This window comes from Beta vulgaris, chromosome 2 (assembly GCF_026745355.1).
Source record: "Beta vulgaris subsp. vulgaris cultivar EL10 chromosome 2, EL10.2, whole genome shotgun sequence".
NCBI classification, from domain to species: Eukaryota; Viridiplantae; Streptophyta; class Magnoliopsida; order Caryophyllales; family Amaranthaceae; genus Beta; species Beta vulgaris.
In genome coordinates, this window is record NC_079203.1 from 25450058 (window position 1) to 25522146 (window position 72089).

Sequence of the window (72089 nt, forward strand, 5' to 3'; positions counted from 1 at the left end):
GATGCCATTTGGACTTACTAATGCACCTGCAGCATTTATGGATCTTATGAATAGAACATTTCAGCCGTATTTAGATAGATTTGTGGTGGTGTTCATAGATGATATATTGGTGTATTCGAAGGAAAGAAGAGCATGAAGGTCATTTAAGGAAAGTTTTGGAGATACTTCGAGAGAAAAGGTTGTATGCTAAGTTATCAAAATGTGAGTTTTGGCTTGAGAAAGTTGCATTTTTAGGTCATGTGATTTCGAAGGAAGGTGTTGCTGTAGATCCATCAAAGATACAAGCAGTAACAGAATGGGTGAGACCTAGTAATGTGACTGAGATTAGAAGTTTCTTAGGACTTGCTGGCTACTATAGGAGGTTTGTGCAAGATTTCTCAAAAGTAGCTCAACCTTTGACAAATTTGATGAAGAAAACAACTCGATTTCAGTGGGATGAGAGGTGTGAGAAAGCTTTTCAGGAATTGAAGCAAAGACTTACTTCAGCACCAGTTTTGACGTTACCATCTGGATTAGAAGGTTTTGAGGTGTATAGTGACGCTTCTAAGAATGGGTTAGGATGTGTATTGATGCAACATGGTAAGGTGGTAGCATATGCTTCGAGACAACTTAAGCCTTATGAACAGAATTACCCTACTCATGATTTAGAGTTAGCTGCTGTAGTATTCGCATTGAAGATTTGGAGCATTATTTGTATGGTGTGTCATGTAAGATTTTCACTGATCATAAAAGTCTGAAGTATATATTTACTCAGAAGGAGTTGAACATGAGACAGAGGAGATGGCTTGAACTTATTAAGGATTATGATTTGAGATATTGTATCATGAGGGTAAAGCGAATAAAGTTGCTGATGCATTGAGTAGGAAGACTAGTCATTCGATGAACATGATGGTGTTATCTGAGAGATTGTGTGAAGATTTCAGGAGCATGAGTTTAGAAGTCATGGAGCAAGGGCAAGTGGAAGCTCAATTGAATGCACTATGCGTGCAACCCACCTTATTCGATGAGATTCGAGAGAAGCAAAGTAGTGATGAGTGGATGGTGAAGATAAAGAAAATGAAAGAAGATGGAGTTGTCATCGAGTTTGACATTGATGAAAATGGTGTTGTGAAGTACAAGGGAAGATGGTGTGTCCTAAGGATGAGGAGTTAAAAAGAAAGATTTTGGAAGAAGCTCATAATACGCCATATTCTGTGCATCCTGGAGGAGATAAACTTATAAGGATTTGAAGCAGCATTTTTGGTGGAAAAACATGAAACGTGAAGTGGCAGAGTTTGTTGCAAAGTGTTTGACGTGTCAGAAAGTGAAGATTCAGCATATGAGACCTGGTGGAATGATGCAACCTTTAGAAGTGCCGAGTTGGAAATGGGAGTCTATTTCAATGGATTTTGTGATGGGATTACCACTTACTAAGTCAGCTAAGAATGCCATATGGGTTATAGTGGATCGATTGACAAAGTCGGCCAGTTTATAGCAATGAAGGATACATGGAGTATGCAACAGTTGGCTAGTGCATATGTGCGAGAGGTTGTGAGATTGCATGGAGTACCAAAGGATTCGTTTCAGATAGAGACTCAGATTTTTGTCCAAGTTTTGGGAGAGGTTACAACAAGCCTTTGGGACATTGCTCAAATTTAGTACAGCTTTCCACCCTGCAACAGATGGACAGACAGAGAGAACAATTCAAACATTGGAGGATATGTTGAGAGCATGTGTGATAGACTTTGGAGGATCTTGGGATGATTATTTGCCAACTATAGAGTTTTCGTATAACAACAGTTATCACTCAAGCATAAAGATGGCACCGTATGAAGCATTGTATGGGCGAAAATGTAGGAGTCCTTTGTGTTGGAGTGACATAAGTGAGACGATGACTTTAGGGCCTGAGATGATTGAAGAAACAACGAAACAAGTTAGGCTTATTCAGGAGCACATGAGGGCAGCTCAAGATAGACAAAAGGCTTACGCAGATCAGAATAGAAGGGAGATGGAATTTGAGGTTGGGGAGAAGGCTTTGCTAAAAGTGTCACCAACAAAGGGGGTCATGAGATTTGGTAGGAAAGGAAAGTTGAGTCCACGTTACATTGGACCATATGAGATCTTGGAACGAATTGGGAAAGTAGCCTATAGATTAGCCTTACCAATGGAGTTAGCTAATGTCCATAACGTCTTTCATGTGTCTCAACTTCGAAAATATGTCCATGATCCTACCCATATCATTCAACCTGAAACCATTGAACTAGATGAAACCTTATCCTTTGAGCAACGCCCAGTTAGGATTCTTGATACCAAAACGAGAAGTACCCGGAACAAGGCGGTAAAACTAGTCAAGGTGTTATGGTCAAGTCAAACTTCTGAAGAGGCTACTTGGGAAGCCGAAGATGATATGAAAAACCGATATCCCGAACTTTCCAGCAGGTACGCTTGAGTTTCGGGGACGAAACTCTTTAAGGGGGTAGATGTGATACTAACTTTTTGTTTGATATTAGTAGCGAGCGATAACGTTAAAGTTCGAGGACGAACTTTCTTTTAAGGGAGAGTAGATGTAATATCCCAAATTTTTATAACTATTTTATAAAATTAATTTTGTTATAATAAGATTTTATATATATAAATTCTGAAAAATAAAGTAAAATCATAATAAATCAGATTTTTATGAAACTGTTTTTATGTATTAAATCAGATTTTTTTTAAAAGAAATTTCGAAATCAAAATTTTGAAATTAAATCAGATTTTTATCTTTTGAAGAAAAAAAAAATCGGAATTTGATTTTCAGATTTTTCGTCCAAAACGAAAAATAGAGAGAAAAGAAAATTCTGAAATTATAATTTGAGTTGGTTTTGGAAAAGGATTAGATTTTTGTAAATACTTATCTTTTAGTGAAACCCTAGATTTACATATATATATATATACCCCCAAAACACCAAAAAAATTCTCACGTAATACACTTTCTTCATCTTTTTGGTAAGTTTTAAATTTCAGATCTAAAATCACCATTGTTGTTTTGAAGGTTTCAACAAAAAAAAAAAACTTTTAAAATCCGATGACTTGGCCGGAGTCCGGCGTCGGTTTCTTCTTCTCTTCTTCTTCTGTTTCTTCTTTCTTCTTCTTCTTCCTTCTTCTTTCTTCTTTCTATTTCTTCCTTCCTCTTTCTTATTTCATTTGGCTTTGCGTGCGATGCTTCACAGTAGCTCCAAGATTTGATGTTTTTAAAATAAAAAAAAAAAAAAAAGAAAAAGAAAAAGGAATTACATGTGCATTAAAGTCCACGAGAGATTAGACTTACTGTAACATGAAAGTTGAAAAAAATTTCAAGAAAAAATTTCCTTTCAATCTGTGACGACGCTGTCACGTTTTTTTTCAAGTAAAAGCTTTTTAATTTTTTTTTCTTTTCAACCTTGGTTATTTAACTTTGTCAACTATTAAGTATTAACCTTGTAAGCTTTGATTAATTTTTCTTTCGGAATATTATATTAAGTGACTAACATTAGGTAATATTATTTGTTGTAGACGGAAACTTCGTAGAAGGCGATTTTTAGTTGATATTGCTATACTTGGGACGCGTTTGAGGTAATTCACAATGTCCATCAACAACTAGAATCCCGTTAGGAATTGTATGTGCTATGTGTAATGCATGTGGTTATGTGATTCTATATTTATGTTAGATGTATATTATGTGACAGGAATCGTATAGTACTTTCTATGACTAAAATTATTATTATTATTATACTATAGTACTATTATCCCTGCGTATAATATATATGTATCTACTGGTATTGTTGTTATGAATTTGGATTTATAATGTACCTAATTATACCATCGTATTAAAATTATGCTAATATTGACAATGTACTTAATGGGTATAACTAGTGTGTTAATGATGTAGCGAACGGTATTATAAGTTGACATATATTGTAACTCTATGAGGCTCTAATGATGGATATATTGGTTACTACGAATTATGGACGTTGATTAGTATTAAGTGGCTAAGTTGTGAAAAATATTATTTGAACTAAAGATGTTCCTGCTAATGTTAATGTGATGTTTGATGTGTCACAACTTTTAAAAATCTATTAATCACGTAAAGTGGAAATTGAGGGAATTATCCTGTGGATTTGGATCCTCCATAGGTGATGAACAGTACTTGATTTTATTATGTTACAACTCTTTATTGTCTTCCTCCTAATACTATTGGTGCGCATTGCGGATACCCATTAGATTAGTGAGGGGTGTGCACACTAGGGACGCCTGCAAAACGATATTGGCCATTGCTCTTAATTTATTGGGTGACGACCCATGTTGAAGTAGGTGGTTACTGGGATTAGTCCCGGCCTACTGACGTTCGATCCCCTCTAATAATTAAATGTGACGTTGTGTGCATCATATAAACTTGGAGTATATAAATTGATTAAGTGTGTTATGTACTTGTTTGTATTACGTTATACTTGTCTGCATTGTATTATATTTGTATGTATGTTATAAAAATTATATTTAAAATACAACTATTATTATTATTATTTTACGGGATGGAGTTGTAATTACTTAGCTTTCGCTAATTTTTGTGTTTTTGTTTTTCTTTGCTCTTTTCCTATTTATATTGTGCAGGATTGGTGAAAGGGACTACGTTGCAGGAATGAGTGAATTTATAGTTTTTAAGTTCACCTAGTTTAATAACAGTACTGTCATTTGAGATTGTTTAGTTTTGGTTTGGTTTAAATTAGACAACTTAGTTTGGTTATTTTGATACTTTGGTTTGTGAGTTAAATTTTTATTTCTTAAAATTAGCCTTGCATTTATTTTGAACAATAGATGCGGCGGTAACACCCTAAAGGTTTGGTCAGATATTTTAATGAAAAGTGAATATTTTATAAAGTTTTAGAACCAAAGTTTTGGGGTGTTACACTTATATCCAATGAACCAAATTACACCGGAATCGGACATTCCACACACTTACACGATTTCGATAAGATGTTGTTGCTCTTATACCAACTTTATGTGAAACTAAATCCAAGTCTCAATACTTAAACTGAGTTTTATGATTGTCAAAAAAGTAACAAAAGGACTCGAAAGTCTCGATTTTGAGGGTGTTCTGAGGTAACAATTACAAGGAAAAAGCACAATAACTCATGCTAACAATTTCGAATCACTCTTCTAAACAAGCAAATGCTCAACTTTCAAACTCAAACAATATGACTTAATCATCTTAAACGTGCCTCATATATATAAGCAATTTTAAAGCGCTCCTAAATCCTAATCCTACCAAGAATATAATTAAACAGCTTCTAACAAGCTTTAAGGACGTAAATTTTTTCCTAATAGAATAGGAAAACCTTGAAAACAAAAGACTTCTAAAATAACTAGACTCGCAATTATAGCATTCTGACATCATCAGAGTTCTAACAAAATTATACTTCTAACATAGTTAGAGTTCTAACAAGATAAGAGTCTTAATCATACTAGACTTTTATGAAATAATAACTTGGACTTGTAACAAAAGACCTAAATGCATTAAAAATTCTGGAATAAACACAATCGCAACAAAACTAGGAAACTACGAAAAATTTAATAAAACTAAGATTCTTCAAAAAGGTTGAAATCATCCTTAATTCAAAACACTGCCAGAATGTTGTTTTTATTTTTAGGGTTCATCTAGTGGGGGCTAGGACAAAAAACATTTTCCTGCAAAATTATTTTGATCTTATTTCCAATTTTATATTATTTGATTTGTAAAGGAGTATAATATGTCCGAGGAGTAAAATTACTCTGCCAAATGATGGAACCATTTTCCTTTCGAAATGAAGGAAAAACTACTTTTATTCCTTTTTCTTATATTCCATGTACTCCTCTTACTACCACCTTACTTTCCCATTTATTTTCCTTTTGTTAATCGAGAATAATGAAACAAGATGCTTTACAGAATAATAACGGAAAATATGCTGCATGGAAGATAATGAAACAGATTATTATTACTTGCCAACACAAAAAATACACATTATTTTCAGTATTGAAAAAAAAAACAAGATGTCCTCCAACTGTTCATTTTATACAATTATACACGATTTTGTTGGTAGGTTGATGCTGAAAACAAGAGACTGCTGTCACCTTAAGGGAGTGATGAACGTTAAAAAAAAAAAAAAAAGATGTCCTCAGATCACACACAACAAATAATGTTACATTTTGTGCAAGATTTCCTCTCATCTTCAAATATGGCAGAGGGGGAATTCTGAAATGAGAAAAAGCTTGCTTGTCAGGTATGTGCTTTTAGTTATAATGCTAGTTGGGACCTTGTACCGAATTTATAGTTTCTCCACTCCAACAGGAATGCACAGGAGGTAGTTGATATTCATCAGGCTTCAGTGCCAAAGCAAAATCAGGCAGTGTTGGTGCAGTCTCCATGATTCTGCACACAAACAAGTAATTTGAAGCTTTAATTTAACACTCAATTTTCAGGCAACATTTTTTTTTCCCTTGTGTTCTTTTGAATAGGTAAGGAGTCAACAAGAAGTCAACAGCAATATCTCAAGGATAAACCTACTAAGCCCTACACACAACAAAGAAAAAAGTGTGATGAATCAAAGAGGTAGAATCGATAAGTATGAATATTTTATAACCTCACGAGCTAATACTTCTAGGATTTTAAGAGTATTGAACCATATGATCGAATTCAGATGGCGGGTATAGTTGTAACCCCGAAATGAAAAAAGAAAAGCTGCACATCATGGACTGGAGGAGGGTAGTCTCACAAAGAACTTATAACTATGTTATCTCATTCTCTATCTAGTGATTGATATCTCATTCTCTATCTAGTGAGTATCCACTGCTTCTTACAATGTTGAATTATATAATCAACTATGGCGAAGAGTTGAAACCCACGACTTTTATTGGAGCAAAAGGTATAATAATGGTCTTATAAAGTGTCCAGTCTAGTGATGATTGGTATATGTACTTGACTTTTGATTTGTTTTAAATAGTTTTTATACTATTTTAGGCTAAATTTCTTCCTTTTCTTTCTTTTTGTGCATTTTCTTTGGGTGTTTGTTTTTATTTCAGGATTTGGGAGCACGCTTTGCGGATCTATGCACAAACACGAGGCAAAGCATTGAAGAAATGGAGTACCAAGGGGCTCGAAAGAGGAGAAGAAAGAGAGGGTGCTGACCCGACCCAGCCAGCACTCACAGTTCACACATATCAGTGGACCCGCCCGGGTCTGCTGACCCAAGGGCTTGGGTTCACAGATCCGCCCGGGTCATATATGTTAAGCATCCTACCTGTTCGTGCCACCCGGTCCTATATAAGAGGGACTCCTCTTATTTTAGGTTAAGCAATTTTATTTTGAGATTAGAGAGATTAAATCTTGTTTTAGCATTCAAACTTTAGAACCCTAGGAAAGAAAAAGTTGAGGTTGAAGCTTCTTAACTCCATTTTCACCATTTATGCAAGCTTAAAGTTGGTAATTCCTTGTTTATTTCTTCTTTTTCTTTCCTTATTCTTGTTTATTTCATGGTTTGTTTGCTTAAATCTTGTTTTATTAGTTGATTATTTGCACTTTTTCCTCTTTCCTCCATGGTTATGGTGACAAAGTTATTTCAAACTTTGTTTTGTTTTATTTTCATAATGTGTGAGTGGTTTCTTACTAGGGAAAGGGATGTAAGCTTCATTTACTCTTTGGATCATAAATCAAAGTTAAGGGGTTAACATCCCTAGTACTCATCAAAATTTGAATAAAGGCCATCACCACAAATCACCACCACCTCACTGCCATCGATCCACCAAATCACCACCATCCCCCTACTCATCCACCTTGTTTTCGCCAGTTTCACACATCACACCACACTCACCACCACCACCACTGCAAAAACCCTAACCACGAAAAACCTTAACGATCACCACCACGAAAACTCCAGTTTGCTTGAATTTTGTCATGGGATTTGTTGTTTAGGATTGGGTGGGTTTCAAATTTCCTGGGTTAGGTTGGATTTCGTCTTGGTTTGGGGTTCGTCGCTGTTTTGGGTTAAGGATGCTCGATTTTGTATTTCTCCTTTGCATTTTCTGGTTTTTTGCTCGAATTTGTGTTGTTGCTCGATCTTTGCTTTTGATTTTGGTTAGAACTTTGTGGAGGTGTTCGAATTTTCTGGGTTGTTTTTGCTGGTGGCGACTGGTGTGGTGGTCGGTTAAAATGGTGGTTGTTTCGGTGGTGGGGCAGCGATGAAGGCGGTGGTTGTTGGTGGGGGTGGTCGATGGTGAAGGTGGTGGTTGGTGTGGTGGTCGGTGATGAAGTTGGTGTTTAATTATGTACTTTTCTCTCCTTTTTTCCTAATACACCTCCTAATTTACCGTACCATTTTCTTTATAGGAGTTTGTGCCGAACAAATTTGTTGCAGTTATTTTGTTACGGAGGATATATATATTCTTGCAATCACCTAATTCAAATTTTTATTTGACATTATATACTTCCTTCGTTTAAAAATAGTTGCATCATCTCATGTTTTCACGCTTGTTGATGCATAGTTTCAAAGATTAATATCTTTAATTATCAATAACTAAAGATTATAAAAATCTGATATTAAAAAAATAAACCTTGACACGAATCTAACAAGATCACATATGACTGTTTTTCCTAAAATATAAATCACAAAAGATAATTAAAGTGTAAGATATGGATAGTAAACACTATGCAAATGGTGCAACTATTTCTAAACAGAGGAATTATCACATAGAATATCAATGCACTAATATACTTTAGGATACCATGCAAAATGTTGATCAACTTAAAAACAAAATACTTACTTTTCATGCGTATACAAGTCTCGGTTGATCCGCACCTTGCTAGCGGTATCTTTTGGTATTTTCTCAGAGAGATACTTCATGGTTCCCCAAGAGGGTGGATTTCTGCAATAGAAAGCTTAAATTAAAGCTGCCTGATAAAATAACAAATAACTCAATAAAAAACAGAATACAGAAGGTAGACTTCCACATTTAAACACCCATCATAACAAATGCAATAGGACAGATGGCACAAAGGAGTTAATTAAAAGAAATGAAAGGTTTCAGATGTATAGAAAGATAAACATCAAACAACGAGGAGTAGGTTTTCTCCTCAATATAAAGCTTCCCATGTTAAATGTGAGCAACATGGACAAGCATGTCAAATTCGCTAAAGGTTCGCCCTTGGAATAAAGCCTTATGCGCATATTAACTTATACAATGACCCTCAAATGCTAAAAAATTCGGTGCATTGTAAATGAAGCTACACCATGCACTTTTCTTTAATAAGGAGATGTTAGCTCTATTCCACCCATCCACTAGCACCAACAGAACCATAAGACAGTCAAAAACAAAAAATCCCACTGCCAGAAATTCGAAATACAGCTCACAAATCGAGCTTATTCCATTGATTGTTTGTCCACAGAACTGCTAAAACTCTGTTTTAAATTACCTTTCAACTGAATTTAAAAAGATCTTCCTTTTAGTTTTCCTCCCCAGAGTACTCACCTTGGGCACGAACTAGTTTTATGAATATAGTATTTGAGTGCACTAATTACATGCTTCTAATACTTAAAAGCTGGAAAACTGTTTCAATAGTTTTCCGTAGATAGGTTTCATGTTATAGTTCTCCTCTCGAGAAAGCTCTGGTGGTGCATGATAAGGTGACTAGCTATTTGGCGTCAATTGCCACATGGGAAGGAAGAAGGAGATTATCGGCCAGCTCGCCGACTCCGGGACCTGATTCTCATCCACCATCAATTGTAGCTGCGGCCTCTAGTAATACAGAAAAAGCCAATGGAACAGTAATTCACCCTGTTACTCCACCGCCAACAAACGCGAGTCCAACTCCAGCAAGTGTGAGCACTGTTTCTCCAGTAGTTCCTACTACACCATAAAATCTAAGTGAATATGCTCGTCAGAAAATGAAAGGGTTCACTGGCCATACTCGCATCTCTGATAAAGGTATGGGTCTCAACTTTGTGGCACCTGTAACTTTGGAAGGCACTCCAACTGATAGATTGGATAAGAATGAAGTTGACATAAATTTGGCGTTATTTGGACTTGGGTGGGTAACTATGATTTTTCTCCTAGAGGTAAAATATGGATAGACTAAAAATCAGGTGAAATAAAGATTAACATGATCAACAAATCTCGTCAATGTATGGTGGCTAAAATAGGAAATGAAGGTTGTACTGAGCCTTTTATAATAATTGGAGACTTAAATGCTTGTGAATCAGGCTTCTGATACAGTGAATGGAGTTACAGTTATTGAAGGAGAAGCCCAAGACTCATCCAACTTCATTTTAGAGGCACAAGTTATAGAAGCTCAAAGTAATGGTAATTCTCTGACTAATAAAGGGTTTGGATCTACTAGAATTTCAAGTAGAATTGAGAAAGCCTTCATCAACGGTTTCATGATTAACTTCTATCTTGATACAATGGTTAAATACCTTCCTTCTGGGATCTCTGCTCACACTCCATTAGTGGTCACAGTTGTGTCAGGGTGTCAGGGAAACAGGAGGAGGGAGGCCTTTCAAATTCAATAATATACTTGCTGATAATGAGAACTTTCTTGATATTGTGAAAGATGCTTGGACTTCAACAGGTGATCTTATAAAATGATAAATATGTGGATCGAGCTCATGGCTGTAAAAATAGTACTTAAAGGTGTTCATGCAACTCAGTACTCTCAAGCTCATATTAAAATGGAGGAATTCAGAAAGAAACTTGCAGCTATCTAGATTCCGGGCTTTACCTGAACTGACTTGTGATGAAGAGATGCAGAAGGTTGAAAAGGAATATAGTGAGACATCAAGACACTGGTCTAAAGTGGATCAGAGTATCCTAAGGCAAAAGGCTAAATTCAACTGGCTGGCTCTGGGTGATTCTAATTCAAAAAAAAAAAAAAAAAAAAAAATCACAGCAACCAAAATGCAGAAGGCCAGGAATAAAATCTGTAATTCAAAATACCCATGGTCAGCTTTTTAGCCTCCCAATGAAGTTATTCAGAATGAAATTGTCGGATTCTATCAAGGGTTATTGGGAACTTGTGCTACTGCTTTCCCTGTAATTGACTTTGACCACTGTAAGATCATGTTATAGATTAAGCTTAGAGTCTTGTGCCTCTTTAGTTAAGCATATAACTCATGTTGAGATTGATAGAGCTTTGTTTGCGATTGATGACACTAAAGTTCCTGTCTTAATGGCTTTAATGTGGCATTCTTTAAGAAGAGTTGGGAGATCATTAAATATGATGTGTAATTGTGTATGATGGTGTAATGGATTTTTTTTTCAAAATTCTTGTGTTCACCAGCCTTTAAACACAACTGCCATCACTTTAATGCCAAAATTTTCAAATGCTATATATGCAAAAGACTTCAGGCCTATTGCTTGTTCAATCCTATACAAAATTATATCAAAGATCATCACTCTAGAATGCAGCTTGTGATTAATGAAGGGTTCTAAAGTGGCGAACCCTCCTCAGGGCTTCATACGTGAAAGGTACATAACTGATAATATCAGTGGATATTCAAGAGCACGTGTCTCCAAGATGTATTATTAAAGGCGGTATTAAGAAAGCATATGACTCATTAGAATGGACTTTCTTGGAAAACGTCTTGACTGAGCATGGATTCCCTACTCTATGTGTTTCATGTAATATGGCTTCCGTAAGGAGTTAACCTTATTTCATTATGCTAAATGGAATTCCCTCTCTCCCCTTTTCTTTTTGCTATGAGTATGGAGTATCTCAGCAGATGCCCTGGTGAGCGGAAGCAAAATCCAATTTTAATTTCCACCCTAAGTGTGAAAGAATCCATCTAACCCACCTTATGTTTGTTGAGGATCTGCTCTTATTGAGCTAATCATATATGTTGTCAAAACAAGGCCGCATCGTAGCGTATCGCTCGTGTCGTAAACGTTTTCAAATCTACCGAACCGATATTACCCGCATCGTAAAGGTGTAAAAAATCGCATTATAGGCGGGTTTTAGGGATATTTCATTGTTTAAGCCAATATTCAACGGCACGACAACAACATCATCTCCGTTCCCGCATCACCGTGATTGTGACCGAAACCGTATTTTCAAACTATGCTATCATAACTCTCTTACAAAGATTATGCTATCATAACTTTGTTGGAGTTAGTGAAAGTGAAGTTTTGAGATGCTATTCACATGCCTATTGGAGAGCTTCCATTTAGGTACTTAGGAATGCCTTGCCTTCAAAAAAATCTGAATTTCTCCCAATGTAAGCTACTCATTGATAAGATAGCTGAGAGAGCTCAAGAATGGATGGCTTAATCTCTTACTTATGCCGGAAGATTACAATTAATAAGAAGCATCCTAAGTAGTATGCAAAACTACTAGGCTCATATCTTCCCTTCGTCAAAAAATTTGATTAGAGCAGTGGAGACAATTTGTAGGAAATTCATATGGACTAGTATTGACACCAAGAAAGATCTCATTACTTGGGCTTCTTTTTACACTCCAAGGGTTGCTAGCAAGTTAAATCAATATAGAAATTCGAAACAAGGAAGCTACTTTGAAGTTGCTCTCAGCCCTAACTTACAAGACTTATAAGCTTTGGGTGAAATGGGATAGTTCTTATTATCTTAAAAGGCAATATGTCTACACTTTTGGTATTAATAGCAATACTTCATGGCTACTCGGGAAAATTTTTGACACCAGGGACTTGCTTACAATAATTGCAGGGTGGGAGGCTGTTGTTATCAATGGCAAATTCTGTATCAAGAAGGCTTATTCTATCCTTAAGGGGTATTACACAAGGTGGATAAGAGGAGGCTTATTTGCAAGAATAAAGCAAGTCCAAAGAGTAAGTTTATCTTATGGATGGCACTTCTTGCTGACAGACTTAGTAAATGGAATGTTGCTTGTAGCTTAATGTGTTGTTAATGTGGGGAAGAGCATGAATCACTTCAGCATCTTTTCTTCAACTACCATTATGCTGCAAAGTGTGGAGTTCTATCTTACAAAAGATGCATAAGAGGAGTCAGGTGTACAGCTTTGGTGAAGAATGCAGAAGAGCTAAGATAAAGCTCATAGTAAAAGAGGGGTAGCTAAAGTGTATGTGATGTTGTTCACTGACTGTGTATGCAGTATGGTTCCAGAGAAATAGCAAGGTTTTTACTGATACTTGTGTCCCTCCTCATCTTCTAGTAAAAGATAATGTCTTTAGAGTTCCTTGTAACTGCATACAGGATGAGAGAATAGTCCTCATTCATTGATTTTGTCTAGCTGCTTTGGTCTAGTAGGCTAATTTTCTTAGTCTGCTTTTTTAGCAATTTGTTGCCAGGTGTTGGTTGCCTCTGCGTAGGCTTTGCTGTCTCATGATGATGGTTGTAATTTTGGTGTTTGTACCCTCCTTTTATTGGTAGTCAATAAAAATTCTGAATTGCAAAACAAAAAAATGAAAAATTTGACACTCCAAAGAAATTAGCAAATATCGAATCTAGTAAAAAAAATTAATCTGAAGTATGTAGGATAATATCTTAGAATTTTCAGATGTCCTAAAAGATAATATATGTAGGGGAACTTTCGTTGACAATATTGTGATAAAAAAAAGACAAGTAGAATTTGAGCGTTGCATGTTGCAGCCCAAGATAGAAATTGAAGTTACCATCTCCTTTCCCCTTACATCCTTTTTCTTCTTTGCTAATTGAAACTCTAGGGTCACAACCAACAGTTAACAGCTAAGGATAGGCCACACTACCACCATTATCCCAATGTCTCTAACCAGGATCCTAACTAAAGGATCAAGTATAACTCAAACGATACAAGGAGCTTGTCAAAAGGTTAAGTACTTCTGATCTGTCGTGAAAATTCTAATGGAAACGAGCTGATGCAATCTTACACATGAATCTAGAGCGAATTACCAGATAGGTAAACAAAATGATGGGTCTTTGACAATTGGCACAAAAAAGTGGCCGGCAACATATTGGTATAGAAAATAAAGGAACCTTAGGACAAATTTGTATAAAACTGTAACTTATAGTACGGAATTAAATTCAAATTAAATACTCCCTCCGTCTTTTATTAGTTTACCCCTTTTGACTTTTGACACTATTCACATACATGACTTTGACTATCTCTTGTGATTTGTATATAAGGAAAAATATAGTCATGTGAGATCTTGTTGGATTTGTCTCAATGTATATTATCCAAATATCAACTTTTTGTAACATTATCGAAAATTAGAGATATTAAGGTTCAAATTAGTATCTCGGCAAATGTGCCCCAAAGAAAGAGGTAAATTAATAGAGGAGGGAGTATAACATTAATACATTAATGCAAATATCCTCCATTCACGCACAAGTTTGAGATAAATGCGGTGGAAATAACTTAAATCCCACAAAAATTTAGGCCTATATGACGCCAAATTTATACAAATTTGTCTAATAGCCTTTATTTTTATATGAATATGCTGCGGTAGACTTTTTTTATACCAATCTGTCAACCACCACTCTTTTATGCCTATTTGGCTTACTAGAAATTGGAGCTTATTAGAACTTATCGAAGCTTATCTTAACTTAGCTTAACTTCTTGTGAATTAAGTCAGAATAACATCGAGCATATTAAAGCCTAACAAAATCTCTAATGCCGAAAAAGATGTTAACTAATTTGATTTCCTTTATGACTTTAGTTTCTCCTTTTTTCTTGCACTACTGAAGCCGAAAAAAGATCTCTAATGTGGGATGCATAGCATAACACCACTCCAAAGTGCCACCTCGTATAGCAGTTGTACCTTCCAAAGTGGCCTAGGCAACTAGCCTAGGCAACATTAATAATTTGACCTGATATTCCTCAATATCCGCAGTGGAACAAATGACCAAGCAATGCTTCTGGTTCCACCTCCATTTCCAAGTTAGCATCAAGTTAGCATTGAGTTGTAGTGGTTGGATAGGAGCGGCGTGTTGTTCTCTAATGGCCCGTTTGAGCAAGGAGACATGAAAAGGCAGGTATAATTACAAATAGTGGGGGTAACTTCAATCTGTAGGCTAAAATTCCAGTGAATTGCTCAACCTCAAAAGGCCAATAGAAACGAGCAAGTAGCTCCTAAGACGAACTCTTAGCAAGACAATTTTTGCGATAAGCCTAGACCTTCGAGTAAACTAGAGCCCCAATGGCCAATCATATTAGTTTTGTCCTTCATGGACTTCACATTCTGCTATGTTCCTAACAAGGATGAAGTCTTTTTAGCAAACATTCTTCCTAAGATGAAACACTAGTAGCCCAAACCCCAATGCATGAGCTCGTGGAGGATCACGATCAAACCTCTTAAGAGTTCCAGACAAAGTTAACTCACGAATACCTATCTTTATATAAAGGAATACTAACACGAAACCCATGTATGCAAACCACCTCCTTAATGCACGACTGGAGCAGAAGATGCAGTTAAAGGAAGCTTCAAACTTAAGAAGAGAGTAAATTTTGTTAACCGATCAACCACAACAAGAGTTGAAAATATGATGTGTTGTTTATATTATTACTTTAGGGGCATTTAGGATGCATTTTAGAGCACTTAAGTCTAGTTTACTTTCAGTATTTTGTGAAATTACTCGAATTGTGCATTGTTGTCCCTCTTATTTGTTTTCGCATTTTTAATATCATAAAAACTAAGAGGACACTTGGAGCATGGATTGCGTAAATTCGAGTACTAGGCTTGATGAGGAAGCCGCGACGCCTCACGCGACTATTGGCAACTTTGGAGTGATGCAAGGGGTTCAACGGAGGTTACCCGCCACGGTAGCCTTTCAGTGGCCACCACTTCGAGTCTACCAGCACGATAAGCTTGGGTGGCTTGACCAATACACTCGTGTCAACCTTAACCCCAAATCACTGGTGTTGAGCGCCTGAGTAGTCTTAATTTGCGAAAATCACTTCTTTTAATCGCTCTTTTTCTACAGAAGTGATTATGTAATTATACTTAGCATTCCTAAGCATAATTTAAGAGAATTTTCTGTCATTGTAAGTTAAGCTTTTTCACATTAACATTTAGTGAGATTTGATTTTCATCTTTACAATTTGTAGAGCTTTAAAACCCTAGAAGAGAAAAAGTAGATATTTTGAGGTTCTTGTAAGATACATGTTCTAGATTTTGAAATGAAGATTTCTTATTTGTCCATTGAAAATTATGCTGTATTCTTCCTTCATTCTTCTATGTTGTTATCTACTCGACATTTGGTGATTATTGTTAGACTTAGACGATGATGTTAGATCTTGCTTCATTCCTTGTATTGACATGGATTGTAAGTAGTATTATAGCTAGGTGAAGAAACGACGCATTAACGTCTTGAACCTTAGGTCGAGCTTGGGGGTTTAGGTCTGGGTGAAGTTTAGGAGACTAACTTGCTTCTTTGTTGTGTGTTTAATAATTGACCACCTTTTAAGCATGATTTGGGTACCCTTGATATAGTATGAGAAATGAAGAGTTGGTAAACCTTGGTTAGTTGCTAGGTCAGAAATGCCATAATAATAAGTTATCAAGTGGAGTATTTCTTGCTTATCATTATCATTTAAGGATCTGCTTCATTAATTAGGTATGTCATGAGAAAAGTTGTGATTAGTTGGTTTTGCCTCACTCATAAGGCTAAGAAAGTGATTTAGAATATTTTTGAATGATTGTTTTCCAAAACATATCGCATCACATCCCTAGTGCTTCATTGTCTTCCATTAGTTAGTAGTATTCCTTTCGTTCTTAATGAAATTCAAAAATCACCAAAAATTGATTTAGCTCATCGTAATTAGCAATCAATTGACGCTTATCCTACTTCCTTATAGATTCGACCCTATATTATCCTATATTGGCTAACTCAGGTTAATTTGGCATGTATACAACTAGCGCATCAGATTTTAGCATCGTTGCTGGAAAGGGACCATGTTGTTATCATGAAAGAGGTGGAGAATCGGGATGAAACTGTCGCGCATCTCTTATCTCTTAGTGGACTGAGGTTATTCTTTGTTTAAAACTACTAAAAAAGCATAAATAAGGACACAACAGGAATATACATAAGGGTGGGGCTGAGGAAGAGGGGTGGAAGATATCATCGGGCATCCCGAGCAACATGTGGAACGTTCTCAAGGAGGTAATTGGGGACTTGGGGCACCCCGACTTTATTTCCGATAAGCTTTTGGCTTTGGGAGTATGGTGGAATTTCTTTTCCTAAACAAAGTGAATTCCATCCATCCCAAACCAATGAGCATCTTGTAAGTGTTGTCACTTGATAAGTTTTGGCTCATGAAATTCGTTACATGAAATTGCTCAGCAATAGCAGTTATTAAACCATCGACAACAATGGACCGACCACGGTTAATCCTTGGGGTCCCCACCCTTTGGAGATAATGGGAAAACATCAAAGGGATGTTGAGTGGAGTTAAGTTACATAGGTAGGTACCTAACACACTTAACACTATTTACCTTTGAGTTGTCCTTTCTCTCAAAAATTGTCTTCCCCAAAAACTTGATGAAGTATCGGAGAACAGGTTGGTGGATAAGTGGTTCATTGGCATTAATACACATATATATTAAAACCATTATCTTAGACCAACAACTTGCCAGATTAAATTAGTGTCCGGGGAGTGATGCTCACTTGGAGTTTCAATTGAAAAATATCTGCAAATTCAACTATCGACAAGGATCGAGCCACATTATCAAGCCCAAAAGCTAAGAGTAGCCTTTACGCCAGTGACACATGCATATCTTTCCTTCCCAACTATCTCAAGAAAACTTTATTGAAAATCTATAAAAAGAAAATCCCCTTTGAGAGCACTTGCAATGTTAGATAAGTTCCTCCTTAATCCCTTAAAGAGTAATGATAACATCATCTGTTGAACGAGTTAGAGCAAATTCTTTTAATCTAATAGCTTGGAAACAGTCATATTGCTCTTTGCTACCAAATTCAATAAATGAAAATTCCAGATCATGTTACTCACATAGGGCATTAATCCCCATGGCGACGTCCTCCTCGTTGTTTGTCTTGCCTTCTTATCCTCTTTGGTACCACCGTTAGTCACAAAATTTTCAACAATGGTGGTTTAGAAAAAAAATTAAACTAATATGTGATGATAGTGCAATTGGAGTCGTGTTAGACCAAAAAAAAGGAAGGAAGCTTCATGTGATCTACTCCCTCCCGCTTTTTATTAGTTCACCCACTTCTTTAGGCACGAAGTTTTAGGAAAAACAGGTATGTGGGTCATAATAAGAAAGAGAGTATTAATTTATTCGCATATAGTATTGAAGTTAATTTGTGGACCAAGAAAAATGGAGTCAGACGGTAATGAGAATAATAAATTATAGGAAAGGATCATTCTAAAAACAGTAAAAAAAAAAAAAAAAAAAAAAAAAAAAAAAAAAGTGGTTAAACTAATAAAGACATCCCAAAATGGGGTGGGTAAACTAATTAAAACTACATGCAGTACTATTGAAGCAAGACGCTACACTCGGCTCAAAGGAATTAAGCCACCACAAAAGATCAATTGTTAGCTATACTTTTTGCTTTCGACAAGTTTCGTTTCTACCCTCTAAGTTACCAATTATCCTTTTTTGCATCACATTCCCAAATTTATTGTTCTAACCCTTAACCTACCCTTTTACAACCCTATTAAAGTCCCTCTCAACCTCTAGTTAATCTAGGTCAATTTAATAATGGCGGTGATTTTGTGCAGTCATATGGTTGAGCATCTCTAGGGGGATTCAAACTTGGGGACTTCGAGATGGAAAGAGGTGAGATATCACTCCTAGAAAGCCTAGAATTTTAGATGATGCGGTTCATCGGTGGATAGGATCACATATGTCACTCTCGTGCTTCATCTCCATCACTCCTCTTGTGTTTTGGTGTGTCTCTTAAATCTTGTTATAAACTCATTCAACTTGCATGCCATGTTTTTTACTTTGCATATAGAGCATTTAGTTTTCTTTAGCATGTTGCTTTTTTTCTTTAACATCTTCTTCTCCTCTTTTCTTTCTTTTTCCTAATTTTTAGTTTACTTGAGGACAAGCAAAATGCTAAGCTTAGGCGAGTTTTATAAATGCGTTTTTAACGTACTTAAGCGAGTAAGATGATTACAAGTATAAAAGATGGAAAAGAAAGCAAAGAAAGACTCAAGATAAGCTTGGTGCGCTTGCACCAGCTTGTTAAGTGCGCTCAGCCCGCCCACATGGATCACCAAAGAAGACAAGACGATAGGTGCGCCCGTACCAATTGAAATCCGGGAAATTTTTGTAAGGCCTTAGTGCCCATTTAAAACACTACTTCTATTATTATTCAAATTATGCGTTATTTTATTGAGTTCGAGAGTATTATTAGGGTTATACTTACTCCATTCTTTTTCTATTGCAACAATGGTTTTGGGCACAATTTTTGAGGAAGTGAAAGAAGTGGGTATTTTAGCATAAAAGCACCCCTTTAATTAGCTAGAGTGGGAGAGAGAAATGAATCCTTAAAAAAGTAAAAGCAACTTTATGACGTTCAGCGAGTAGTTAATGATGGTTTTAGTAAGAGAAAAGTCAACTAAAGTTGTTTTTTTTTTACCAAAGGCGGAATTGCTGCAATAGATGTAAAACTACATAAAATGCTTATTGTTGCAATAGAAAAAGAACGACAAAAGTATTCAAGAGAAAAACACATTGATACTCTTGGATTTTGTATTTGAGATTGAACTTTACTGCAAATTTTACAATTTCGAGGTATTTTAATTGAATATAGTTTGAATTAGAGAGATTATTATACTATTTTTATTTTGTTTTTCTCTCCTTTATTCAATTAGATTAGATTAATTATAGTTTCTTGATTAGTTGTTATTCTTCCCTTAGTCCTTCATTACTGATATTAAGCCTTTGATTAGTCCACATTAGGCTTAGAATCCATGATTAGTGAGTAGTTCTCTATTTAGCGTTTGGGTGAAAATATGAAAATTATGGCTTTTCTTTAGTTTTTATTGTAATTGTGGATTATAAATGAAGATTATGCATTAATCTTCGTGTTTTGAGGCTTAATATTAAATATTAATCACATTTACTATTAGCTATTTGGCTACATATATTTTTATTTGAATTTTAAATAGAATTCTCATCGCCATAAATCAACTTAATTTCTATGCAAAGATATTGGATAGAATCAAAAGGGATCCTTTTAGAGGTTTTCCATATATGATTTAGTCTCTTAATCAACTAATTAAAGACCATTCAAGAGAGAATATAATTTGTTAATTAGGAGTTTAATCTCGAGGGTTATTCTTATTCGTTGCTTGTTTAGGAGTTAAGTATATATTTTCAAAAGTGATTTTTTGGGTGTCTTTACATCACACCAAAAACCTCATCACTTTTCAAACATAAGTTTCATTATGGTCAATATCATCATAATTCTTTTCTATCTTCGTTTAATACTTCCTCTATGCTTTGATACATGCAACATTTTCGATTTTATGAAGTTCTCTGTTACTTGCAACATTTGTTGGCAAGTAGGAGACAACAATTTGGTAAATAAAATGGATTCCTAGCAAAATTTAGGCCATATTTTAAAAAAAATTGAGCTTGATCAACATTGAATGCGAGCATTTACATGCCTTTCATATAGATTTTTCGTGTTTTTATCTAATTTACTTCTCTTGTCACTACATACTATTTACTCAATTTGAAATAAACCTTGTAAAGTGTACGTTTTGATCAAATCCGAAAATTATAGAAAAAATTGGCTTAATTGTCGTCAGAGCAATTTTTTTTTTTTTGCCAAATTGTCGTCGAGGATCACTTTTTTTTTTACCATTTTTGGTCAATTGGCCCAATATGTTATCTCTTTCTCTCTTTTAGCACATGTGGGTGGTCTTCTATCTCTTTTCATCCATTGGTCGTTGAACACATTTCAGCATTACTGAGTACTAAAAGACAGAGGAAGTAGTTCACCTCATGGTATAATATGATCCCTCCATCCACTACTAGTATTGCTTGACTTTGATGACCATTAATCATTCTCTTTTAAAAATTCATATCCTTACAATATATAACTACTCGTCGGACTTCTTTTGAAGGAAATATACATAATTTTTATATTATGTATTGACAAATAAGTACGAAGATCTAATAGCCAAGTTTCTGGCTTCAACATGCAAAAAATAGCTTTTGAAGGAAGAAGTAACATTCTGTTTAGCAGCCTAGAGAATAGTCATTCCAATCTACTAGTTTGAAGCTATGAAACACGGGTACATCTCCTACGCGTCGTTTCCCATACTGGGTATAGGACACATACGCCAGAAAATCGTACCCGAAACGAATCTAGGAAGGTGGGTAGGGCTGCAAGAATTGGGTACGGGTGGTATGCGAATAAGTACGAGGTGGGTACGCTTTTGGAGCTTGCGAAACATACCCAATCAATTTCATGAAAAATAAAAGGAGGGAAAAACAAAAAAAAAATCTTGCAAATTCTCACCTAACCTTTGACCTTCGTCTCTCGCTCTCCCCTTGGCATCCTTCGACATCTCTCTTTCGAACCAAGAGACTGTAAGTCTCTCACTCTCTCTCTCTCTCTCTCTCTCTCTCTATCTCTCCTTTTTCAGTAGATCTAGGGTTTAGGGTTTTTGAATTTGATTCTTTTTTATTTTCTCTCTCTCCTTTCATATCGACTCTCCTTCTCCTTACTTGATCTCTGTTTTCTTTTATTTTTATAATTTGTTTCGTTTTTTAAATTGGCAAAAGGTAGTAGAAGACTAGAAGGCACTAGGTTCCTTCTTTTTTTTGGTTTTCATTTGTTCTTTTTTTATTTTATTAGCACCAATAGTCATCCCAATCTCAACAATTGGGTCAGTTGGTGCGAAGTCATTGCAAAGTGAGGGTTGTCCTCCATAGTGGAGGTTTATGACAAGAGTAGAAAAACAACAGGCTCTTGGAGGAACATGGAAATAACGATGTAATTTTGTAAATGAAATCTAAACATCTAGTTATTCAAGAGTTATGGCTCATATGCTTCAAATTAAGGGTAAGGAATAGCATGTAAGAAAGTGTCTCATGTTTATAAACTTGAAATGCAAAAACTTGATGACGAATTTGAGAATAAGAAAATTGATTCGAGGCCTAGAGAAATTCCTTTGCCTAGTGAATCTCTTTCTCATTTGGACTCTGACGCTACATTTAAGAAAAGGAAGTCTCATAAATCTCCTATTACTAGATGTTTCGGTATTGTAACTAGGGATCAATTGGATAAAGAAATTGCAATGATGTTTTATACGGGAGGGTTGCCATTAAATCTTGCTAGGAATCCACACTATATGAGGGCCTTTACTTTTACCCATAATATAGCAGGTACAAACCTCCTGGTTAAAATAAGCTCACAACTACATTAATTGTGCATAAAAAACCTAATGGAGATAGGCTAATGGTACCACTGAAATCAACTTGGAGAGTACAAGGGATAACAGTTTTGACTCATAGATGGAGTGATCCAACAAGAAAACCTCTCATTAATTTCATGGCTACTTTTGGTAATGGTCGAATCTTTCTTAAAGTTGTGAATTGTCTTGGTGATGTGAAAGATACGTATTTCATTGCTAATCACATGAAAGAAGTCATTCAAGAAGTAAGTCATCAAAATGTTGTGCAAATCATAACTGATAATGTAGTAAATTGTAGGTTGGGGAGCTTATTGAGAGTGAGCTTCCTCACATTTATTGGACACCACATTTGCCCATACACTTAATCTGAAGAATATTTGCGCGGCAAGGAATTTGAGTAGCAATGAGGAATCCATGGGGATGCCATTCAAATTAAAAATTTCATCATGAACAACAATATGAGATTGGCCATGTTCCAAAGTTTTTCTCCTCTTAAGTTGCTTTTAGTGGCCGATACTCGATTTGCCTCCATTATTGTGATGCTTAAGAGACCTAAGCTCATCAAACGAGGTCTTGAGGCCATGGTTATAAGTGATGAGTAGGCTTGTTATAGAGAAGAAGACATGGGGAAGGCAAACTTTGTGAAGGAGAAAGTCGTGAATGATGATTGGTGGATAAACTAGCTTACATTGTTGATTTCACAAGGCCAATCTTTGATATGATTAGGCATTGTGACACTGATAAGCATGCTTTCACTCGGTCTATGAGACGTGGGATTCCATGATTGAACAAGTGAAGCTTGAGATTTATCTAAAAAAGAATGTCGTCCTCATCCGGAGTTTAGTCCATTTTTCATGTGGATTATAAAATCTTAGTAGCTCGTTAGGTAAAAAAGCAACACTGCTCTCCATTGTCTAACACACTCCTTGTACCCGAGGTATATATTCTTTGATATTTTTTTTATCTTATTAGCTTTTATACACAAATGACAAATCCACAACTCTTTTTTTAAAATGTTGAAGGTTCTACAGTGATTAATGGCTATTTGGAGGTCCATCTAGAGTTGCTCCTCATAGAGATCGGAAAGTATCTCGAGAGAGAATGAAGTGCTTTCGTAGATTATTTGCACTTCGTGATGATGTTGGTAAAGTCATGGATGAATATGCACTGGACCTTTTGAGGATTTAACTTATATTTCAAGGATGCATTCTATGGATACTAAGAGTTGGTGGGCAAACATTGGACCTCAAACTCCTCTCCTCCAATCTATGGCATTTTAAGTGCTTGAACAACCTAGTTCATCATCTTGTAGTGAGCGAAATTGGAATACATATTCCTTCATTCACTCACTTAGGAGGAACAAGCTAAATCGAAGTCGTGCCCATGATTTTTTCATCAAAAACAATCTTCGCCTTTTATCAAGGAATTTTGCCAAATCCATGTCATACCCGTTTTTAGAAATATTGATTTTGCCGTTTTCCGTCCCCATACGCATCCTCATCCCTGTTTCCTTGCAACCTAGGTTTGAAGGGACTTTCCAAGCTAACTTGGCTGGTTCATAAATGTAAATTTCTATGGTTGAGTGTATCCTGTGTTTAATCCAGCTACGCATAACCAGCAACACACATTTGGATTTACATGGAAATGGCCAAACAAAAAGGGTGTGCAACAGAATAAGGGAAGAAAGAGTGATGTTGCAAGAAAAATAACCTTGATTGGGGAGGAGCCGTGTTAAATGCTTCACATGCCTTTTTACTCTCTTTAAGATATTCATCAGCTGCTTGCAAGGCAGCAATAGCCATTCCGTGGGATTTCTCTGTGTTTCCCTCATCCAAAATGAGTCCATGATAATAATAAGCAGTAGCCTGCATAAAGTTGAACAAAGACAATAATACACTTAAAAAATTAAATCTTGTTAGCAGGAAAATAAAAAGTAAAAGCATATCTATAAACAGGAATTAACATAGTACTTTCGTATTACATCCAAGAACTCCTTATACATAATTTTATTTGAAAGTTTTTTGCCAAGTGTTAGTGAATGCCCCATGGCTGTTCCCTAAACGTTATAACAAGAATTAACATAGTACTTTCGTATTACATGAGCATTTAAATGCTCACTTACATCATCTGTGTCTCATAATTTTATGCTCCTATATCAGTTATTTTCTGTCATCCTATGAATTCAAAGTTCAACATATCAATAAGTACACAACATTTCAGAAAAACTAAACTGCTAAATTTAACATCAAAGTAAATAAAACTCACACATCATCAACAATCCTAGGATATACTGCTGAGGTCATCCGTCATAAGAGAAGTGGCCCATCACTACATAAATGGCGACTCAAAACAAAAAATGAGTCCATGTGTCTCATAAATGGCCCCACAAAGAAACTTTATTTGATCTTTATCTATGCAAGTTTCTCAAAGAACTTAAAACCTTCAACTAGACAAGCGCAAGTATAAACAAGCAAGAAGTACACAGAAAACATGATACAAAAGCCTAAAAAGTTCAAAAAAAAGTAACTCCCAGATCAATTGGAGCATAGGAAAGATTATAAGACCAAGACAAAACGAGTGGAATTAGAAGTTGAGCTTCACCAGCTCGAACCCAAACAAGTCTATTGCAAATCTCACTCTAAAACTGAAGGTTTGTGAATTAGACCCATGTAAGTGAAGGCCAATTCCAACAATAAAAAGGGTGCAACTCTTACATCTTCAAGGCAATTGTAGGGATAGCAAGAAAACATGCCTTTGAGAAATCATCACAAAGAGCAAGGTAAATCAAAAATACATGTAATATTTATGTTTTTTCATCAGATACCTTTGCTTCAACATACTTCCACTTAATGAACAGCTGATGCTTTTCACCCCATCCATTGGATAATGGCAAGTTCATTATGTTATCTTGTGCCTGCAGAAATGTTGGCATTGACACAATCAAAAATTAACCAAAATGGAAGTGCACATTACAAATCTAGTATGCCACAAAAGCTGCGATGAGATCAAAATAATTTATATGAACAGCTTAGACAGGACATATTGTTACAGCATAAAGCCTTAGCCATGTGGCAACTACAAACTCCCTCTTTTCCCCTTCCCCCCCCCCCCCCAAAAAAAAAAAAAACACCAAAAAAAGAATAAAATAAAGAGAAATTAATTATTATAAGAAAATAAAGGAAAAAGAAAATGAAGAGGAAAAGTAGATTAGAGGAAAGTTTTAAATAGGAAGGAAAAAAACAATGAAAAAATATCCAGTTCCTTAGGGTAGATGATAGCAGGTTGACCAAAGATGAAACATGCCAGTCAAATATGCAAAGTAACGTAGAGCTAGGCTGAACTCGTAAAGAAACTCTAAAAAAAACTCACCAATGGCTCAATCTCGTTTATATACATTAAACTCACCCCAAAAAGTTTCTAAAGGACTAAATTAAATTATGATAGTTAAACTACAATGAGTCTAATATAATTGGAACTTGACGGTGTTGACCATGAGCTGAAAAGACCAAGGAAGCTTGAGAGGGTATCTATGATGGTTGGCCTAAAGTTGTGAAACTTAGAAATTCATGTGATCAACTTTTAAATTCATTTTTAGGTTAATTAGCAAGTTGTTTATTACTCACTCCGTTTCGTTTTAGCTTACTCACTTCACTTTAGAGGAGAACCAGGGAGAAAGTCCAAAAGTGAGAAACTCAAAAGATGGAGAGAGAAACTGAAAAGTACGAGAGAGAAATTTTACGCTCGGTTAATATATTAAAAATTAAACCACATGAGTAGGAAAAAATAGATGGGACATGTTAAAAAAAATATGTAGATTAAAAAAGAAATGGAGGTAGTAGTTAGCAAAATACAAAAGTTGTGGAGGCTACAATAACAAATTGTCAGATATATGTTATAGGACCCAAATGAGACAATTATACTAGCTCTTATAATTCTTGTTTTTTAGTTGGCTTAGGGAAATAAGGATAATAGAACACTTTAAACCTTTTCAGTTAGGTGTGTTTGTCCACATGGAGCTTATCTAAAAAGCGCACTCAAAGGCGCGCCCATGCACAAGGAGAGTCAAGGCGGCGAGTAAACGCATCCACCAACCAAGGTGAGGTGGACGACGATGGGCGCAAGGAGGCGCACGATTTAGGGCGCCTTTTCTCAAGGCACGAGGCGGCCACTTTCGGCTTTGAGGCGCGAGGCGGCCGCTTTCGGCTTTGAGGCGCGCGGCGGCTGCTTTTGGCTTTGAGGGGAGCGCGTATGCCACCGCCATCTTTTTTAAAAAAATTCACCTTTTTAGCCGACTTTTCTTTCATGTGCGGTGGGGTTGAAACCCTAGATCTGCACGACCTTGGACCTTGGACCTTGGACCTCGACCCTCTAGTCGATGTTGGATCGAGCTATGCTCGTTGGTGATCACTGATGCTCGCCAAAAGCTTGCCTTCTCCTCGCGGGTTCGCCGGTAAGTTTTGTCCCCAATCTCCACCTCTTGCATTCCCCTTCAGCGTGAAGGGCATCACCGGTGCCCAAGGCTACCCTGAAAGTTTTTGAAGGGGTGACCGGAATTCCCAATCTTTTTAACACCGGAGAAGAGATAAAATTGTGGGTCACCCCCGAATCTATTATTACCATCACTGACTCGTCGTTTATTTCCCCCCTAGGCTTCTTGGTTTTCGGGTTGTTCAACCCCATAACTAAGTTGAGGGAAATTTCAGTTTAGATGGGGTTGTCAAGGGGAGAGACATCATTTTCCTCTTGGGCATCTCCTCCTTAACTTCTTCCTCCCAAGCCAACAACACACTCAACTCACTACGTTTGCACTGGCCACTTCTCGTCACCTTTAAAACATTGGCCCTTCTCCATCGTCATCTACTGCTATGAGTCACTTAGCCTCATGACTTCGTTGGATGTTAGGGTATTAGAGTAGGTGGATTTAGGGGGAGAGTTATAAGATCCTGTGGATTGAAGGGGGCTTCTAGTTGGGCCTTTTGAGGGGTTGTGGGTGTTGGGCGGGTTATAGGCAGTTCGGCTCGGGTTTTTTGTGGTGCTATAAGGTTGGGTTGGGTGATTGAATTTTGTGGATGGGCTTTGTTGAGTTGGGAATTAAAGATGGAAAAGGTTTTGGGTTGGCGGGTTAGGGTTTGGGCCTCTCCTTGTTGGAGCATATATTCCAACTTTAAGGCTAGGTCCATAGCTTGGTCTAAGTTTGTTACGCTTAAGACCCCGACCTCGGCCTTGATGCTCTCCTTTGGACCATTGATGAAGTGGCCCGTTGCTATTTCTTCCGCCACATCCTCTAAGGGGACCAGCACCTCAATGAATCGCCAGCGCTACTCCAGCACCCCCTCATCTCCTTTTTGCTTAGCGTTCCGATGAATGTCAATCGAAATTGGCGAAGGAGTAACCCTTTCAACTCCTCCCACCGTCGTATTGGGTGTCACCAGTTGTCCCACTGGAGCCAGAACAAGGCGTCATTATCCAGGGCCACAACCACTGCCTCCAGCTTATCGTCCTCACTCAACCCATAAAACTTAGAAAACCTCTCCGCCTATAAAATCCAACCGTCTGGATTTTGGCCATCGAAGATCGGTAAGTCCAGTCTCTTAAAGCGCCACCCCACACCGCCTCTACCCCCTTGCTCACCGGTGTCTTTCCCTCTCCTGTCATCCGCCTTGCTAGCTCAAAATCCCAATCCTCTCTTAGATTTGGGTGAGTTGGCAAAGAACTCTGCCTCCCCTTGCGGTGGTCACCTCTGAGCGATCATCGCCTCGTGAGTTCCCTGGAACGATCAATCCTCTCGTCGGGACAAGTGAAGGTGAGTTGCAGCGCCTCAGTCACTCAACTGACATCAAGTGCAATCTCCTCCAAGGTGGTGGTCAAGTTGTTCGATCCTGTGGTTGTTTTCTGCTCGAAACGCTGTGAAGTGTTGTTCCAATTGCTGTTGGATGTTGCTTGGAGGTCTAACCACGGTGAACAAATTTTTTTTTTGAAACACAGAACAAGGAAAAAAGGGTGGGATGCAACCGGATACCAAAATCGCTACTTCCTCCGTCATAAAAAAACTCTTTACACTTTCCTTTTTTTTTGTCCCAAAACTATGTTGCTCGGACTCGAAAACCTATGTCCGACACGGGTGCGTGTTCAAGTATCCAACTCGGCTATTTTTTGGAACTTTTTCAATTTTTTTGCCAAAATGAAGTGTTTAGGTGTCTTACCCATGTCCGAGTGTCGAGGATCCGACATGGGTACTTGAGGTGAAATGAAGAGTCCGAGCAACATAATCCCAAAATACTCTTTACACTATTTTGGGATATGACCCACTATTATTTTTATCATTTTACCTTTTATCTATTGGCCCACACTTTCTTATTCAAATAAAATAATACCACTCTTATTACCTACCAACTCTAACCAAGGCCCACATTCTCTCTCCTTAAAATAAAATAATACTACTTTTACTAATTACCGACTCCTATCACATCTACTTTTCAATAAAATAACAACTGATAACCAAACAACTCAGCATCTAAAACTACGTGTTGTGATAAGTGTCAAGAGTAGTATGGGACGGAGGGAGTATGAATTAACAAGGAAATAGAAAATTAACACAAAATGGACGGGGAATAGATTTGGATTAGAATGACCAAGGAAATCAACTAATACATTACTTTCGAGAGGTTGAGTCTCTCCTAATGGTGACTTTCTCCTTCTACTTTTCTAGATGATTCCTACTACCGACCTCAGCCCCTATTTCTTGTCACACACACTACCATTCTCCACTACAGAATAATTAGAGCCACATATTCTTGTGCTAACAAACAAAAGAAGTAAAAGGACCATTCTATCCTTTCTAGAAGAAACACTTAACTAACATTCCTTGCCTTCCTTCTAGCATAAGTCACCGTAATAGGAGGTCTTGTATAATTCGTTGCATCATAATTCGGCTTGGCTTGGCTTGGCTTAGCTTAGCGTCACTTTACCTTATCTTATTAAGGTGGTGGGAAATTCCGAGTTCTAATTAGGTTTCTCAATATCTCTTTCCATTGAGCCTATCTTCATAAAAAAATTCCTTTTAAAGGATGCCTTCAATCCAGTCATGCTTTGTTCCACCTTTTATCAAACATAAGTTCATCGAACTAGTTAAACTTCTCTAAGATCTCACCTAGTAATTATGACCATCTTCTAAGGATGTAATCCACTTCATCTAGTCATCAAAAGTAATGGTCTTTTAAATACAATACCAGATTCCTTTAAACTCCCATGTTAGCTTCAGTGTCGTGCAAGATCATTAATGAGCCTTTTCTTAAACATGACAAGAGGGTCCCAAACAATTCCTTAAACATGACATTTAACACTTTTTTACAAAGCATTTGCTTCTACCCATATGTTCAATGTATAAATAGTACCAACATTAATTAAGCCCGTTATCAACAAATTATAAACTCAAACTAATTAATAGTCATTTAGGTTTAGTCAATTGCGAGAGCTGAAAACTCATTTTATTTCGGTTAAATTTATAAGAGCGAGCATGCATGTGTGCCAACTCTAATTGTCCTTAGCTTGGACCTTTCCAGTCTTTATGACAAGGGAGCCTAAAAAAATCAAGAGAATCTATGTCATCATCTAAGGATTAAAAGCAAGTCTCCCAAAAGGAATTAAGCCAATCATGTTCAAGTTATTAGTTGATGAGTTAGTAAAGTTAAATTGCTTCAAGGAAATTTCCCCAATTTCTAGCTCAAATGTTATTAAAAGAAAAAGTAATTTAAGAAGATTAATCATGAATCTTAATTAACATAAGAGTGGAGTGCATTTTATATAATCTCAATCAGAACCAGCTTAACCACATAGCTAAGGGAACATTAACAAAGAATACTTGTGTCTCAAATTAATTGCCACATGTACCCAGGTGGATAAACTCACTAACTTTGATCATAGATTCATTACATCATATTGAGTTAAACAGTACTGAAATATTTTAGATTAACCCTAAGCAATGTTTTCACACGATTATAAACATACAGTTCTTATTTAACAACCTAATTTAACAACCAACATTAATAATAGTCACAACATCATATAGATCTTAAAAGTCAAAGTTAATATCATTTGATTACAAAAGTCATATGGGGCCTTAAAGGAAGTATTAAATGTTACAAAATATACCTGTTGCCAGTATTTTACCATTTCACATGCTAGCCTTCGCTTAACAGCAAGTGTAGCTTTAGCACTATCAATTGCCATTCCCAATTGGATATCTACACCCTGTATCAATCAATTTACAAAGATTTAAATCAGAGAAGAATATAAAGTTGTTCTCTTCGATCGGCAAGATTTCCATCAATAGCATTACTCAACAATCTTGTCCTTTAAAGCAAGGGTCGAAACGGAAGCCGAAAGCACATTGGTTTCACTACAGCTAGTAGAATACAGATGTATGCTAGGGAACCTATTGCTTGTGTTCCTGTGCCAAAATTTCTTGACAAGCATAATTTCTCTAACAGTCAAGACCTGGTTGAGCATTGATAGGATACAGCGACAAGGAATCTAATCGACCTATAACCTTGATTCCCTTTGACTGTTTTCAAACTATACAGGCTTGTCAAAATTGCACTTAGGTATAAGTTACTCGGACACTTTCCCCTAAAATAAGTTTCAATAATATATGACAAAAATATCAAAAACAAAAAAGAAAATGACTTGACAAAAAGTTCCTCGACCATTTAAAACAGCAAAAGAAATTCGAGCAGCATCCAAAGGGTGTCCACCCCAGGGAATTAAAACTCTCCCGTTCCGTTACAGAACGGCCGTTCTGTAACGGATTTTGGATTTGCCGTTCCGCGAAATCCCGTTACGGAACGCCATAATAAAATTCACATACTTCTCGCCGCGTTGTCCGTTCCGTAACACGAACTCGCCGCGTTAGAACGCTTTTATCACCGTTACATCCGTTTTTTTCAAACATTGGCCAAATTCTTTCTATGATTTAATTATATAGTTGATGAAACATGATATTCTATTAGATTTGATTACATTATGTTGTAATAATGCTTCATAACCTAAAAAAATGCAAATAAAGTTGAAACATAGTTATGTGAATTTTTTTTAAAATTCACGCCGCGTCGGCCGCGAAACGTTCTATTTGCCCGTTACAAGCCGTTCCCGCGACAACGTGACCGTTCCCGCGAACGCGACCGCGATCGAGTTTTTTTTCCCTGGTCCACCCTTATTGACGGAGAAAGAGTTCCGAAATACTGCATTACAAATCCTAAAAGAAGATAAGGGTAACGAAGCCAATGCCAAGTGTCAAACAAGGCACTCAGGTGGTCACCAACATTTTTCCTCCATATCACTAATATTACAACAAAATTTGACTTTTGCACTATTCACACGACCACTTTTAACATATTTTCAGTAATCCATCCCTCATCCAGCTTGAGGGTTCCAACCTAATGCCATTCATAGAATAATCCAATTGATCATCAATTCAAATTTTTCAGTATTACATATCTGGCGCATTTTCCTCTAGCCAGTAAGATACTCAGCGAAAAAGAATAACCAACTTATCACTTGAATTATCCTTTGTGACAAGTAAAGACCTCAACGAACAAGTATGACTAACTTATCACTTAAAAGAGCACACTAGCCCCATAACTTCATTTACCAGTATCATGTTGCAGTCGGAAGAGAGGATCTTAGGCATTCAACATGTACTCAATATTTACAAGAAGAGCAAATTTGGCACTATACAGCAACCAACTAATAACAGAGATTTTCAGAAACAGAAACCACTACTGAAAACTGGAAATTTCACGTTTACGCACTTCCAGTTTTGAATAATCTTGACTGCCCATTAAATAAATTGATTTTCCTGTCATGAAATTACTTAGACAAGAGTCTTACAATACAACATGGTCATAGATGACAAACAAACAAAATAGGGTGACATCAGTTCCCAAAGATGCAGGGAGTATGTACACACGTGTGCATGCATATATATACCTGCAATTGAAAAAAAAAATATATGTACTAGTATTCCTAAATTTCAAAAACTATGCTCCTCACTAAAATTTTGCACATCCTTTTCATTCTTCTATTATCACGTACTTCACACACCAGTGTCACATAGTTCGCGGACCGCTTCGGATCGCAGATTGGGTACGGGAACGTAATTTGCTAGTTCGCTAGCGGATTTTTTTTGGTACGCTTTTTAGGGTCATAATTCATGCTTAAATTTAATTTGGATACTAGATTTTTTTAGTAAATATGTTCAAGTATTCCATATTGTTGAGGTTTAAAAGTTATAGATTCTAATTTAATTTCAAGCTAAAACCAAACAAAAAGCGATAAGATTTTACTTGCATTAGGGGAAAAATATAAGTGTTTGATAAGTGTGTAATAAAGTGGAATAATTTATTCAGTGTACAAAAGCAGTAATTCAAGACAATGCAATACAGCTGTAAAGGATGTAGAAAAGTTTAAATTATTTAAAAAAGAATAAGAAAAGTCAGGCTGGCGGGGTAAAGAGAGAGGTTTACTTCATATATCACAATATCACCTGGGTTTCTTTTGTTCCCAATATTTATTTAAACAAAAAAAGGAAAAAGAAAAAACATTTTCTTCCCATAATCTTTCCCTTCTTCATCCATCACGATAGTACTTCACCATTGCCGGAAAATAAACAGTTGTCTCATGACTGAACAGATGGAACCGACACCATTCTATTTCGCTCGGCATACTTAACAAAAGCCCCAACATCTTCAATTAACAGAAATCTAGAGTTTTAGTAATGAATTGAACAATGGACTAAAATAAATTAGACAGTCCAACAACTCAATCTAGCAAAAATAGGATGAAAAAGGTAAAGATTAGGGGAGTGGGGGGTTCGCCAATAATCAACCCTCACATCCAAATTAAGCTAGCGGGAAATACATTAGAGGTTATTGCAAGGAAGGAATCATTCAAACAAAACCCTAATTATTTTCTCGAGCTAATTATAGAAGCCCGATTAGTTACTCATGGCCTATTCTCATGGCATGAGTAACTAATCTAACAAAGTCATAAACATGATGATTAATCAAGACACCCTAAAGTAAGAGATGTCTATTTTCCTGGAAATCTCAATTTAACAATCAAACCAAGTCTATCCGTAGGTGGTGATCAAACCATCAACAAACCAATGAAAACATGACGGTTAATGAAGAAACCCTAAACTAGAGAACCAAGGGAAAACTTCAAGAGATTTCTTTATCATAAAAATGGAGGGGAAAGAGAAAGGGAATATAATATTCCAAGAAAACAAGATCTAACAGAAATAAAGCAGAAAATAAGCAAAGATTAGGAATAGAGATAATGAAATTAACAAGAAATTACCAACTTTCATCTTCAGTAAATTCTTAAATGAAGTTCAAAAGTTTGAATATCCACCTAGTCTCTCTTAGGGTTCTAAGATTTGAATGCTAATCATTATTGAAATTTCACTAGATATTAAGAGTTATATGCAAAAAATACTGCTACTTCACTTAGAAGTACTACCTCCGGTCTTTATTAGTTTACCCGTATTCCTTTTTGGGATGTCCCTTATTAGTTTACCCATTTCTTTTGTTTCAACTTTTGGAATGGGACCACTAACTTTTCATCGCACATACAATCCACTTTAATATAAAATAATAGTTTCTCTCTTTCTACGTCACACAACATTGTTTCTCCTAAAACTTTGTGCAAAAGAAACGGATAAACTAATAAAAACAGGAGATAGTATATACTAACTGGTATAAGGTTAGGGATAACTCGGTGGTTAGAGCATTTTCTCTCGGTTGGGATCTCCTTGGCAAGTTGGGATCCCCTTTCGCAACTCATTAAGGTTTCTCCTTACTAGAAAGAATAATACTAACTGATATGTTATATTATTAACATTTTTTGTTGGTATACCTATTTGTTATGGTTATGTTTTACACAAAATGAGTAACTTTTGAGTATGTTCTTTATAATAGAAGTATGATTTGTAGAAGATTAATTTTAAGCCCCTTCCCCCCATGTTTTAGTAGCTAATCTTATTCATGACTATTTATGTAGTGGTAGTTTGTTCTCTAGTGTGTAATTCGAGTTTTATTTAATGCAAATTTTTCCGATGTAAAAAGAAAAGATTAATATTACTCTATATAGGGAAAAAGAGTATTTTTTTGCCTCTAGTTTTAGTATTAATGGGATGTTATGATTAATATTTTTTTAATATTATATTATTTTTCAAAGGAAGATACTAAAGTTAATTATTATAGATACCATAATTTTCTTATATGTATAGAACATAGGGGCTCGAGGCTCTATTTTTTTCTTTGCCAAAAAAGAAAATTGTCAAGTTAATTGATGTTTGACCTTGTTTCCTAGTAGATCTAACCCTCTGTATAACCTACATTAGGTAAACCACACACACGCACGCGCACATACAAAAATATAACTGTCTAACTTGTATCTAGCCTGCATGTTAAGAAAACCCTTTACAAGGGTAGCATAAACCGTCATAAATATCAACTAATAGTCATTCTAATAAAGTAGATAATTTATTTCGGATTTACAAAATACGGAAGAGCAACACAATTTACGTGATGAGGTTTCAGAGTATGAGGTAAACAAGTTAGAAGCTAGAATTACCTGACCAAGTGCCTGCAGAGAAAGAGCACGTATAGCTCCTTCAGCTAGGTCTACTGGCAAGTTTCTCCTATAGTAAAAAATGATGATACTCTGAGCACTATGACTAAGGATACTTTTTATTGTAATAGAAGAACAAATGGCACAATTCAGAAGTACATGATTCTGACCTCATTTCAGCTGAAAGTTGTGGATAAACATGGCGTACAGCACAATCAAGGTATCCTGCTGCCTTCAAGAAGACATCAACAGAAGCACGCCTGCTTTCTGCATGAAATAAACAACAATTTCGAAGACTTAAAATGAAGAAAAGCGGTCTTCTGAACTCTCCCAATTATCTAATGTTCACTTATGTAAAAAATGCACGGAAGACGAAGAATTAGTTTAGCTGCACATAGCAAAGAAACTGAATACGGATCACCTATAAACCAATCACTCCAATATACAATATTTGTAACACAAATTAACCAAATTGATTTTGCAAGAAATACGAGAGACAGAAGACGAGCTGGTTATCTAAAATTTAAATGCAAATTAACCATATACTTCCTCCGTTCTTTCTATTGCAACAATGATAAATTTACACTATTCACTCACCATCCTCAACTATCTATTGTGATTTTTACATACGAAAAAAATATTGTCATGTGGCTTATTAGATTTGTCTCGATATATACTTTTAAAATACCAAATTTTTACTAAAAAGTAATTAAAGATATTGATATTTAAAGATGTGCATTCGCAAGCGTGAAAAGTCAATTGTTGCAATAGAAAAAGAACAGAGGAAGTAGATTTTAAAATGCAAGTTTGAGAAAGACGGTATGCATTAATTAGTTAAAAAGCAAATTTAACAGACTTTGAAGTGAATTTTTCAGAAAGATAATTCGTCTGACATAGTCAGCCTAACTCAGGGTGGCGTGCAGAGACATTGTGGCCAAAGTAGTCTATTGAAAAAGAAACAAATGTTTCGAGATTGCTTCTTTGACTTCCACTCTTGCACACTTGCTGAGACATCTTTTTAGTTTTCCCTCATATTCTCTAATATACAAGTGATTGAATAGCGCTTGAAACACCTGATGAAGTCATCAGCAGTTTCTTCAACGACTCTAACAACTATCCCTACGGTTGGCCAAAAACAGAGAAGATCATGAGCAATTCAACCTCGGAATGCAAGTTCAGCTCGGTGTGATTTGCTTTAAAATGAGTTGAGTTCGAAATAAGTATTGCACTTCTAGTTCTTTGAACTCCATATCAGTTATCCTAGGCTCATAAACTTCACAAAAAATAGCAAATATCTTTTGAATTTAAAAAAGATTGTTAATATCCTTAACCCCTTAGTCTTAAAAGGCGCTAGGCGCACCTTTGGTGCTAAAAACCTTTAAAATTAATTATGGAACCTATTTATACTTAAATCAAAATAATTATAACATCAAAGATGCATAATAGAACATATTAATTGTAAATTATATTATTCTCTAAAAAAGATTGTAAACTATTATTTTAAAGATATATGATGAGAGGAAAAGTAACTTTGCCATGGACAGAAGACTTGCAAATGGAAAAGCAAAAACCACCTCAAAAAAAACATAATGTGGGCTTTTACTTCAACTTTTCACGTGAAAGTGAACTATAGAGTGGGGACCACAAGAAAAAGAAAAGAAGAGAAAAGTGATAAAGATAAGGGTCTAATTTAGAAACCGGCTTGAGAGGAAGAACACGAGAGAAAAAGGGTAAATCGAAGCCCGTTACAAAAAAAAACCTTCACCCGCGTCGGCTACTGAAGGAATAAAGCACCAGTAACCACGGGAAAATTCAATTCGGCCCTCTCTGTCATGAACACAAAGCCCAAATGTCAACTTTTACCAAAATTTAGAAATTAGGGTTCCACCAAATTGGGGCCTTTTGGTTTACGATCCAAATAGAAGCCATTTTGGGCAACTAAATGAGGGATCTTGGTCAAATTTATGACTTAAAACCTGGGTGTTTGATTTACAAGAAATTTGATTCTTTTTTTCTAGTTCCAAACTTAATCTCCTCCTCTATCTCGCATTTCCTAAGTAAGCGAGAAAAGCAGTGCGCTTGGCGCCTCGCCGGAAGCGGCAGAATGCGCATGCCTCTTTGCGCCTGGCATACCTCGCTTCGCCTAGGTCTTCGAATGCAATTTTACTCGCAACTGGACTCGCTCCTCGCCTAGGCGCGTCTTGGGTGCGCTTATGCTTAACCCTAAGGAGTAAACCTTTCATGTAATTACAAAGACACGATAATTATTTACCAAAATTGAATACTACGTACAGCACAAAAGCCAACAGCAAAAGTACTCTTTTGTTAATTGTCTAAACATCATTCACGGCTTCACACCATACTAGAACACAAACTTGGTTCGAAATTCTTCATTTTAACCAAGCTCAAGCTAACCAGTGTAGTTTGAGACGAGTTTGGGCGATGAAATTAAGTTAGTCACTCAGCTCGGAAAATCATCGTAAAGGTAAAGGCTTCGTCATCGTAAAGGTAAAGGCTTCGTTTTTTTACTAACCCTTTGGTGAGCTTTTGGCCTAGGATGGGCACAGATACATGTTATTGTAAATTTAGGGTTGAAACTGAAATGACTTTTTCACCCAAAGTCCTACAATTGCAAAGAAGTTTATCATTATGGTACTATTACCAGTAGTAACACGAGAAGAAAAAGATACTCATGTATTTGTACCAGTTGCAGAAAACACAATCTTTCAAAATACCATAACTCAGAAGTCTAAAGTTGCAACGAGGGTAAAAGCTTTTGTTTGGACAGCTGGTGTGAACAATAATAAATAAAGGTTTGCAAACCTTAAAGAGCATTGTTGACAAATATCTCTATGAAGCATGCAGCTCTAAGTGTATCCACCACAGAGCTGGGTAGCAGCCATATGTTCTTAACCAGAAGATTGCAATTATTATGGTGTCAGCAATCAGCATTTTAAAAGCACATATATATGTAAACATTCCCTGGCGCAAGTATTTCCATTTCAGAAACTTCTTGGTAAGCAATAAGTAGCATAGTTCGAAAATACGGTTTTGGTTACGGTTGTGGTAACGGTCACGGTGATGCGGGAGCGGAGATGATGTGGTTGTCCTATCGCTGAATATCGGCTTAAACCATGAAATATGCCTAAAACCCACCTAAAATGCGGGTTTTTTACACCTTCATGATGCGGGTAATATCAGTTCGATAGATATGAAAACCTTTACGATACGGGCGATACGATGCAGCCTTGTTTTGACACCATGGTAAGTAGGGAACAGGTACTGGTTAATATTGATAAATAAGCATCAACATCCCAAAATCTCAAAATACAAAAGTACACAAATAATCAAAGTAATACAGCAGTTGAATTTCCATCAACTTAAAACATGAAATCTATGCCTACCATCTGAGACCTTTGGCTGATAGCCATCTGGAGATATTCTGGGGAGAAGTAAGAGGTTGGCTTGTGATAACGATAGCATCGCCATCAGATGTAGCACAGACAATACCTCATACCAAGCATTCGACACGGTCGTTTCCTGAAAAACAGGGCACAAGAATTGATTCATAGGCCAACAAACAAATCAACAAGAAAGTAACATCACATAAATAAAGTACGAGACCGACCTCTGCAACATCCTCCTGATTAACCCAAACAAATTGTATCTTGTGCTGTAAGGGGCTTCCTACGAAATTCGAAGTAAAATTAAAAACTAGAATATACCCAAAAAAAAATATGGAAACAAAATGCTATCATTAATGTATACCATCTTTAACTAATCCCAGCAGAACTGGCAAGTAATCTTGGAGAGATTGCTGAAGATCAGCCAAAGTCGAACCTCCTGCAGAAAGCAAAAATTGAGTTAAATTTGCAAACATGAAATGAGCAAAGATTCTTAAATTGAACTAACTAACCGTGTTGTGTAGCCGATTTTCTTCGTGAGCGAGTGACTGTAAGAGCTTCGTGGCCTACCATTACAAGAATTTGAGTTCGAAGAGCCGACAAACGATCAACAACAAGTTTTGGAACCTGATCACCAAGGCAAACAGAGAAATCTACTGGTTTCGGAATCCGAAACCCCGGAACGAACACTGAAACATCCCCAATATTACTCGGCCGTCTTCTATTTCCGCCACCCTCCTTTGGCGTTGATGCAAAACACCCCATATCCTTCGTCTCCTAATTAATAACCCAAATTGTTTCTACAGATCTAGTAGAGTTACTTTAAAACTCTACAATATAGTGTATATCATCAAGGCCTTGTAATCCAACCAACAAATATATACATATACATATATATCAAGCTCTTGTTATACCAACACTTAGCCCCTTAGGCCTTACCCAACAAATTGAGAGCAACACACCCATATTGTTTGACCATCAAAGCTACTGATAGTAGTGGCGGTTGTTAGTGGTTGTTATCGTGAACAGGGAAAATTGGGGGAATTGGGTTTTGGGGTTTTTAGATTAATGATTTCAGCAATTCTGGAGGGTGGGGATTTTAAAGTGAGGTGGTTGAAGGTGGTGGTGGTGGTGGTGAGCCGACCTTATGTGAGAGAGGAGAGAGAGAGGGAGAGGAGTTTTTTTTTTTTTTCTTGTGTTTGGGATTTGAATGAGGTGTAAAAAGATTGAAGATTGATTTCAAATGAAAGGGTAGGATTGATCGAACTCTACCAAGTCGGGTGATCATTTATTTCTTTCTCGCGCAAACAAACATTAAACGTAAACTATTTTTATTTTTTTTTTGTGCAAAGTTTTTTATTTTTCAAAGCATAAACTTCTTAAATACCTACAAAGTAATTTGTCGTCCGTGCTCCCAAGAGCACCATTAGTTCGTACTCCTAACACAAAACGCGACTTTTAACAAGCTAAACGCGGACTCTAAAAACTGCAAATATCAAATAGAACATTTAGTAAAACAATATAGAACATATTTTGCGTGGAAAAACAAAGATTAAAGATCAACATATAAAACCCCAAACTCATTTGAAACTTCCATTTCTCTCACTTCCACAAACCAACTTCCAAAAGTATTGCACAGCAATATGTCAGAGCAAAAAGGTATAAACATTGATTATTATCTTCAATTTTACTTTTGATCTTACTTTCGAATTAACATTCTAATTTAGTAAAACTGTTCATGAGAATTTGGTTGCAAATGAACAGCAAACAAACTGAAAAATCTCAAACACAACAACCTCAAATACATGAAGAAAATTCGAAAATATAATTATAATTTCTACAATAATATGATTTCCAACTTATGTTCTACATGTTGAGAAACAGTGAATTGAAAATTTTCACTGTTCAAGCATAGTGAATGTCATGCCATGCATTTACTGCATGTTAGAAAAGTTTTTCGTCCGCGCAGAAATCGTTGAAAATGTAATGTTAAAACAGTATACTTTTGCCTATAAATACCGATGTAAGAAATCAGTTCTTCACATCAATGCAATACAATACTCTCTGATATATTTACATAACTTCTCTCTCTACATTTCTCACAACACGTTATCAGCACGAGTGTTCTACCGGAAATTTTTTTTTTAAGGTATCTTTAAAATTTTTTCATCCATTTTGTTTTTAAGTTTAAATTTTTTTCTCCAAGCCCAACCCTTTTACTACCCGAACATGGACCAACAAAGTAACGGGATTAACATTGTTTTACACAATGTCTCTGTCTCGGGTATTTATTTTTGGATAGAGCGAAACAATGTGCCATTCACTACCAACCCAGCGAGGGGAACTGTAATACAGCCCCGACCCAGTAACCGTAACAACGGTACAAATACTCATACCAGAGAAAACCCACAAACCCCTGTTCCCAACACCAATAATAACCCTCCTATACAACCAGCTGAAAATCAACCTCCGCCCAGTAATAAAAGAGATAGAGATGAACAGGAAGAAACTAGTAGTAAACGTCACCTACTACTAACGCAGAAAACAAATAATTTTAACGCCACCTTCATGGAGGGCAAGGACATTTTATTTACGTTATTTTATTTTATCTGCTCTTAAACCGCCTATATGGACAGGTTAATTTTTTTTATTGCCACCTATATGGACGGCCTAGTGAAGTGATAGCATTATTATGTCTTATATGTGCAATAATGTCGTATGTATGCAGGGAACAAGCATTCAGAACATTATTATATATTATTGTCTCTAATCTTCTACTTTTTTTTGCATTTATAGTTACATATATTATATTACCAATTTACTAGCATGCTCTAATATATATTTGTCAATATTTTATTGCGTTGTATATTTTTTAACTGTATATGAACTGCACAGTTAGGGATAACCCTCTATAAAAGCGGATTACCATCCCCATTTTCACCACATATCCCTTATCTTCTTCGATTTTTTTTCTCTAAACCCACAAATTTTTTTCCTTCTTCCTCAACCTTCCGGCCACCATGTTTAACGCCGACGACAACCGTCCTCCACCCTCATCTTCCTCTTTTGAAGAGGATTTTAGGAAAATAAAACTCTACTTATTTCTTATAGCCGGTTTCTTTTTCCTCCTCATGGCATTAATGATATATCTCCTAATACATAAATAGGAGACAAAAAAAAAAATTTCCCCCGGAAGAATGGCGAAAAATGCACATGAATATCAATTTTTTTTGTCTTTAAGTGCATTTTAGGAAGTTTTTTTGTTTATTCACTTGTTGTATTTTGTTTCTATTTTTGGTATTTTCTTGTTTTTTTTTGCTTAGCTTCATTATTGTTGTACGCTATTTTTAGTTTTTTTTGTTTGTATTATTTATCTATAATAATAATGATATAAATCAGGGGGAGATAATAATATATATGTGATTTATCATCATTACTAATTTCAAATATTTACCTATTTGTAGTCAAAAGAATGGGAGATCTAGTGAAAAGACAATTTAACATACTAGATCTATCTGGGCAAAAGTTTTTAGAATGGACGGTGGACGCCCAAATGAATTTAAAGGCCCAAGGACTGGAACATACAATTAAAGATGTGACAACCCAACAAGGGGATGCAACTACAACAGCCGCATCAGTTAAAATTGCGACTGTACAAGAAAAGGCAAAAGCCTTAGTCCTCCTAAGACATCATTTACATGAAAGTTTAAAAAGTGAATATCTACTTGTGGATGATCCAAAAGAACTATGGGATAGCCTAAATGAAAGATATGGGCATCACAAAAATGTGCTTCTCCCAAAGGCACATTATGACTGGACCAATCTGAGGTTCCAGGATTTTAAAACGGTCAGTGATTACAATTCAACATTGTTTAGAATTGTATCATTGTTAAGATATTGTGATCATCCCATCACAGAAGAGCAAATGATAAACAAAACGCTCTCCACTTTCCACGCCTCTAATATCATATTGGCAGAACAATACAGGTTCAGAGCTTTCAAAAAGTACTCTGAGCTAATCTCAGTACTACTTGTGGCTGAACAAAATAATGATCTTTTGCTGAAAAATCATAATCTTAGACCTACGGGGTCTTCAGCCACTCATGAGATAAATGCATAGAAAGCTCTAATCCACCAGAAGCAAATGCTATACATAGTGGTGGACGCAATTACAACGGTCGTGGGAGAGGACGTGGTAATTACCGTGGCCGAGGGCGTGGACGTGGAAGAGGCCGATTTTCCCCAAGAAATAATAATTTTAAACATTCTGATAAAAATTGGGGACAATCATCTGGAAATCAGAGGCAGACGTCCTATAAAGGAAATGATACTTGCCATAGATGTGGCATGACGGCACTGGGGCCGCACATGTCGTACTGCCAAACATTTGGTAGATCTATATCAAGCTTCAATAAAAAACAAAGGAAAAAATGCTGAAGCAAACTTTGTTAATGAAGCCACTACATCCATGCCCAGCCTTGATGTTTCAGATTTTTTTATGGATGATGCTGAAGTTGAAAATAAGTTTGTTTAGATCACAATCTTTAATGTGCTTAGTTTATTTCAACTGCTTCAATATCCACTTTCATGTATTTGTTCCTTATTATTAATAAAAATACGTATTTTTCTTATACTAATCATCGTATTTATTATTTATGAAGATATGAATTCATCAGAAGTTGGAACTAAAGAACAATGTCTCCTGGACAGTGGGACAACACACACCATATTGAAAAATAAAGAGTATTTTTCAAAACTTACAATATTCCAAGCAAATGTTAGTACAATTTCTGGGACAGCCAAGCTAATTGAAGGCTCTGGAAAAGCTTGCATTATATTTCCAAATGGGACAAAATTGATAATTAATGACGCATTATATTCGAGTAAATCTCGAAGGAACCTCATAAGTTTCAAAGATGTACGTCAGAATGGTTACCATTTGGAAACAATGACGGTGAACAAAGAGGAATTCATATGCCTAACGGCAGAGAAAAACGGCAAGAAATACATCTATGAAAAATTGCCAGCAATTTCCTCGGGACTATATCGCATAGATATACGTCCGATTGAAATTAATATGATATCTAACCAGAAGTTAGATAATAGAAAATCATTTACTCTATGGCATGACCGATTAGGCCATCCTGGCACAGGAATGATGCATAGAATCATTGAAAACTCAAATGGACACTCTATAAAGAATGTCAAAATTCCTCGGTCAAATGAATTAACATGCTCTGCATGCTCACTTGGCAAATTGATAATCAGACCATCTATAAATAAGATTGCCACTGAATCTCCAATGTTTTTAGAAAGAATTCAAGGAGATATTTGTGGGCCTATTCATCCTGCATGTGGACCATTTCGTTATTTCATGGTATTAATTGATGCCTCTACTCGATGGTCACATGTGAGCCTTCTGTCAAGCAGAAATGTTGCATTTGCAAAACTTTTGGCTCAAATAATTCGATTAAGAACTCAATTCCCAGATCATACAATAAAGAAAATAAGATTAGACAATGCTGGGGAATTTACATCCCAAACATTTAATGACTATTGCATGTCTATTGGGATTATTGTTGAGCACCCTGTACCTCATGTACATACACAAAATGGTCTTGCTGAATCATTAATCAAAAGACTACAATTAATTGCAAGACCATTAATAATGAGGTCAAAATTGCCATCTACTACTTGGGGTCATGCTATATTACATGCGGCAACATTGATAAGATTAAGGCCGACAGCCTATCACAAATTCTCACCATTACAATTAGTATCTGGTCGAGAACCGAATATCTCACATTTGAGAATTTTTGGGTGCGCTGTACATGTACCTATTGCTCCGCCCCAACGTACTAAAATGGGTCCACAAAGAAGGATGGGAATATATGTTGGATTTGAATCTCCATCAATTATCAAATATTTAGAGCCAACAACTGGTGATCTATTTACGGCTCGATTTGCCGACTGTCATTTTAATGAGTCGGTATTCCCATCCTTAGGGGGAGAGAAAGTGGACCCACAAAATATAAAATCGGAAATTACATGGAACGCATCGCAAATGTCGTTTCTGGACCCGAGAACAAATTCATGTGAACAAGAAGTCAAGAAAATTGTTCATCTGCAAAGTATTGCAAACCAATTGCCAGATGCATTCACAGATTCTAAGAAAGTGACAAAGTCACATGTACCTGCTGCGAATGCTCCGGAACGGATTGAAATTCCTAATGACAATAAGGCAATTGAAAATGAGTCAATAGCACGTCGAAAACGTGGCAGACCACCCGGTTCTAAAGATTTAAAACCGAGAAAAATGAAAAGGCAAGGGGAGACAACGAACGAAATTAATATAAATCTCCCAACAGAGCATGATGAAAACAAAAATGAAGAGAAACGTGTTCCAGAAGAAAAGGAACATGAAAGCGTAGACAACAATGAAACTTCAATTAATTATGTTTCTACAAAGAGACAATGGAATCGAAAAGATGTTGTCTTGAATGAAATTTTTGCTTACTCGATAGCGGTTGAAATGACATACGATGAAAATGATGTAGAGCCAAATACAGTTGATGAATGTCGCCGTAGAAAAGATTGGCCAAAATGGAAAGAGGCAATTCAAGCAGAATTGAGATCACTTGAAAAACGTGAAGTATTCGGTCAAATAACCCAAATACCAAAAGGTGTAAAACCAGTTGGGTACAAATGGGTATTCGTGAGAAAACGAAATGAGAAAAATGAGGTTACTAGATATAAGGCAAGATTAGTAGCCCAAGGCTTCTCGCAAATGCCAGGGATTGATTATGATGAGACATATTCTCCAGTAGTCGATGCAACTACACTAAGATTTCTGGTAAGTTTATCAGTTTCGAAAGGATTGCAAATGAGATTGATGGATGTAGTGACCGCATATTTGTATGGCTCACTTGACACAGATATTTATATGAAAGTTCCTGAAGGACTAAAACTACCAGAAAATTGCATGCCCAAAGAGATGTTCTCAATAAAATTGAGAAAATCACTCTATGGGTTAAAACAATCTGGAAGAATGTGGTATAATCGTCTTAGTGAATACCTATTGAAAGAAGGATTCAAAAATAATCAAATCAGTCCCTGTGTTTTCATTAAGCGATCTAAATCAGGATTCGCGATCATTGCTGTATATGTCGATGATTTGAACATTATCGGAACTCCTAGAGAACTTGAAGCGACTGCAAAATACTTGATGAAAGAATTTGAGATGAAAGATCTCGGGAAGACAAAATTTTGCCTTGGCCTGCAAATGGAACATCTAAGAAATGGGATTTTTGTCCATCAATCAAACTATACAGAAAAAATCCTGAAACGTTTTTTCATGGACAAAGCCCACCCAATAAGTTCTCCAATGGTAGTGCGTTCCCTGAATGAGAAAGATGATCCATTCAGACCACGAGAAGAAACGAGGAGATTCTTGGTCCTGAAGTACCATATCTAAGTGCAATTGGTGCTTTAATGTACTTGGCTAACAATACTCGACCTGACATAGCTTTTTCAGTAAACTTGTTAGCTAGATACAGCAATGCACCAACCAAGAGACATTGGAATGGAGTCAGACACTTATTACGTTATCTTCGAGGAACACAAGATCTCGGATTATTCTATCAGTCAAGACCCAATGCGTCACTCATTGGATATGCAGATGCTGGCTACCCTCAGACCCACAAAAGGCTAAGTCTCAATCCGGATATGTATTCACTTATGGAGGTACTGCAATATCTTGGAAATCTACAAAGCAGACTTTGACGGCCACATCATCAAATCATGCGAATTAATTGCTCTTTATGAAGCTGGAAGGGAATGTGTATGGCTAAGGTCAATGATCAAGAATATCCAAGAAGAATGGGGATGGAAACAATAACAACAAATCCAACTATCATCTACGAAGACAATACTGCATGCATCACCCAAGTAAGCGAAGGGTACATCAAAGGAGACAGAACTAAACATTTATCACCAAAGCTCTTCTTCACTCATGACCTCCAAAAGGAAGGGACGATCAACATTCGACAAATCCAATCATGTGAGAATCTTGCAGATTTATTCACCAAATCCCTTCCGGCGAAGAAATTTGAAGAATTAGTCCGAAAAATTGGAATGCTCATCTTCTGATTATGCTAGATTCAGGGGGAGTATTATATGCGCTGCACTCTTTTTCCCTTCGATCAGGTTTTTATCCCACGGGTTTTTCCTGACAAGGTTTTTAATGAGGCAGTTGATTTTAAGCATATAAGATACATAATAGTTATACTCTTTCCCTAGTTTAGGATTATTCCCACAGGATTTTTCCTAACAAAGATTCTTAATAAGATAACGTCTATTATGAATTATAAATGGACATTCAAGGGGGAGTGTTGAGAAACAGTGAATTGGAAATTTTCACTGTTCAAGCATAGTGAATGTCATGCCATGCATTTACTGCATGTTAGAAAAGTTTTTCGTCCGCGCAGAAATCGTTGAAAATGTAATGTTAAAACAGTATACTTTTGCCTATAAATACCGATGTAAGAAATCAGTTCTTCACATCAATGCAATACAATACTCTGTGATATATTTACATAACTTCTCTCTCTACATTTCTCACAACACTACAATCAATTTCATATCAATGATTAACAACGCAAGAAATTGCAACAAATGAAGTTGAAACAATTGAAATTGAAAGCACACATTTTGCACGTTCTACGCAAGAAATTGAACTGTAAGTTCTACTTTCTTATGTACTATTTTGATGGAATGAATGTCTTTTTTTTATGTTCTTTTTTTTAGATCCAAATTTTTGTGTTGTATTTTGATTGAAATCGATGTACTATATCGAATGTTATATTTTCATTACCTAGATGTTCTATTTAATATGTTCAAATTTTGTGATCTGAATTTCTTTTGATGTTCTATTTTTATATGGTGAATGTTCTATTTCGTATGTTCTATTTTCTAAACTAAATGCTCTATTTTGTAAACTGAATGTTCTATTTCGTATGTTCTATTTTGTAAACTGAATGTTCTATTTCGTATGTTCTATTTCCAATGGCTACATGTGTCTATTTCGTGTGTTCAAATTCTGTAAAGTTAATGTTCTTTTTGCTATGTTTCATTTTTATTGAACAAATAGTTTAGTACATATGTTATGTTATTAAAAATAGATATTGTATAACATTTTATTCTATTTTCATGAATCACATCTTCTTTTGAAAATGTTCAAATTATAATTTCTATATAACATGTTCTTTTTTAATGACCTAAATGTTCAATAGAGTATGTTTTAACTATGTGACCTAAATGTTCTAAATGTATGAGCTTGTTGTTCTAATTATATGAACTAAATGTTCTAAACTCATATCCACCTATTCACTATTTCAGTGACAAAGAAACACAACAACTGAAGTTGCAACAACTGAAGTTCTAGTCAATCAAGAAAATTTAATTTAAAGGAAACTAAGAGCACACATGCTGAATCATCACAAGAAACTGACTTGTATGTTTTACTTTCTTATGTTCTACTTTGATGAGCTGCATGTTCTTTTGATATTCTAATTTATGCTTTGAATAATGTTCTACTCCCTCCGTTTCCTAAAGATCTTCCCACTTACTATTCCTACCAATACCAAGGAAAATCAAGTTGTGTGGGGCATGGTGTGAGTAAAGTAGGAGAGAGAAAGGGGTTAAGATAAATAAACAAATAGAAAGGGGTTAAAGTAGGAGAGAGAAAGGGAGTAAAATTGAATTAATAATGTAATGATGGACCATATGATAGTGACATGAGAGGGTAAATAGGGAAATTTGTTTTGCCAAATAAGGAATAAAGCAAAAGAGGGAAGATCTTTTGGAAACACCCTTAAACGGAAAGAGGGAAGATCTTTAGGAAACGGAGGGAGTATTACATATGTTGTATTTTTAAAATTTGGATGGACAACTAACATGTTCTATTATTTATGTTCTATTTTATAAGCTGATTGTTCTATTTATATGCCTTGAATATTGTATTTATACCTTGAATAATTAATGTTCTATTACATATGTTCTGTTTCCAAGAATTGAATGGACAACTAGACATATTCTATGATTTATGTTCTATTTTATAAGCTGAATGTTCTATTTCACATATTTTATGCTCTATTTTCAATGGCTACATGTTCTATTTCGTACGTTCAAATTATATACAGACAATGTTCTTTTTTCTATGTTCTGTTTTTATTGAACAAATATTTTATTACATATGTTCTGTCATTATAAAATAGATGTTCTATAACATTTGTTCTATTTTCATGAATCACATCTTCTTTTAAATATGTTCAAATTATATGTTCTATGTAACATGTTCTATTTTGATGACCTAAATGTTCTAATTATAGGAGCTTATTGTTCTAAATCTATGGGCTAAATGTTCTAAACTCATTTCCTTAAATCCACTATTTCAGTCATAAAGAAACACAACTTGCAACAACTGAAGTTCTAGTCAATCCATATATTCTAAAGGAAATTCAAAGCACACATGTTGAATCATCACAAGAAACCCACCTGTGTAATCCCTAGTAAATTTATGGATTTTATAAATATATTTTAGTATATATTTGTTTATATTTAAACATAATTTAGTTTAAAATAATTTATTTATAAAAGGTTGACTATTTTGAAAGTCAAATGAATTATTTTAAGGATTTAAGGAAGTTAAAATATTTTGTTAAGGCATGCTTTGAAAAATATTTGAAATACTAATTGGATTTGAAACAGAAGTTTAAATGGGCTTGAGGAACCCAAATTCTAAGTGGACTAGGAAAAAGACTTCTAATGATGTTAGGAGTTTTAATCATCAATCCTATTCATCATTAAACTCTATTGAAACCCAAATAACTTGAACACAATTATTTTACCCACACAAATTTTCTCTCTCCTCACACTCCCCAAAACCGGCGATCGTCCTACTCTATCTACTCTTCCACATTTTTCTTTATTCTTCTCTTTTCTTTCTTTGTCTTCAAGAAATATTATCTTCTTCTTCAAGAAACTTCTTCTTCAAGAAACTTCTTCTTCACCAACAAACATCACAACACCACAATTTCCACTACCGCCGAGTTGTCGAGTTGTCGTGTTGTCGTTGCTGCTACCGACGACTTCTGTAACACCCCTGAAATCCATACATGTCTATGACTACGTCGCATCGACTTTGGGAGTGTTACCGCCGCGATGAAATGCAAAGCTTATTAAAAAGGAATGTTAACTCAAATCATTGTCTCAAAAACTGAAATGCAGCGAAAATAAAATGTAACTACAACTCGGGAATCATCAACGACCCCTTTTATTCAAACCACAAACTAATTAAGTAAATCATAATAGTTTTTTATAATGCTTAATTAAAACGCTTTAAAGTTCCAAGACTAAGGACTATTCCCCCGTATGCTCAGTATCATGCAGCAGCACCAATACACCTAGTCTGCTCCCCGCTGTAGCATCAATGGTTCATCACAGGTCAAAAACACACAATAACACACAATCAGCGATGCTGAGTACATAGTAAACCATTGAATGCATGCAAACATAAACAAAGCAATAATGGTCATTCCTAGACATGATACTACTGTAATATCCCGAAAATTTAAACTTCCCTAAATTAAATAATAATAATTAGTGGCTAAGTTTTTTCTTTAATCATAAGTTAAGATCAAATTTTTTGTTATTTTATGTCCAAGTAATGATAATATATATTATGTATGGCAAGAGTTACAATTAATAACAAGTTATGTTAGATTAAATAATAACATTACATTAATAAGAAAATAAAATAATAAACAAAACAATTACTTGAACTTTACAAAGTTGGATCAAATTGGTGTTGTTAATAAAAAAAGAAAAATAAAAAGAGAAAAGAAAAGAAAAATAAAAAGAAAAAGAAAAAGAAAAAGAAAAAGAAGAAATTGAAAAAAAAAAACAGAAAATGTGAGTTTTCTCCATAGCTCCATCTCAGTTTTCTCTTCACAAAAACCTAGAGGTGATCATGGGCCGGGCCGGGCCGCGGCCAAAAAATTTGCCCATTGGCCGGGCCGGGCCGGGCCGGGCCTAAATTCGGGCCGAATTTTTGTGTCCAAAGCCCGCTATTTCGGGCCGGGCTTAGCGGGCTTTTGCGGGCCAAAACGGGCCGGGCCAAAAAATAGACTAAAAAGTCGTTTTTAGCTTGCCCAAAGCCCGCCCAAAAACAAAAAAAAATGACCGGGCCGGGCCGGGCCCGGCCCGCGGGCCGAAAAATTCTGCCCAAAACCCGGCCCAAAAACGGGCCGGGCCAGCGGGCCGGGCCAAAATGATCACCTCTACAAAAACCCACCCATGAATTTCTAAATCAAAATGGGTTCTTGAACACAATCAAACTTATTTGTAAATAAAATTCATTAATCAAACCAAATTACCCAATAACCCATTTTATTCTCATTCAATTCATCAATCCATTTGGGCATAAATTGAAGCTCAACAATGGCTATAAATAGCCATGTTTATCCCCTCAAACCATTCACTCAAACTTCCTGAGTTACCACCGGAAAAGCCACCTAAACCACCCTCAAACCCTCTGTTTTTCGCAACTCTCTCTCACTCCTCTGTTTTTCGAACCAACACCACCGCAGCACCACCTTCTGAGGCTGCCACCCTCCACCGACAACCACCGACGACCCTCACCACTACCACCTTGCGCCAACCACCGCGCCTTAGCCTACCCAGCCGCCCTTCTCTGTCGCCTTCATCTCTCTCTTGCTCAGCTTTTCTCTTTCTCGCCCAGTTCTTTCCCTCTCCTCTGCTTGGTCTGCTGCGCGCACCGCCAGACCACCGCCCAGCACTACCGGACCACCGCCGTGCCTTCAGTTCTTCTCTGCCTCGCCTCGCCGGAGCTTCGTTCTTCCTCCCCCTACTCTCTGGTTCGACGTTGTTGGTTGAAGCAGAGGTATAAGGTTACCTCTTCACCTATTGTTATAAGTTTTAGTTTAAGCCCAACATACACTACTACAAAAAAGGGCAATGATAACTGTTAAATAAGGCTTTACATAACAGTTTTGAGGCGTTATCCAAGTCAGTGTAATGTAAAGTAAAACATAACACCTGATGAAAGTGTTATGTTTGCCAGAGAAAACATAACAGTCATTTATAATACACGTTATACCGCTAGATAACATATTTTGTAAATAAGCGTTATGTTTGTTATTTATATGACAAATCAAAAGAAGTAAAATTCAACACTTATCTTGAATAACTGTTATGTTTTCCTATAATATATATAACATATTTTACCTATAACTGTTATCTATGATATTTGTTTTTTTTTAAAATAATCAAATTCTCATTTCACGCATCTATTGACAGTAGGCGTTGCAGCACGCAGCACAACAATGTCATACGATACAATACCTGTATCTGTTGTATAATTAATACTCAACCCTTAAAATCTTATAATCAATAAATTGAATATGACATTCCAAACTTCTAAAATTCTTTATATCACAAAATAGTTCAACCAATATTCATAATTCCAAACTTCCAAAAACTACTATATATACATATCAATATTATTCTAAATCATAAACAAGATTAAATCTAGCCTATAGCCACATCCACATGTTGTCAATATCAAAATCCAAAAATTGATATTCAAATCTTAAATGTATATTTACGTCAAAGAAGGGACTGTGGTAAAAACACATTAATCATCTGTTTTTTGAGTTGATCCCTGACTATGTAATCCATACACCTCTTTGAGTTCATCAATGTTATCTTGAGAGGTTGGAGGAGTGCCATGATAGTACTACAATAACTTTGTTTAAAATAGTAAGTCATTGATCATTGTTGAACCCTAGTTTTGATAATAACAAAGAAACAAAGGAACAAACTAAGTAGTGAACTAATGAATTATTTAAGTGTATGGTGTTTAAGGTATCAATGCAAGGAACTGGGAGAATACGAAGTCAAGAAGAAGTCAAGAGAGGATTTCAAAGGCTAAGTAAAGAAGTTTCTATGTTGATACTGGAGCAAGCATTGGATCAAGAGATAGAAGCTAGGCGTTTTATTTTCTAGTTCCAATGTAAAGGAACAAAGAAAGAATGGTAAGGAACTGTGGCAGTATTTGAGAATGAGAGTTTGTTCCTTTGTAAGGAACAAACTAAGTGGCACTTAACGAATATGTTAAAGGAACTGTTAATAAAAGGAACTAGACTTAGGCGTGAATATTGTTAACGGTTAAAAGATAATTGAGTAAGTCATGCCTAATTATAGGAAATTAGTTATTCTAATTTAAATGATAAAATCAGTTTTAAAAAGAAAATCTGTTTTGAGAAAAGATTTATTTTTTCGGAAAATAAGAAAATAAATATCCGGTTGTTAGAAAGTTTTATTTAAAGATATTATTTTCTTAAAGATTAAAATTCAGTTTTAAAGATAAAAAGAGTTTTATAAAAACTGATTTTCGGATAAGTCTAAGGAACTCCTATTATTAGGAGTAATGGCTGAATTATCCACGTTCATTTTAGTTCATGGGATCATGGGACATGATGTAAAACGTGTTCCTTAGGGGAAGGAACATCATGGGTTAATGGACTAAACATGTACTTAGTTTAATCCCACGTTCTTCATGATTAACACTATAAATATAGAAGTCTAGATAAGTTCCAAATGTGTCTGACTAAGTAATTAAGTGAGTTTAACTTATTAAGTGTCAGTGCCTTCATTCTCTCATAATAGCCATTTGTTCTTTGCCTTCTTACTCTAATTCCACTAAGCTTATTTCGATCAATTGTATTTTGGTTTTTGGGGTAAGGGAACTTTGAGTGAAGTTCTGTAAGAGAAAGGCTTTGAGTGAAGCTTGTATGTGTGAGAAAACTTCGAGTGAAGTTGAGAGGAACTGCTGTTAAGGGAACAGTGGCTCAGGATGGCTCAGGAACTTGAGTTTAGGAACTCAAGGTGTGGCTCGAGTTAGAATTAGGTTGTAACAGAGTTGTTTGGCCTAATTAGTGAAAGTGTTGAGTTTAAAATCCCTAGTGGTCGAGGTTGTTTCTTCTTGTTGGGCCCAAGAAGTTTTTCCTCGTAAAAATCCCTTGTGTTCCTTTAGCTTGTTTATTCGTTTAAGTTTTAATTTCCGCAAAAAGTTACGTTTATTTCTACACCTACAATTCACCCCCCCTCTTGTAGTGTTCCTAGGGAAATAACAATTGGTATCAGAGCTAGAACTCACGTAAGATAGGAAACCCTATTGAGAAAAGATCCAAGGAACAATGAATACCACCGAGAAACTTGAAGAAGGTTATTCCACTCAAAGGCCTCCTATGTTCAATGGGAAGTACTACAACTATTGGAAGAACCGCATGGAGATATTCATCAAGGCTGAAAACTATCAGGTATGGAGAGTCATTGAAGTTGGTGATTTCGAAGTCACAACTACAAATGACAAAAATGAGGTAACTCTTAAACCCCTCTCTGATTATGACAAATCTGATTTTGAAAAAATGGAAGTAAATGCCATGGCTATTAAACTATTGCATTGTGGACTTGGACCCCATGAACATAATAGGATCATGGGATGCAAATCCGCAAAGCAAATATGGGATTTACTAGAAGTAACCCACGAAGGAACTAATGAAGTTAAAAGATCGAAAATTGATTTACTTATGAATCAATATGAACTGTTCTGCATGAAATCCAAAGAAAGCATCCGAGACATGTTTACTCGTTTTACTAACATTATAAATGAGTTGGCTTCTCTTGGAAAGTTTATTTCATCTGAGGAACAGGTTCGAAAGGTTCTTAGGAGTCTTCCTAAGGACAGATGGATGGCTAAAGTCACTGCTCTTCAAGAAACAAAAGACTTCACTAAGTTCAACTTAGAACAGCTGGCAGGGTCACTTATGACTCATGAGCTTCACCTTGATACTGAATATGGTGAAAGCTCCAAATCAAAATCAATTGCTCTCAAAGCAGATGATGAAGATGATTCGGACTCGAAGAAGAAGAAGCAGCCCTCATGGTTCGAAAATTTCGAAAGATGTACAGGAACATGAAGAATGGAAACTTCAAAGGTAAAACTAAGAAATTTTCTAACAAAGCTGCTTGTCATAAATGTGGAAGTACAGATCACTTCATCAAGGAATGTCCTCTTTGGGAAAATGACAAAACCAAAGAAAGGAACAAGGAACGCTTTGCTGAAAGGAACAAAGAATCAAAAGCACCTTTCTCTAAGGCAAATGTGCGCAAAGCTATGATAGCTGCTTGGGGAGATTCAGAGACGGAAGAAGAAGAGGAACAACCAACTGAAGAAACAGCAAACCTTTGCCTCATGGCAAACACTGACGAAAAAGAAGATGAAGAAAAAATTGAGGTAAGTCAACATGGACTTGAGTCAGAACTAGATGGTAAAACTAGGACTGAAATATATGATCTTCTTTATGATGCAATTCTTGAATGTAGAGATGAACGTGAAAAACGTGAACAAACGGAACAAGCCTTAAAGTTTGCAAGGAACACATAGAATGGCTTAAGAAAATGAGAACAGATGTCGAAACAAGATTCTTGATTTATTTGATAAAAACTTAAAAATCAAAGAATTTATGAAAGTTTGAAAAATGATAATTATCTAATTAATTTAGAGATTTCACACTTGAAGAAATTTTTTTCCCTATTCTGAGTTCCTTTGATATAAGATCAACCCCTTTGAAAGGATTCAGATCTGAGATTGAAAAAATAAATAAAGAGGAAAATATTTTAAAGGAACAGATCTGTAATCTTAAAAAGGAACTGGTTGTCGCAAGGAACAGAGGCAAAATCATGAAAGTTCCTAAGTGGATTGAGAAACCACAGACCAAAAGGAAGGAAGGTCTTGGTTTTGAAAACTACAAGAAAAGGAACAAGACAAAGAAATATGTTGATCTACCTAGTGATAAGTTCTGTATGTATTGTGGCAAGGTAGGTCATTACATAAATCAATGTCAATAAAATCTGAAATGATTGGGAAAAATGTGACAATAAGTAAGAAAAAATGGGTTGTCAAAACAAATCCTAGTCAAGAACAGGAACCCACGAAAGATGGGGTTCCTACAACTAACCCTAGTTGATTTTTGCAGGTTGGAGTGAGGGGGAACAACACATGGTATCTCGATAGTGGTTGTTCCAAGCACATGACAGGAGACAAAACGAAGTTTCTCTCACTCACAACCTATGAAGGTGGCAGTGTAACATTTGGTGATAATAAGAAAGGTAACATAGTTGCTATGGGTAAGGTCGGTAAGTCACCATTACACTCCATTGAAAATGTATTTTTAGTTGAAGGTCTAAAACATAATCTATTAAGCATTTCTCAATTCTGTGACAAAGGAAATACTGTAAAATTTGATAAAGAAAAATGCTTAATCATCAACATTAAAACTAAGAAGGTTATCTTGGAAGGAACAAGGAAAGGGAACACATACATTGTGGATCTAGACCTTGTTCCTCAAATCAATTTAACTTGTCTTAGTGTTATTGAAGATGATTCACTTCTAGGCACAAGCGTCTAGGACATGCTAGCTTTTCATTACTTGAGAAACTTAGATCAAAAGACCTTGTTTTAGGATTACCATCCATAAAATTTCATATTGATCAAGTTTGTGATGCATGTGCACGAGGTAAACAAGTAAGATCCTCTTTCAAATCTAAAACGATTGTAAGTACCACTAAACCATTAGAGTTAATTCATATGGACTTATGTGGACCCATGAGAATTCAAAGCAGAAGTGGAAAGAGGTATACTTGTGATTGTAGATGACTACTCTAGGTACACTTGGGTTATTTTTCTCTCTAGTAAAGATGAAACTTATGATGAGTTCCTTGTCTTTGCTAAAAGAGTTCAAAACCTAAGTGGACATAAAATAATGCACATTAGATCAGATCATGGCAAGGAATTCGAAAATTATAAATTTGATGACTTAAGCAGAGATAATGGCCTAGATCATAATTTTTCTGCCCCTAGAACACCACAACAAAATGGTGTTGTAGAAAGGAAAAATAGAACTTTGGAGGAAATGTCTAGAACCATGTTAATTGCTAGTGAACTTCCAAGGAACTTTTGGGCTGAAGCTGTTAATACTGCTTGTCACATAATTAATCGTGCCATGATGAGACCTATCATTAATAAAACTCCTTATGAACTTTACTTTGGAAAGAAACCAAACATCACCTTTTTAGAACATTTGGTGCAAATGTTATGTGCATAATAATGGAAAAGATAATCTTGGAAAATTTGATGCAAGGAGTGATGAAGCAACATTTTTAGGATACTCCTCACATAGTAAAGCTTATAGAGTATATAACAAGAGAACTATGTGTGTTGAAGAAAGCATTCATGTAATCTTTGATGAATCTGACAAACATAATCCAAGCATACAGGTTGATGACTATGAGATAGGGTTAGCACAACCAATACAAGGAACCAGATTCACAAGAAGAAGAAGAAGTGAAAGAGGAAAGGAACGAGGAATTGAAAATAATGAATCAATGATGTTCCTGTTCCTCAAGGAGGAGAAGATGCTCCTGTTCCTCTAAATGAAGGAACTGAGTCCACCGAGGCTAACAGAGGAACAACTGAGCAGAGTTCCTCATCTACTCAAGGAACTCATGAGGAACAACATGTTCCTATAAGAGAGTTTCAACCAAAACCTTGGAGATTACAAAAGTCACATCCTGTGGAACTCATAATCAGCGACATATCCAAAGGTACGCAAACTAGATCTCAGTTAAGGAACTTTTGTGCATTTCATGCGTTCCTATCAATGATGGAACCAAGAAATCATGAAGAAGCCTTAACTGACTCTGATTGGATTACTGCAATGCAAGCTGAATTAAATGAGTTTGAAAGAAACAAGGTATGGCATCTAGTTCCTTCATCTAAACAACAAAAAGTAATTGGCTTAAAATGGGTGTTTAGAAACAAACTAGATGAATATGGAACCATTGTAAGAAACAAAGCTAGACTTGTAGTAAAAGGTTATAACCAACAAGAAGGAATTGATTATGAAGAAACCTTTGCTCCTGTAGCTAGATTAGAAGCCATTAGAATTTTAATTGCATTTGCTGCTTACATGGGATTTAAATTATATCAAATGGATGTTAAGTGTGCATTTTTAAATGGCTATCTAAACGAAGATGTATATGTTGAACAACCCCCTGGTTTGAAAATAATAATCTCCCAAATCATGTCTACAAGCTTGATAAAGCTCTTTATGGGTTAAAACAAGCACCTAGATCATGGTATGAGAGATTATCAAAGTTCCTTTTAGAAAACAATTTTAAAAGAGGAAAGGTTGATAAAACCTTGTTCCTAAAATCTAAAGGAACTGATATTTTGCTTGTTCAAATATATGTTGATGACATCATATTCGGAGCTACTAATGAAACATTGTGCAAAGAATTCTCAAGTCTCATGAGCAATGAATTTGAAATGAGTATGATGGGTGAGTTAAATTTCTTTCTTGGACTACAAATCAAACAAACTGAAAAAGGTATAATTGTTCACCAACAAAAATACATAAAGGAACTATTAAAGAAATATGGCCTCGAAAATTCAAAGATAAATCACACTCCTATGGGAACTTCAACTAGATTAGATGAAGACTCCATAGGAACAAGTGTTGATCAAACAAAATATGGAGGAATGATTGGTTCACTTTTGTATCTAACTGCTAGTCGTCCAGACATAGCTTTCAGTGTTGGTTTGTGTGCTAGATTTCAAGCAAATCCAAAGGAGTCTCACCTCACTGCTGTGAAGAGAATTCTTAGATATCTTAAAGGAACAGATGATCTTGGACTCTACTATCCAAGAAGTGATACATTCGAACTAAAAGGATATGCAGATGCAGATTATGCTGGAGATCTTGTAAATAGGAAAAGCACCTCAGGTATGGCACAATTCCTTGGTCATAGTTTAGTTTCTTGGAGTACCAAGAAACAAAACACAGTTGCTTTATCCACTGCTGAAGCAGAATATGTAGCAGCTGCTGCATGTTGCTCTCAAATGCTTTGGATAAAACAACAACTTAGTGACTATGGAATAAACTTTGAATGTGTTCCTATTTATTGTGACAATACAAGTGCTATAGTATATCTAAAGATCCAGTGCATCATCTTTAGAGTAAAGCATATACATATCAGACATCACTTTTTAAGAGAAAATGTTGAAAAAGGTTTGATTAAACTTGAGTTTTGTCAAACTGATTATCAGATTGCTGATATTCTAACTAAGCCTTTGCAAAGAGATAGATATGAAAAATTAAGGCTTGAGTTAGGTTAATAAAAATTAAGTGATTGTTCCTATGTCATTCCCCCATGTTTGAATCAATTTGAGTGACTTTTGTGTGCTAAAAATAATTGTGTTTAATTGCCTAAGACCATTGCAAATTGGAATGTTGCAAAACTAAACATGAATTCAAAGAAATTAAACAACTCACAAATGTCACATAATACTCCCCTTACTGTTCCTAAGGTCAAGAAACATGCATATATGAAGGACATTGATATGTAGCATTAGTTGTTCCTATAGCACAAGTTCCTTAGCATTTATTTTCTTTCAAAAATTAAAATTCATAAAAATCCGAAAAATCCGAAAAAATCCCAAAAATAAGGGGAACCAGTTTTAATTAAATCTTGGTTCTTATTATCTTTTCGTTTTCTTCCTTTTTTATTTTTATTTTTATTTTTTTTGCTTTATTTCTTTCCCGCGTGAAACGGGTCGAACGAAGTGAATCTAGGTATGTTTTGGGTTTTTGCGTCGATTTAGAATGGGCTAATAAAATAGAATTTCAAGAATTAACCTCCATTCTAAAGGAACAAGGCATGGAATTCTTGTTTGAATTCGCCTTTAATAATGCTCTTGTTCCTCTAGCTATGGATGAGTTCTGTGCAAACTTTGTTAATACTAATGGAACTTGCACAACTGAGGTTAGAGGAAAGAAAATAAGGTTTAATCAAGCCACTTTAAGCAAAGTATGGGAAGTTCCTTGCAAAGGAACTGATTTGTATTTTAAACGGAAAGGAACTGTCTCCTTTCCGAATTTTCCTCAAGACAAAATCTTAGAATATTTTGGATGAACAGCTGGCCAAAACAAACTTAACCATAACCTACTCTCTCCCCTTCACAAAGTGCTGTTTAATTTGGTTTGGAGAGCACTCATTCCTCGAACTGAAAAGAGGAATGAAGTGGGTCTCCTGGATATGTGTTACATGTTTTGCTTGGACCACCACATACAAATCAATTTCCCTTCCCTCTTCATTCAACATTTAACCCACTGTATTGAGAACAATTGTGTAATTGGGTACGGTGCCTTGATAACTTCTTTACTTCATCATTTTGAAGTAAGACTTACGGGTTGGACCACAATAGGAGTCAAACAAGGGAACATCTTGAATGAGAAGACCCTAAATGGACTTGGCTTGTCTGTCCAAGAAGGTGTTCTCACTCAAGGGAGAATGGCTCCAAGTTCCTCAGGAAAAAGAAAACTGCCCAAACTGGACTTAGAAGAGGATAATGACGTTATCTTGGATGACCCTGTTCCTAAACCGGAGGAACCGAAAGTTAAGAGGCGCAAACACATTGCCATTAAGCCTAAACCCTCTGTTCCTCTGAGAGTGAGGAAGAGCACTCGTAGAAAAATTGCTCAAGTTCCTGTTCCTTCCAACGAGGACTCTCCATTAGTCCTTTCGGATAATGAGGAACAGGTACCCTCCACTCTCAAGGAACCTACTCCACCACCATCTCCCAAACTCTCTGTTCCTTTCACCAAATTGCCCTCCATTTCACCTTCATCCTTCTCTGTTCCTTCCAGTTTTGAGCTGTTGAAGGATGAAATAAAAGGCCCCAATCCTTTTGCTTCCACCTCCACAACTCTTCCACCCACACCACCATTCCTTCCTCCCATTTATCACTCTTCACCTTCTGTTTCCATTCCTGGAACAGATGAACCTTCCACTCAACCCCCTCCAGTTCCTTCACCAAAACCCCCATCTGCCTCAAGTTCCAAGGGTAAGGAACAGGATACTCCGGATGATGCTAACTGGGTTAATGAAGTCTGCCTTCCTGCACAACATATGATAAAATTTTACAATCATCTTCATTGGACTTTGGATGCCAAAACTGATACTATGATAAGTCTTATGAAGAGCTTGAGTGATACAGTGGTTGCGCAGCAAAAGAAGATGGACTCTATGGCCCGTGCCTTGGAGGAGCTGAAGGAACAGGTCGGACTCAATCATGGGGTGGTGATGAAAAAATTAGAGGATGTGGTTGAAGAAGAAGTTGTAGAGGAACACCATTCCCCTTCCCTTTCTTAGTTTTTTTTGTTCCTGTTTCTTTCATCAAGGAACACAACTTTTGTTTAGTCCTTTTTCTTTTCTTTCTTCGTTTTGTTATGGAACAAGTGCTATATAATCAATGACTTTTGCTATTTTGTCTATGTTTCTAAATGATTTGCATAATTTCTTCCTTGGAATGGCTAGTATTATGTGATTGATGTTTGAGCAAGTTTACTCTTTGATTTTCTAACTTAACCACCAATGGTGCTTGTATATTGGTCTTAAGGTGTTAAATCAATTTATCAACACATGCAGAGTATATTCTTTTTGAGGATGACAAAGGGGGAAAATGATTTAAGGAACAAACTGTACATAAACTTGAAAAACTGAAAATTAAAAAATTAAAGAAAATGGATAAGGTAAATGAAAAATCAAAAATAGGTTAAGGTAAATGAAAAATCAAAATTCCGTTACTTACATAATTGTGTTTTATTTTTCATTTTCTTCTTTATGTTTTTATTAACATTCACTTATATTATTAGTTTGTACCTTTGTTGTCATCATCAAAAAGGGGGAAATTGTTGAACCCAAGTTTTGATAATGACAAAGAAACAAAGGAACAAACTAAGTAGTGAACTAATGAATTATTTAAGTGTATGGTGTTTAAGGTATCAATGCAAGGAACTGGGAGAATACGAAGTCTAGGAAGAAGTCAAGAGAGGATTTCAAAGGCTATGTAAAGAAGTTTCTATGTTGATACTGGAGCAAGCATTGGATCAAGAAGAATAGAAGCTAGGCGTTTTATTTTCTAGTTCCAATGTAAAGGAACAAAGAAAGAATGGTAAGGAACTGTGGCAGTCTATTTGAGAATGAGAGTTTGTTCCTTTGTAAGAAACAAACTAAGTGGCACTAAGCGAATATGTTAAAGGAACTTAGTTAATAAAAGGAACTAGACTTAGGCGTGTAAATATTGTAACGGTTAAAAAGATATTTGAGTAAGTCATGCCTAAATTATAAGAAATTAGTTATATCTTATTTTAAATGATAAAATCAGTTTTAAAATGAAAATCTGTTTGAGAAAAAGATTTTATTTTTCGAAAGATAAGAAAATAAATATCCGGTTGTTAGAAAGATTTTATTTAAAAGATATTATTTTCTTAAAGATTAAAAATTCAGTTTTAAAGATAAAAAGAGTTTTTATAAAACTGATTTTCGGATAAAGCTCAAGGAACTCCTATTACTTAGGAGTAATGGCTGAAAAATATCCACGTTCATTTGTAGTTCATGGGATCATGGGACATGATGTAAAACGTGTTCCTTAGGGGAAGGAACATCATGGGTTAATGGACTAAACATGTACTTTAGTTTTAATCCCATGTTCTTCTTGATTAACACTATAAATATAGAAGTCTAGATAAGTTCCAAAGTGTGTCTGACTAAGTAATTAAGTGAGTTTAACTTATTAAGTGTCAGTGCCTTCATTCTCTCATAATAGCCATTTGTTCTTTGCCTTCTTACTCTAATTCCACTAAGCTTATTTCGATCAATTGTATTTTGGTTTTTGGGGTAAGGGAACTTTGAGTGAAGTTCTGTAAGAGAGAGGCTTTGAGTGAAGCTTGTATGTGTGAGAAAACTTCGAGTGAAGTTGAGAGGAACTGCTGTTAAGGGAACAGTGGCTTAGGAACTTGAGTTTAGGAACTCAAGGTGTGGCTCGAGTAAGAATTAGGTTGTAACAGAGTTGTTTGGCCTAATTAGTGAAAGTGTTGAGTTTAAAATCCCTAGTGGTCGAGGTTGTTTCTTCTTGTTGGGCCCAAGAAGTTTTTCCTCGTAAAAATCCCTTGTGTTCCTTTAGCTTGTTTATTCGTTTAAGTTTTAATTTCCGCAAAAAGTTACGCATATTTCTACACCTACAATTCACCCCCCCTCTTGTAGTGTTCCTAGGGAAATAACAATCATGAAAACTAGAAAAGTCATTAAATATAATAGTGTGTAATTAAAAAAAAAAATTAGCATCAACAATCATGACTTGTATATAAGTGGAGATACCTTGTATCAAATAATAAGGGGCAAGAATGCAGCAACTAAAAAATAAGTATTCACTACAAAAAGAAAAAGAAAAAGAAATGAATGCATGAACCTTAAAGAACCACCTAAGTATCTAGTCTGAATCCCATTTTACGTATATATGGACTCATGCTACTACTTTCCTTTCCTCAACAACATTAAAATCCATAACTTTTACTCGACTGCAAATTAGTCGAAATTTATTTAGTGCGTGTATTAACTAAAAATTGAATCCAAATTACTATTATAAAACAAAAGCATTAAGCGGCCTTTGAAAATAACTATTATAATTGTTGAACTACGGAATTATTAATGATTCTTTTGCATGTAAAATTTCATTCTTTAGACAGGATCATTGAAAACAAAGCTCGCAAACAACACCTTTGAAAAAAAGATTTAACGTAATACATTTTCCTCATATATAATATATTTACACATTAAGATTACTAAGTTAAGCAGCATAGTGACACAGGAATAGCCACATAGCTTTGACCACCCAGCTTCAGCTTCTTCTTGCTTAGAGAGTAAAACCATATTAGAAGATGGTTCAGAAAGAATTTACTTAGTTCAGTCAACGAGGATTGTTATATTCTGAGACATGCCAAAACAGTGAGAAGTTTAATCATATTCATGGGAGGCTAGAATTTAATTTAAAGGAAGTGGGATCAATTTCTTTATCAGAAGATAGATATTCTTCTTTAGATATAACTTAATCATGATTTATCAATATTCTGAACATCAATGTATAAGCATATGCTACAATAACAATCACATTAAAGTTCCTCTTAAACAATGCATGACAGACATCACAAGTTAAGAAAAACTCTAAAGTGGAGATCATTACATAAATCTTGTAGAATCAGTTCCAAATGTTTACTTGACAATAAAGGACACTCGTGTCTTTGCCGCAGAATATCTTTGCAATAAATTTTCCTCCCTTCCTCAATATGTGAGTGACAATTGTCAAACCCTTAAAGCAAATTTTCAAATAGTAAGTTCTAACATACAAATGGAGAATTGACGTAAATTAAACACACACAGATAGATGCAGGATTCAAAACACAAGCCTAGTTTCCATTTAAACATTCTGAAGCAGAAACAAAATATGCACCTAGATGTTTCTTAAGAGAAATCATTTATATCTGAAAACTTCGGGCAGCTTCAATTTTTCCTGGAAAGCTCATAGCTAAAAAAAATTAATCTAGCGTTTACTAATGTTTACGTATTCTTTAAATAATACAAACCAAATCCAAAATATATAATGGTGGTTAATATTTGACAAGGAACATCATTCCCTGTATATTCATCAAAATGTAATAGAAAATAAGAAGGGATGATAGTTACCTCTACTCCCTGAGCCCAATTTGAATAGGGAAAACATGCTATAGAATTAATAAGATTATCATACATGTAAGCAGTAAGTGCAGAACAACATCCACTTGGTTGTATTGATCTATTTGTCATGAGTTTAAGCAATGAAGCAGGTCAATGTCAAGAGAAGAAGACTATATAAATTCATATTTGATTGTACGAACATGCTCTTTGATAATTGGCACAATAGCTACATGCAGTTGGCATGCATATGAGTATTATAGAAGCAACATAGAATACTCCTCTCATTCAATACGATGTATCCAGGATTTGATGCCGTACACAGGATATGTAAATCATTCATGACCTTCACTTGAGATAATAAATACAGTTCAGAATCAGAGCTCACTAAATTTGACCTTTTTCCTTGTTTAAATTTATAAACATATAAACCAAGCTTAAGCACTTCCAACCATCCTTGGTATACAATGGACATATGAGTACTGGTGAATAAGCATGTCTACATATAATATATCCAACTTAAAAAATTACATCTATAGTAGTAACTATTGTCTTTGACTATGGAGCATATGCTGATAAGGAAATCACTAACCGCCAGTATGAGATGAGATTGAACAAACTCGTCCATGTCATGAAGTCCAGTAACTATGCATCAAGAAAACAACAGAAATATAGTTATCCTAATATTGCAATAAGTAACTACAAAAGCAATTTCTCTTTAGCCACAAGATAAGATTATATTAAGCTATAAAAAAACACAATTTACAGAGCTTATATGCATGTGAGTCATGGAATAAGCTAACCACCAGGTGCACCATCACAAACAACCAAGTCGGCCTTACATCCATCAAATAGTCGAATGACCTGGCAAATAATTGAGCTTTAGGCATTAGCCAGCCAAAGGATGGAATGACCAGCAAGTAAAACAATGTACAGCTGCTAGCAAACTTTGATTTATGACCATATAAATTCCAAGTATGCATGAAGGAGAAACTGGCAAGCACATGAATATTTTAGAGCCACTACACAGCAATGATTGATAACAATAGTTCCTCTATCAATATAAGGTCACAAGGAGAAATCACCTGTAAATAAGCAAAACAAGAGCATAAGCAACTAATTACATATCAAGTCCACATCCATAAAATATATATCAGGGAATTGACTCCTGAACCTTCCCTCAAACAGCCCCCAAGGGATGGGGATCCTAATGATAAACAAATGTGGCCCATCATGCACACCTGGGGTTCTTCAAGGGGATCATTCAAGATCTGTTAATAGCTAAATGGGTTTGAATACCCTTAATAGATGTATACACAGTACAACCTCAGATGAATGAGCCATATGATACCAACAAGCCTGAACATAGAATTTTAATTTTAATTAAGCAAATGAAAATCAAGAGTCACTACTTGAACAATATGAACATATCAAATTCAACTTTTATTTCATTTACATCAAAATTTTAATACAAGAGAATTTTGAGTACAATAGAATGTATAGGACATATACAACGGTATAATTCCTCTTTTCATCACCACATCTTACTTCTTAGCAACAAACCAGACGAATATATATATAAAAAAATTATCAAATGAAACCTACTGATGAGTGATATTTATATCACTCTAAACCTCTTATTTATCCCTATATTTAACCTTTATTTTGTATTTTACCCTCTTTTATTTGTTTATTTTGCTTTTTTTTGTTTTACTAGTTCTTTTTAGATATGTCTTTGTTTTACTTTTCAAGTTACTTTTTACATTATTTTCTTGGTTCTTTATAGGTCCAATTGAAATATACTTTTAATTTCATCTATAAAAGCCAAAGCAATGCACAAATGTGGAGTAAACCATGCATGAATGATAAAAGGAAGGAGGCAAATGAAAGTTGAAGAAGCAAGATTCACAAGATGGTCCACTTTTAACGACCATATCTTCCATACTACAAATAATTTTTCAGTGATTCAAATTGGAGAGTAACATTTGGCTCGTTATCTTTCCAACAATAGGTTACATGCTTGATTTGCATTAAAAACGAGAAAGTTATGGTCATTTGAAGTTGAGTTGTTTGTGCAGTTTTCTTAGGAGCGCCCGCTCCCTATTTCAAGGAGCGCCTGCTCCTTGTTTTTGGAGCTCCTGCTCCCAGGTCGCTCTCTGGCCGCTCCAACTTTCTGTTTTCCCCAGTTACCATAGGAGCGACCGCTCCTATTTATAAAGGAGCGCCCGCTCCTTTCAAATTTCCGGACAGCTCTGTTTTTTTCGCAACTCTTTAATGATGTAATAATTGGACCTATAAATAGGAATCATCCCTATTGATGAAGGGGGACCTAATTTTGAAGGGGGGATTAGCCTCCATTAGTCTTAGATTAGGATTTTAAGTGAGAGAAATCTCAAAACCTAGAGAGAGAAAAGGGAGAAAACTCAAAGAGAGGTTGAAGATTGTATATTCAAGGGTGACACTTGTATTAGAACTTTCAACCATTCAATAATGAGCATTTCTTACTCTATCTCCTCTTTTATTGTTTTATTTTAATTGTTTTTCTTAGATTAGTTGTTCATGATTAGTTTAATTATTTATGATTTATTTTATTTAGTTTAATGTTAGATTAATGATTATTATCATGTTATTAAAGTTTTATTTCTCTAAAGTCCTCATTTTTGTATTTATGGAGTAGTTTGTTGGTTAGGGTTTGGGTGAAAACCCAACCATGATTGAATTGGGCATTTGAGTTTGGATTTAGAGATTTGCGTGATTAAATTATTGCTTGTTTAGCTCTTCTAATCTATGTTGCATTCTCTTTGATCACTTGAATGTCGTATTAGATGAAGTTGATTGATTTAGGTTGGCATGAGAGTGTGACCTATTGATTTCTACTATTGACTTGGGTTACTTTGAACCTCGGGATATGTTAGTAATGGATGAGAGTCCTTATTATTTGATGTCTTTGAGGATTTCTCCGCCTATGAGAGTAGGATGGGAGTTGTGTGTTGGGTCAATAGCTAATTCAAGTAGTGTTCATGTATTATCTCTATGTTTGATATTCTTATGCCTATTTCATGATTAGTTGGTGTTTAATCCCATCTCCTAACTTTAGTTATCTTTGATATTTAGCTTCTTCGTAGTTCTTAGTTGGTTATTGACAATTTCCGACTTGATTCCGGCCTAGCTTATTGTTTTATCAATACATTTTGGTGTTCCTTAGTCCCTGTGAATTTCGACCCTTACTTATCCCTTTACCTAGTTTAGTGATTTAGTTAGGTTTTGTTTGATTAGGAGGCTAGTGACGACCTAGTTTTTCCTTTATCAAAATGTAATTCCCCCAAGCTTAACCTTTGCTCGTCCTCGAGCAAACAAAATAAAAAGAATGAAAAACTATGCTAAAAAGCAATAAATCCTAACTCACTTTCGTAGGAATCACGGTTGCATTTTGCATATGCAACAAGCTCTTTAAACCCCTAAATCGCTCTAGAGGGCGAGTGAGATCTCGCGAGGGTTTCCCAAGAGTTTAAACCCATAACTCTTAGCTTTTCATCAATCATTTATTCAACAAACTCAAGATTTATGTCCAAGTCAACTATCAATGAAATGGTTCACAAGCAATGATAAAGAGTAACTTTAAAGACAGCTAATTTTCAAATGTACTCATAGGTTATGGGTAGAGAAAGAAACTAATCAAGATTGCAATAGGACACCTAATTAGACTTTTTACTCGCTCATTAGAGAACACCTAGCTATCCAAAAGACTTATGACTCTTCAAGTGTTATAGAAGCTTAAACCACTAGTCCACCATCCCTAGACACACAAATAAGTCTTAGACTCCACTCTACTCAAAACTTAAGAAAATAGAACTAAGTGTGGGAGGCATCCACATATTGACCTCTTTTATTGAAATTCTTCTATTCTTTTTTTTTGTTTTTCTTCACTTTTTTTTTCTCATTTTTCACGCCTTTTTTGACTTTTTTTGGCTTTTTCTTTTTCCCTTATTACGAGAATTTTTGATATACAAGGAAAAGGTAACTACTCACTAAAGAGAAACATAAGAACTTGTGGCTTTAAGTGCCACTTATTTCAAACGAAAAGTACTAAAACTAAGCTTCTTGTAGAGCTTTGCTTAGGACATGATGAGCATATCTAGGGACACAAGGGACCGCAAATTTGAAGCTAAAATTATCCAAGCATGAGCAACATAGTCAAGATTCAAGACTAGACATCCAATTGATCATTCATTAGTTTCATTTTGGTAGACTCTAATGCAATCAAGATTAATCACCTCTTAAAACATCACAACCCAAGTTCACACTCTTACAAAAGGAGCTCTAAACATTTACTCAAAATCGAAGCAAGGAATCCACATATATCATCAACTAGCATCTTCCTTGGGCATGAAATGCTTTGTACTTTTCTTATTACTCAAATTTTTCCATTTTGCCAAACATCCTTTTTTCATTTTTTTTTTCAATTTTTTCTTTATTAAGAAGAACTCAATTAAAACTAGAAGGAAAAAGAAAAGAAAGGAAAATATTTTTTTAAAATTTTGAAATTTTTGAAAATGAGAAAAGTAAAGAAATAAAGTATATACACCTCCCCCAAGCTAGCGAATAGCTACTCCCCAAGCTAGAATAAAGCATTGTCCTCAATGCTTGAACAAGACGATCAAAGGGAGGGGGGGAGGGAACAAACATCTAAACCAACAAGCATATGGTCCACAAATCATAAAGCATAAGAGAAAGAGAAAAGGAATGAAGCTACCAGATAGTATGTGGGTGTAATACCTGCAAATGACCCAATTTCCCCACTTATAATCGACTTTTCAAAACCATGATTTGCTTTCCACGTGCTACCGAGAATGATGCTATTCCATTTATATACCTAAAGAAAAAGGATAGAAAAATAATAAAAATAAGAAAGACTAAAAGAAAGAAAATGAAAGCAATAAACCACAGGTTACTTCCCGAGAAAGGCTTATTTAAGGTCCTAAGCTTGACCTTTCTAGTAAATAGCAATTCAAAGATCGCAAGAGTTTGTCAAACGCACTAGCACACATTTCCATTGACATAACATATGCAATGCTTAAATAAAAAGCATGCACAAGATGTAGTGCAACTTTGTGCAAACGAGGAAAGCTATGCCAAAAACAAGAAGGATCAAAAGGAAAAACAAAGAAATAAGAAAAAGAAGACTCAAAATAAAGAGAAGAAATAAATGGCAAAGTTTCCTCAACAACCTCTTTTTTGTGGCAATCTCACTCTCTTCCTCAAAATTAATCAAATGGGGCACTTGAAAGTGAAGAGATGAAGGTGGCTCATTTAATGGAGGTATTTTGGATAAATAAGGGAAAGAGATGGGAAAGGACGGAAGTAGGTCAAGCTTTTTTGAAAATGGGATATAAGGCGAAGGAATAGAAACTAAGGTTTCACAAATGACTTCTCCTATATCATAAGTCTTCAAATCACAAGCTTTTTCGACCAATGACTCCTTACAAACATCTTTTCCATCCTCTAAATCCTCAAAAACATTACCAACCACTAAATATAACTCACTCTCAAATTGACCAAGATCTTCACTCGAGCAAGAAGGGATAGTAGGAGAGGGTAAGCACTCTAAAGAACAAGGAGGAAGAGTAAGGTCCAATTCATTAGAGGTAGACACTTTAGATTCAAAAAGAGAATGAATAGACTTATAAACATCCTCATTTTCAACAATATCCTCAATAATAGGCCTTTTCTCCTCAAGAGCATACTCCTCACCATCACTACTCCAAAAACCATCATCAAGATCTAGGCTACTCTTTCCCAATTGATTTTCATTTTTAACATCCCTCGAATCAACATCATTAAACTCAAGAATGTCGTCATTGCAACCCAATTTTGTCCTAAGCAATTTCAAATCAATTTCTAATTGCAAAAGGGGATCAACAATAGTTGGGGGAGCATTTTGAGAATCAAATTGGGGAAGGGATTCATAATCAAGCATATGAGATTCGTCATTGGTAGCATAGGATTGATCATATGAATTTATGCAAGGGCTTGAAGACAATTCATAAGATGCATGGGCAACATTAGCAAATTCATCCAAATGAAAAGAAGATGGGGGAGAAATACAAGTCTCGGGTTCATAACTAGAGAAATTTTCAAGATTTTGATTAGCATTCATTGACATTTCCCATTCATATGTATCTCTAGCCAACCATTCAAATAAACTCCAAGCCTCATCCAAAGATTGAGCATGGAAATCACCATTCGACATAGACTCTACCATCTTTCTAGTTTCTTCATTTAGACTCTCAAACATCACATCACATATTTCCCATTTTTCAAAACTATGGTCACAACCAAGAGAATCTCCAAGCCTCCAATAGTACCTCCAAAATACTTCATATTCATATCGGGGAAGGGAAAAGATTGCCATTTTTCGAATTTTTTTTTTAAGAAAAGAAAATGAAATCAAATAGAACAAATAAAAGAGAAATATTCACAAATAGCCTAGACTCATCTAATCAACACAAATCAATGTTAGCCGAAGTCCCCGGCAACGGCGCCATTTTGATAAAGGAAAAACTAGGTCGTCACTAGCCTCCTAATCAAACAAAACCTAACTAAATCACTAAACTAGGTAAAGTGATAAGTAAGGGTCGAAATCCACAGGGACTAAGGAACACCAAAATGTATTGATAAAACAATAAGTTAGGCCGGAATCAAGTCGGAAATTGTCAATAACCAACTAAGAACTACGAAGAAGCTAAATATCAGAGATAACTAAAGTTAGGAGATGGGATTAAACACTAACTAATCATGAAATAGGCATAAGAATATCAAACATAGAGATAATACATGAACACTACTTGAATTAGCTATTGACCCAACACACAACTCCCATCCTACTCTCATAGGCGGAGAAATCCTCAAAGACATCAAATAATAAGGACTCTCATCCATTACTAACATATCCCGAGGTTCAAGTAACCCAAGTCAATAGTAGAAATCAATAGGTCACACTCTCATGCCAACCTAAATCAATCAACTCCATCTAATACGACATTCAAGTGATCAAAGAGAACGCAATATAGATTAGAAGAGCTAAACAAGCAATAATTTAATCACGCAAATCTCTAAATCCAAACTCAAATGCCCAATTCAATCATGGTTGGGTTTTCACCCAAACCCTAACCAGCAAACTACTCCATAAATACAAAAATGAGGACTTTAGAGAAACAAAACTTTAATAACATGATAATTATCATTAATCTAACATTAAACTAAATAAAATAAATCATAAATAATTAAACTTATCATGAACAACTAATCTAAGAAAAACAATTAAAATAAAACAATAAAAGAGGAGATAGAGTAAGAAATGCTCATTGATGAATAATTGAAAGTTCCAATACAAGTGTCACCCTTGAATCTACAATCTTCAACCTCTCTTTGAGTTTTCTCCCTTTTCTCTCTCTAGGTTTTGAGATTTCTCTCACTTAAAATCCTAATCTAAGACTAATGGAGGCTAATCCCCCTTCAAAATTAGGTCCCCCTTCATGAATAGGGATGATTCCTATTTATAGGTCCAATTATTACATCATTAAAGAGTTGCGAAAAAAACAGAGCTGTCCGGAAATTTGAAAGGAGCGGGCGCTCCTTTATAAATAGGAGCGGGCGCTCCTATGGTAACTGGGGAAAACAGAAAGTTGGAGCGACCAAAGAGCGACCTGGGAGCGGGAGCTCCAAAAATAAGGAGCGGGCGCTCCTTGAAAAAGGGAGCGGGCGCTCCTAAGAAAACTACACAAACAACTCAACTTCAAATGACCATAACTTTCTCGTTTTTAATGCAAATCAAGCATGTGACCTATCGTTGGAAAGATAACGAGCCAAATTTTACTCTCCAATTTGAATCACTGAAAAATAATTTGTTAGTATGGAAGATATGGTCGTTCAAAGTGGACCATCTTGTGAATCTTGCTTCTTCAACTTTCATTTGCCTCCTTCCTTTTATCATTCATGCATGGTTTACTCCACAT

General features: G+C 35.7%; 2 protein-coding genes and 1 long non-coding RNA gene across 5 annotated transcripts in view; all 3 read right to left on the bottom strand.

The window, feature by feature from the left end:
* Window positions 1–5943: 5943 nt before the first annotated feature.
* On the bottom strand, window positions 5944–39747 carry LOC104906347 (uncharacterized). The gene is made up of 11 exons (XM_010695087.4): window positions 38874–39747; window positions 38726–38800; window positions 38586–38644; window positions 38362–38497; window positions 35128–35224; window positions 34961–35027; window positions 30476–30574; window positions 25149–25238; window positions 24035–24189; window positions 8788–8889; window positions 5944–6400 (listed from the first exon to the last, which is right to left on the bottom strand). The coding sequence occupies exons 1-11, from the start codon at window positions 39124–39126 to the stop codon at window positions 6274–6276; spliced, it is 1260 nt and encodes a 419-aa protein (XP_010693389.1). The 5' UTR covers window positions 39127–39747; the 3' UTR covers window positions 5944–6273.
* Window positions 39748–49624: 9877 nt separating this feature from the next.
* Window positions 49625–51346, bottom strand: LOC130590358 (uncharacterized). The gene is made up of 2 exons (XR_008968007.1): window positions 50710–51346; window positions 49625–50377 (listed from the first exon to the last, which is right to left on the bottom strand). It is a non-coding gene; the product is annotated as an uncharacterized LOC130590358 (long non-coding RNA).
* Window positions 51347–63180: 11834 nt separating this feature from the next.
* LOC109136351 (uncharacterized) overlaps window positions 63181–72089 on the bottom strand; it is a 9143-nt gene continuing 234 nt past the window's right edge. Inside the window, exons 1-4 of one of the 3 annotated variants that reach the window (XM_019252359.3) lie at window positions 68851–72089; window positions 64878–64938; window positions 64667–64719; window positions 63181–63712 (exon numbers count right to left, since the gene is read on the bottom strand). The exon at window positions 68851–72089 is cut by the window's right edge and continues 234 nt beyond it. In XM_019252359.3, coding sequence (XP_019107904.2) covers window positions 69149–70486 — 1338 coding nt within the window. In that variant the 5' untranslated portion in view covers window positions 70487–72089 and the 3' untranslated portion in view covers window positions 63181–63712; window positions 64667–64719; window positions 64878–64938; window positions 68851–69148. Of the gene's footprint in view, window positions 63713–63971; window positions 64939–68850 lie in introns of those variants that run through there. The other 2 variants (XM_019252358.3, XM_048638895.2) reach the window with 2 other exon arrangements.

What these genes read in the sequence shown, in the direction of transcription:
- LOC104906347 (XM_010695087.4), bottom strand. Translation starts at nt 39,126, where the DNA reads ATGGGGTGTTTTGCATCAACGCCAAAGGAGGGTGGCGGAAATAGAAGA. An exon ending in CAACTTTCAGCTGAAATGAG is followed by an intron (nt 35,028 to 35,127) that starts GTCAGAATCATG and finishes TTTTTACTATAG; the next exon opens with GAGAAACTTGCCAGTAGACC. An exon ending in TGGTAAAATACTGGCAACAG is followed by an intron (nt 25,239 to 30,475) that starts GTATATTTTGTA and finishes ACATTTCTGCAG; the next exon opens with GCACAAGATAACATAATGAA.